Source organism: Strongylocentrotus purpuratus, unplaced genomic scaffold, assembly GCF_000002235.5.
Source record: "Strongylocentrotus purpuratus isolate Spur 01 unplaced genomic scaffold, Spur_5.0 spur5_scaffold_3, whole genome shotgun sequence".
Taxonomy (NCBI): domain Eukaryota; kingdom Metazoa; phylum Echinodermata; class Echinoidea; order Camarodonta; family Strongylocentrotidae; genus Strongylocentrotus; species Strongylocentrotus purpuratus.
In genome coordinates this window covers 16,650,480-16,702,410 of record NW_022145609.1, presented here as the reverse complement: position 1 = coordinate 16,702,410, position 51,931 = coordinate 16,650,480, and the positions used below count along the sequence as shown (strand labels likewise).

General features: G+C 38.0%; 1 long non-coding RNA gene across 1 annotated transcript; it reads right to left on the bottom strand.

Annotated features, from left to right (window-relative positions):
• Positions 1-23,196: 23,196 nt before the first annotated feature.
• LOC105443642 lies at positions 23,197-37,729 on the bottom strand. Its single transcript, XR_004066131.1, has 2 exons — positions 37,564-37,729; positions 23,197-24,542 (listed from the first exon to the last, which is right to left on the bottom strand). It is a non-coding gene; the product is annotated as an uncharacterized LOC105443642 (long non-coding RNA).
• Positions 37,730-51,931: the final 14,202 nt, after the last annotated feature.

Here is a 51,931-nt window from a genome sequence, read left to right as displayed (position 1 = left end):
AGAGAAAGTGATAGAATGATTAAAAAACAAAGAATAACATAAGAGAAGGTGATAAAAGGAAGAAATAAAGAATAACATAAGGAAACACAGAAAGAGAAAGTGATAGAAGGAAGTGATAAAGAATAACATAAGAGAAGGTGATAGAAGGAAAAACAAAGAATAACAAGGAAAGATAGAAAAAGGAAAGTGTTTGCATCGGAGTGCCGCGCATGCGCATTACCAACTGAAACACGCCAAAACATCACTGAGCTTTTCAGTCGGTGATGTTTCCGCACAAGTGTAAACGGCTGCGCGAAACATCGCGACTTTTCAAAATGAGGTATTTGACAGTATAAATGCGCCTTCTGTAGCATTTTATGAACATAAATGTAACTTTTTCCATCTCACTGCCTGACCCCTTTGGAGGTTTGGTAAAGGCCCTAAACAATTTGATATCACGTGCAAGAGAACTGAAGGGCATATTGCATAAGCTTTTCCTTACACACCCTTTTCATATTCCAGATTCTTACTTTTTGTTTGTTGCCTAAGCTTCCGTAGAGAAAAGAGAAATCACAGAAAATGTGCAACCTATTGTCACTGCATCGCAGGTTACATTGTAAGAGTCTTTTTTCAGTCAAAATAAGATTCTGATTTTATTTTATTTTTTGTCTGGAAATAGTTTTACCAGTCTGCTTCCCAAAGAATACAAATCACAGAATGTATTCCAAGGTTTTTCTGACACCAAATGATCGGCTTAGCCATTGAAAAGGTTTTAATCCTTACTTCTGGTGCCAAGATCTACATTTATGCTTACATCCAGCTCCCCCCCCCCCACCCCACCTCCAGGACCCATCTTGTAAAAATCAACCCTTTACTTCAAAATGTAAAGCACCCCTCCCTGCATGCCAATCTGAGCTGGGCCATGATTATTGACTAGCTTGTCCAAACCGTTTCAGACCTGTGATTCCTAGAGCATGCTTGCTCTCGCTTAGTGGAAGCAAATATCCAGCTATTGCCTGCCCTTTTCAGAGATGCTGAAATGTAAATAGAGACAGATTTGATAACACTCTTTTCCACAAAAGAGCCTTTCCACCAAACACAAGAAAAAAGACCCACAACTCCTTAGGATTTCCAGTATGCCATTCAACGCAAGGCATGACCGGCGAATTAGGTTCGCGGCTTTGCGTGTGCCGAAATGCGTACTCAGGAAGCACAAACACAAGCCGCGGTCGGTCGGTCGTCCCCGCAGACCCCGTTGGGAGGCAATAAGTCGATTGAGAAACCAGCCTCTTCGGAGGGTTCGGTGGGGGAAGGCAAATAGAACGAGCGAAAGGAAGGGACGACTTTTGATGGATAGTTTGTATCCAGGGGGAGAGGGGAAGTTTGCAGAGGGGAACATTTGGTGGTATGTCAAATAACTGTGGATGCGTGCTGGCAGCTATGAACATTCCGTCAGCTGTATCTGACAGCTACATGAGCATGCAGGTGAAAAAAACAGGCATGTTTCCCTCGGTAAAGTCAATGTTGGCCTAGTTTATAGGTCAAAGAAATACAGAAGCACATCCTTCTGCTTCCTCCTAAGACAGCTACACATACACCTGTTTAGCTGATTTTTCTCCCTTTCTTCTACAGTACATTTATGTGAAGGTATCTTCTCCTAACCATTTCCTTTCTTGAATCGCCTATCTTTCCATTTCTCAAACTCTTCTCTGTCTTGGAGACTTTCCACCACCACACACTTCTGCTGCTTTCCTACTCCTCTTTCCCTACCCCACCCCCCCCCCCCCCCCCCATCCCACATAAAATGTTATCTCTATAATTGTTAATGCTGTATCATATTTGATTACATTGTACCTACTCAGATATTTTAAACTGTGCACATTTTATGAACCTTTCCACAGTCAGAGAGTTTGGATGCAACAAGATGAGAAGATATACAATTTTTAAAACTACATGTATACATGTACCTGGTATACTTTTTGTGCAAAAAATAGTCTCAGTCCAAGAAATGGCATACATGTTAACAAAACCCTGACAGGTCAGCACAAATATTTCATATATTTTATTAATGTATTGAAACATATTCAAACAGGATAAAAACATGATCAGCAAAGCTTTTTTTAAATCATGGTCCTGATTATAAAGGAAATACAACAAATAGTAAAATATTGGGTCTGCGTTCACAGCCTAGCATGCCCATATTTTCCTGATAGATGAAGCCCTGATCAAAGTTGGCTGTGTAATCCCAGCAAGTCCAAGCTCAACCCGAGGCATATTTATGGACCCTCCGCTTTATGGAATTAGTGGATGTGTTATACCCCTCCTCCCTAGCTTTAACATAGGGATACCAGTAAGTAGGGGGATTACCTGAACAGAGTGACCCCTCAAAAGTTCATGTCCCCGACCCCTCTGAAGCCTGAGGTCCCTCCCCTCTCTGCTCTGCGCCTCCTCCAAATTGAAAAATAGGATTTCATAAATAGTAGTGGTTTGTTTGAAAGGACGCTGATGGCAAAATAAAGGCAAGCAGCTTAATTTATGGCTCATAATTGAATTTTGAAAAGGGAATCATGACCCCCCCCCCCCTCCCGCCCCCCTTACCAACCAAATATAAAATATCTATATAGTACTACCGGGTATATATATTGTATGTCTGGTAGAGGATAAGCATAAATGTGTGGATGAACAGATGCATAAACGATACAAGCCAAGACTCTATTGGACAATAGTGAGCTTTTTGAAAAACATAAATTATATTTAATTGGGATCAAAAATTAAAAAATATATAACATAAATGTGTAAACCGGCTTCAAACTAGACCCAGAGCTAATTAACAAACAACTGTTCCAGATGATATGCCATGAAATGCCATGAAACTTGGTCATCATACAACTCTTTCAAGGCATAAATGTAGCTACATGAACATGTATACCGGTACATACTAAGCAGCCAAATTAAAAGACTGTCTATACGCTCTCCTCCAGATTCCAACGCCAGACACAGCTACAGGCACAACCCCTCCTTCTAACCCATCCTAAAATTCATTACCATTGATGACAAAAATGGATCCCTTCTTCCTCTCGGTTTTTATCCACTCATCCTCTTTGGCCAGCTCACTAGCAGCCTTCATTATTCAAGATAATTGGCGGGATTGTCGGCCAACCTAGAGGGGGGCAGGACGATCTAGTTCAGCATAAGAAGGTGTTCACACAGTGAAATGAGGGTGATGTAAAAATGTGTCAATGCCAAGGTGAAGGTGTTGTGGTCTAGTGGATAAGTCATAAGACTACAGGTTATATAAGGTACAGGGTTCAAATCCCACAGCAATGACATACTTTGGTATTAAGTAATTGATCTATATTTGCCACACTCAACCCAGGTGTAGTACTTGGGTACTGGAAGGAATTAGTTCCTTGAAGCTTCAGCGCCTTCAAGAGGGCAGCTAGGCTGAGCAAGGGTTATACTCCAAACTACCAAAGCTCCTACAAAGCACATAGTAGCATTGATAAATACAAAATATGCACTACACAAGAACTGTCTACCGGTATTGTCATTATGTATATATATATATATATATACACTGTATATTATGATGCTTGACTATGATTGAGTGATATTAAGTTTGTATGCCATGTATATTTGTTCATACAATGTATTTGTTTCTGTATGTGTTTGCACTTCAGAACCTGAAGAAGGTCTCACAAGCCGAAAGCTCATAATAAAATTGTAAAGTACAGCTACGTCTCCCGTTCCTAGACCATTTTCTTCACTGTATATTATATATATACTTTTAATAGTTTAACTGATGAATTCAGATCAAATAAAGCACAACAAGAATAGTTCATCATTTCAATGCATTCACAGCAATATAATTAAACAATTGCTGATGTAAAAATGTCTTAATACCTGAATAAAATGTTGTGTAGATGTAGGAGAATTGGTTTCCCAAAGGCAATGTCCAAAGAAACTGCTTAAATTATTCACTGTATATTCCAAAGCACACGACTGACCAAATATATGATGGTCTACTCAACTGTGTACACAATGAATAAAGATAGGCCCTGTGCTATACGTTATTAAAATGACTTCCCAATTCAAAATGAATTCGACATTGAAAGTTGATTACTACCAATAATCGGTGACGTTTTGATCCGTGTAAACACACGATCTACATCTATTGCAGGCTAATCCATTACACAACTGGTCAAGGGTACTCTGTACCTGGTATTATTCAGTTTGGCAAATTGAAAAATGATGAGGTAACATAGCTCTGAATAATAGAGGAGATAGGGTAGTAGAATTTAATGGATGTGTATTTTGTTTTTGTAGTCTCATTTTTCAAACTTGTTATGGCACTTGTGGCAATCCATGAGAAATGGCGATCTAACAATGATGACGAGAATGATGATAGTGATAATGACAGAAGCAGTGGTGAAGAAAGTGGTAGCGGGAGTGGTGGTGGTGGTGGTGGTGATGATGATGAGGAGTAGGAGGGGGAGGGAGAGGAGGAGGATTGAGGAGGATGAATACTGCTGTTGCGGTTGCTGCTGCTTATAATAATGAAGATGAGGACGATGACTGATGAATAAACATTTATAACAAAGAGAGCAACCCTTACAGCAATGTGAGGCAAATCAAATCTCTAGCCTGCAACAATACCAAACTGTTTCAATTCATCAATAATTTATGAATATGGGAATAAAATTTGAAACTAAGAGAGATCAAACAGAGACATATCTCTGGATCACATATTTCCAAAAGATCAAATAAAAAGGCCTTCTCCGGTCTCTGTCAGTCTGAATAAAATCCTCAACTTCTGTCTGGAAGAATATTTTTGAAGCAAGGTGACTTGTGAAGCACCTCTGAATACAACCAGGAACCCCTGTTGTTCACTGGCACTTGACAAGTTCAATCCACATCAACAGACAGCAACAAAGAAAGAGAGATGGAAGAAAGACTGTCCAAACTCAAACAATAATCTCCCGTCTTGATCTCTCGCTCAGAAGATGAAGGGAATCTTGGACTGACAACTTCCAACAAAGTTTTCGACCCTGATGCCCTAGGGCTTCTAAACAGTAGTGACCCTAGAAAGTTGGAGAGATAAGCCACTGGGCTGTCTCAACTGATCCAAGCTCCATGACCTTAAAATAAGGACAACTCCAGAGGAAAATAGATGGATGCCGGCTGGCTTCCAAGGAAGTATACTTGGGTTATTTGCCATTTGGTCTACAATGGGTGCATCTACTTATGATCTGGTCTAATGACGTTCAAGAAGAGCTTCAACTCATATACTTGAACCATGGTCCAGCGGAGCATTTATTCTATCAGACTAAAAGTATATGTGGATTACTAATTATTCACTTGCAAAGGTAATTGTCAGGAAATAACTTTGTAATACTGCCTAAAAGATTCATATATGATTAATGGACATTTTAGGAAAATTATATTTGTGAATTTTGTGACCGAGTCAAGTTCTATCTATTCACGGCTTCAATGATTGAAAACATGCAAATAAAGTTCAAGTTCCATAACTGGTCACCTTAAGAAATTCTGATAAACCGTCCTCATACCCGCATTATTTATCTACACAGAGAAACCACAGAGAATGCATTTGTCTTCATTCTATCTGCGACCAAATGAAACAATGGGTCCTTTTTAACCACCAAGAATGGACGGATGTCTCTCCCGATTGTGGTTTAACCCTACGTGAGAAACCTAATATGGGACTACATGTTGAAATTGTCCTCACACAACAACAAAGATATTCCATTTCAAATCATTACCTCAAGCAAGGGTTATTTTCAATATCCATTGTCTTTGAGCAAACTCGTTTAAAATCATCTAAAACAAGAAAAGTGTTGTATTTCATTCATAATTTAAAATAAGTTATGCCATTTAAAAACATTCTTGCTTCATAGAACTCAGTTACAGATCAAGATTCTAGGATTTTGAAAAAAGGGAAGGCACTCTACTTTCAAGAACGATTGTGCTTATTAGGGGTTGGCAGCAATTGAAGATGGGGGTTCACATAAAATTGTATGGACCTAGGAAAGTCCACCAAAAAAGTAAACAACAGAGGGGTCGTCATGCCTCCTGAATCCCCCCCCCCCCCCCCCCAAAAAAAAAAAAAAAAAAAACACTAAAAAAAATCAACAAAATCAACACCAAAAAAATATAGATATATATATATATATATATATATATATATATATATATATATATATATATATATATAAATAAAATAAAATTTAAAATTTAAAAATCCATCCATATCTGGATCCGCCACTTGGATCTATTGAAGCATAGAGGAGTATCAATCAATCAAATTTGTGAGTTCTCCTCACTTCTAGTTTCCGGTTTGCTCTGAATACATTCAGGATTGTATTTTGTATAAATTTAGAGAGATCTGATAAAAAGAGGGGAGATATAAATGCACAGGTGTCTGCATAATGTTTATCATGCTGGTATCTTTTGTGGATGGTTTCACGGGCGATCTATTTCGGGACCGTGGGTGGCAGAAAAACTAATGTTTGTGTGAATCCGAGGTTAACCACATTGAACAATGTAATATCACGATTACCATCAGGATGACGAACTTGTTTTTACAGTATGGAAAGCTGAAAATATAAATCATTTTTCCTGCGGTTGACAGGTTGTTGCACTTTTACCCTTTGGTACTCATAGATATAGACTGATGACAATAGGAGGGAGAAAATAGGAGGCAAAGTTGTGGTAAAAACAATCCTCAGTTATGAAATTGGGGGCGGGGGGGTGGGGGGGGGGGGTAACACAAACAGTACATTGACTTTAAACATAACTTTTATTTCTGTTAATGAGCCTGGGTTTAGAAAGATATCCCAAAAGTCATTGCAAATCAATGTTTGCTGTGGCCAGAATGTATGTGTTTCATATCATGTTTCGTTTTCTATTCTTACTGCATTCAGTTAGCTTATATAATTATACCGTACTCACAGACTAGCTCATTCCATCATCTCGCCCCTATCCCTTTAATTCATTACCCCCTGACGTTCCAGAACATGACGTAAACACCCCTCGATCAATCCTGTCTACAATGTATGTATGTGGGACAACAACTGGGTCTTGACTTATTCAAGAGAGCCGGGCGGAGTCATCTCCATCTCATTCTACCGGTGATGTTGACCGCCTCCCGGAGCGGAGCGCATCCAAACCACGGAGACGGGAGAGACACCAAACCATCATGCTGCTTAGTGGAGCATGAAACCTCTCGCGTTTTGTTCCTCGCACCCCTAAAACCACACAAACCAGCTCGCTTTTAAAGCCTTGATCGGCCCAGCTGCGATCCTTTCACCCGCTCTCGATCTATCATTCTTTCTCCCGCTCTCTAGAATTGGAGTGTCCCTCATGCATTATTCATAAAGGGAAAGTCTAATTGATATGCAATATTCAACAAAACACAAAGGTCCTCTGTACACTTCCCAGTAACCTAACACTAGGCAGCATTGAATGGAAAGACTTTCCCTGGGTGTAATACTATGTTACTGTATATTATATGCATGATGTCCTCACACATCTTACAAACTTGTAGCAACATTCTCACACATGAATGCTAAGAGCTTTTACAAAAGCTTCTACAGCTATAGTGTATATCATAACTGCAAAACAACTCCACTGAGTGTGAAACTTCATTGTGTATAATTTAGAGTATTCAACCGAAAACACCAGAAAAAATAATGCGATACTTTTATTCAGCATTCAAGGCCCACTCCTAATGAAACAAAACCAAAGAAATGCCTTCATCCTCTCCTTGTTTGTAGTGTTCTTTTGAAGGAAACATAAAATGGGAAATCAATTCCTTCCTTCTTGATAGCAAACATATATCAAACAAATGTTTATACAAGTCATATAATATTTCTGCTTATGACAATATTTTTTCTTCCCACTCCTATCAGAAAAACTATATTCTTTCATTCTGAATCAGTGGAAAGTCTCACTTTCTTTGAGCAAAGATAACAACTCAGATGCAAACATCCTTCCACATACTGGTAATCACATGAAAGAAATATACATTCATATCATTGCTTCATTCCCATTGGGTACTTAGTTTATCATCTGCTGAGTGCCAGAAGGGCATTGAATCTACGTAACATATGTTTAGAGCCAGAAGGGGGTTTAATACATCTATGCCAAAGTATTTGAGCGAACAATTATGCCCTTTCAGCTCTCAACAGCAGTTGAACAGTCAGTAATGGATACGTTTGGAGCCAGAAGGTCATTAACTCATAAACAGAGCACTAACATCCTTCTGGCTCTGAACAGGCAGTGTACAAGTTAAAGCCCTTCTGGCTTCAGCAGATGACCTATCAGTGGGGGAATGATACGCACGCACGCCATTCCCAAAGTTTACAGAATTCCCATCTCGCGATCGAACCCCGTGTTAGTTCACCTGAACCCTCCGCAAATTTGCAAATTGTGTTTGCCTTAAAACAATGGATTGATCAATATCACCCTCTCTGGATAAGGTTACAGTTTCCAACTGTGCGTATGGCTCTGAGCTCCGGGTACTCGGGCAATTTATTGATGAAAATGAAGGATCTTCGCTTAGCACCACCCCCCCCCCCCTAAAAAAAGGTGTAGTGTCAGTCTTCAATTCAGACAAGAAGTTAGTTTGTCACTCTTGGGTATAAGGTTGGCAAAATATGTGGAGCTGACTTAACTGAAAGTTTTCTTCACAGTCATTAAGATATGAAATACATTTTCAATTAAGAATTTTCAATAAAGTTTGAGTAGTAAATGGAAACGATGCATATTTGATCAACATATTAATAATTGCCAGATACTTTTTGTGAAATTAATGATAACCATCTCCAAATATAAAACGCTAATTTAAACATTGGGAAAGATTATTACATGTACACAAATTTAGATTTGTTTACATCTTGTCCATACATAAAGAATTAAATAATTGCTGGCTTTTAACTGCAGGGGTCAGTTTTGTGAAGGGAATCAGTCATTGACTCATGGAAGGGTCTTTAATTTCTCTGAAGAAAATCATTAATTCCAATTCATCAGTGAAATTAAAGTACAAAAAGTAGATTGATGACAAATAAAGCCCAGGCAAAAAAAAAAATCCATTTCCTATTCAATGATTAATCCATGAATCCTGCATCCTTCCAATCATGTTCTTGACGCTCCTTCGTTAAGCAGAACGATCGTAGGAAACAAAAGAGCGCTGATGAGGCTCAAAGTAAGCGCTCAATCTGAGAAAAGCTCTTTCCATTAGCCTGCGTAGTATTCATTATCTTGTTGATTTAATCCAACAGGCAGGACAAATTGCATTTTGCATCTCATCAAGTCCAATATTCCCCCGGCATCTGCCCAGCAGCACCAGACGGACAGAATCCAAGGGATAAGAGAGAGAGAGAGAGAGAGAGAGAGAGAGAGGGGGAGAGAGACAGAGAGAGAGGGAGATGGCCAGCTTTGATTAGTCTGAAGGCACAGACTCTATTTTGAAACTCATTCACGATTATATCAAGCCTTGCGCTTAGCCTAATTATGCCTGTGTCAAGGAGCAACTTCATGTAAATGCACAGTACAGGGCCAATTGTGAGAAGTAGATTGTGCAGTCTAGATATTCTTGAAGTTCAGACATTCTGGCATGTATTACAACTGACAGGGGTTTGTGCCTTCCCACTAGGATCTAACCCAACTTCGCAAATTTGGACTTCATTTGCTGAAAGAGAGAGAGAGAGAGAGAGAGAGAGAGAGAGAGAGATCAAAACAGTAGACTATGTTCAAGACTATTGGTTTACTGGAACCATAAAAAATGCATGATTTGCTTGCATTAATTACAAAAGCAACAAATCTGTTAAGAAGATTATGAGCTTACATGAATTAATAATCGTCCATGCACCTAAATCAGAATTACTGTCGTCAGAAATCAATTACAAATGTGTAAGAAGACAATTTAATGCATCATTTGAGGAAAACACACAACAAAGATTGAAAATAACTTTCCTCCCCCCCCCCCCCAAAAAAAAAAAAATAATAATAATGTCCTTGACTTATAGCTGTCCAGGGTCCCATTGGCATCTGCTTATGAAGTGCTGTCTATGCTACGGATATTATATTTGCTGTGTGCGTGTGTATGCTTTTTAAAATATAACTCAAATTCTTTGACATCAAAGACCTTTTTTAACTCTTTCTCGGCAGAAAGTTATCCTTTTTATACTCAAAAAGGGTCAATTTTATGGCAAAATGCAATTAACTGTAGTAAATTCTGACTGCTTTTAGGCTAAGTAAATTTAACCTATGACTGCTACATTCAAAGATGGCTCAAGAGATAGGGACGCCTTTGTTTACAGGTGGTTGCTAAGCGATTGATATGGAAGGCAAACTCTGGAATTTGCCTTTCAAATCAGAGTATGTATCTGTGCTTGATTGCATTACAGTACCATTACTCAACTAATGCTGTATTTAGCATGCGAGTACAAAGACAATATAATGACTAACTGGCAAAGCTGATTAGTGTTTATAAAAGTCACTACTGTGAAGGTAAAAGTAAATTTGGAATCTAGAGTATCAATTTCTGTCTTATGATATTCAACTGAGTGAGAAAAGTAAAATTAAATTAATGGCTTTTCATTCAGCACTCTATTTTTGTCATGTAAATACTTGGTATACCTATTTCAGGGCACACAGCATTCAAGGATTTCAGTAATTCATACAAGGTACCCACCTGGGTATACACCTGGAGATACACCTGGGTGAAGAGAGGCACATGTAGAGTAATGTGTTGCCAAGGACAGAGTATCAACATCCAGTCAAGGGTAAGAACCACTATATCTATCAATGATGAACATTTTTCTTTTCTCATTTAACAAAATAATATCTTGAATCTATGATCCAGTTTTACACTGCAAAATACATTTACTTCACTTTCACCCCTTCATTCAAATTCATTTTCCTCTTTAACATTGTCATATTCCAAATCACATTTCATTACCCTCCTTTTTTCCCACTTTATTTCTCCATAATACGTTCATATCCTAAAGCGAACCCTCTTCCCTAGTTTTTTTTCTGAGAATTCTGGGAAATGAATAACATCACATGTTTGTAGTACATTTGAGGGTCTTGCAAATTTCCTTCTCCTATTCATTATCGCTAACACAAACACTGCCTAGCGTCCTTCCAGCTGCATGTTCAGGGCAGTATAATATCAGGATCGATGTATCACCTTACCAAATAGGTCAATGACCCCGGGATGAGGAGTGGTATCGCTTTCATCCTCCTGTCCTCTTCAGCACTCCCACTTCAGGTTCCTATCTTCCGACCGATGTTTTCTCTTGTCTGTCGCATCAATTTGGAACTCTTCTTTTGGTTGTTGTTCTTTCTTCAGACATCGGCCTCTCCTTTATCATGCTATTAATCATTTTTATGTATTTTCTTTCTTTCTATTCAATTGTTTTTTGATTTCTTCTTCTATCTGTCTTTATTTTCTCATGAAGTCCAGGAAAAAAAGTGGTATCACTTTCATCCTCTTGTCCTGTCCAAGACTTACACTTAATGTTCCTATCCTTTTAAATTTCTACTGGTGTTTTCCCTTGTCTGTCGCATCAGTTTGGAATCATTATACTCTTCTTTGGACTATTATTATTCCTTCTATCCACTGCTTTTCCTTCATCATTCTAACAATCCTATCATGAATTTTTCTATCTTTCATCTCTGTGACTGTGTGTAGACCACTTTTATCCTACTGCTCCAAAACTTCTCTTCAAATGAGTACACGTATACTTCAACCATCCTCTCTTTAAGCCAGTCTAATTCTTTCTTATCCCTTTCTTTGATGTCAAAAGCCTCTCTACTTTATCTTGTTGTTTTTCGTTCCTCTATCATTCGCTCTCTACCATTTTATTCCTCTTCTGTCCTTTTCAATCATACCAAGCAGAAGGGCATCAATTCATAGCCAAAGAATTGGCACCCTTCACGCGCTCCCAACCAAGGATCTAACTCTTGAAAAAGGCCTTCAAATTCCATTTCTTTTCTTTTTTAGGTATTTTTTGTTGATTATTTGAAGAAGAAAAAAAACTTTCTACGTAAAGAGGAGACTAATATTTAAATATGCGCATTATCACTTTCCCTTTCACGGTCCTCATTTTTTTTTTAGCCTTCTCCTAGAAACTGTATTAACACCGTTTCATCTATTTATTTGTTTAGTCCCATTATTCTTTCTAACCTATCTTTCCATTTATCCTCTCCTTTTTTTTCTTCATTTGCCAGAATTTCGGTCACTGGCCTTACCTAGCATTTTGTATCTCCAATTTCTCTACCCCCCCCCCCCTCCCTCGCAATGTGCCCTGTGCCAAAGATGTCATGATCCCAGTCCATATGCCCAAAGTAAAACAGTCCGTCAAAAAGACAGTGATCACATGACCGGGCCAAAAGTTCATTCATCTTACTCCGGGCATATGAATTTGAGAATTGCACCATCTTTGGCTTAGGGCAGGTAAGGCGAGATTGCGAAAAATAAGGAATGCTCTAATATAAAAATAAAAAAATAGTCAGATTCTGGACCAACACTGTACACAGGCAGCTCCAGCATCTTCCATTACTCGAGGCAAGAGGATTTCCTTGCTTTCGGTGAAAATGCATTGTAGTAAGAACTTGTAAGAAGGTACTGCATCTGGTGTAAGCTGAATCCCCCCATGGCCAATACACGATCCTCCATTCCTTGATAATTACTGATGATCGCCCTCTATCTAGTTTCTCCCACCTGCATGTTCGAGCCGGATCTGATTACAAGATCAATATTATCTTACACTAAATAGTTCAATGACCCTAGGGTAAAGAGCGGTATCATTTTCATACCGTCTCCTTCCATCCCCCTCTCAACTTCCGTAGTTCGCTCGTTCTCTATCCCTCTCTTTCTCTCACTATATATATATCTCTCTCTCTCTTTCATTCTCTCTCACTCTTCCTCTTTCATTTTATCTATCTATCTATCTATCAATCCAACCTTCCCTCTCCTCTCCCTCCCTCCCTCCCTCCCTCCCTCCCTCCCTCCCTCCCTCCATCCATCCATCCATCCATCCATCCCCCCTCACTCCCTCCCTCCCTCTCTCCCTCCATCTCTCTCTATCTATAATATATATATTTCTCCAATGCTAAAATACACTCTGCCCATCAACCCCCCCCCCCCCCCCTCCCTTACCATTTTGACACCATCTCCCTCCCATTCTCTGGTATTTAAAGCAGGTCTTCATCATTATTTCCCTAACCTAGTTTCCGCCAACGAAAAAAATACACGGTGGCGACGGGCGATTCGCCCCCTAAACCTCTGAAATCGCCACGGTAAAAATCAAGACGAGGGCGAAAAAAAATCAATATATCTTGAAAAATCGCCCCCGCCATAAATTGATATTCCCTATGAATTAATAAACCAATTTATTGATATGTCTGAGTGAAATCTCCGTTCCAACTACCAACTCCAAAACTAGAAACTTCCATCAACATTTTAAAAGTTTTGTGAGTTGCAGCGGATCGGCGGTCGTACCTACTGTAGCTAGATCTACAGCGGTATCCGCCTGCCTGCGCCTAAGCTCCCGGCGGCCGGACAGGCCACCGGCCCCGATGTAGTTTCGTGCACAGCATGAACGCATACGCAGTTCGCACACGTTCACAATACACAGAAACGTACTAGCTCAGCTCCAGCGCGCGCCCGCACGCTCCTTGTATGAAGCAAATAAGTATTTGCGAGTGACGAGAGCTCAACTGCTAGCGACCAAATAAATTGGTACGTAATATGTTTATTTAGTCTTTTTTCTGGCCCTAATTTTTATCATGGACAATGCAATCCCATTTAAAAAAATGTTATTCCGTCTAAAATTGTGTTATTTATAAGTTAAAACCATTAAATGCGGGTATATTTTTACTGTTGTCCCACATACTGATATATTTGTAATAACGAAACGTGCAAAATCAATGCCGGATTTTTTCCTGTACAATCGGTATAAAGCAAGTTTCGTACACAGAAATTGAATTTTGTTATAAAAAAACCGTAAATAAATATATAAAGGATGTTCCTACTCCTCAGAATCTTTCTAACAACTGTTTAATTAAATTGAATTATTTATATACGATCGATGCCAGGCCAATTGTCATGAGTGATGATGACATCAATTTCTGTCTACGAAATGAAACTAGCTTTGGCTTGGCCTTTAGAATTAGAGTCTATAAAAAAAAAATAAGGCCATGATTTTGCATGTTTCGGCATAACAAATAGACTCTACATCGGTATGTGGGACAACAGTAAAAATATTTACTCACACTTAATGGTTATAAATGGTCTAAATAACACAATTTTAAAGGGAGTTGGTGTACATTTTTTTTTAATGGGATTGCATTGTCCATGATAACAATTAAATTTGGGACAGAAAAAAAGACTAAATAACATATTACCTACCAATTTGGTTGCTAGTAGTATGATGGCTAAGGAAAAACACAACTTATTGTTACAGCTTACAATATGGCTTTAAGGAAGTAGCCCCTTGGTTTTTTTTAGGCAATGGGGAAAAGTAGCCCCCCTAAAAAAATTAATTCCTAGCCCACGTGTCAGTGATAATATTTTCTTAGGATATGAAAAACGAACAGTTAAACAAAACACTCCTTTTGACAAGTTTTAGTTACATGTATATGTAAATCATAAAGCCACACGTTAACACAAAGTGAATAAATCATGGGTATCTGAATGTCTGCAATACTCTACATGACATGTACGCTACAATTGTATCTATATTTGCCTTTGCTTGGAATTTAATTAGGTAAAACTGCGTTTAAAAAAAATACAACCTTTAAAAAAAAAAGCCCCCCTGAGCTCCAAAATAGCCACCGCAAAATAATTAAGGGGGGCTATTTTTTTAAGGGAAAATCTGAAAAGAGCCCTCGTAAAAAAAAAAGTAATTTTTTGGTTGGTTTCCGCATCCATGATCAGAAAGCAAACCTAATCAAACCTGATAAACATTACAACAACATCATAAACAGCCTCTGATGTAATAGCAGTACCAGTATATTACCTGTCAATATGAACTATTTTGGGATTTTGGAGCAAGCTATAGGTAATATATTATACAGGTGTACCAACTACCGATCAACCAGCAACTTTTTTGCAAATGCTGAGACTATCTTCTTATCTCATTGACCTACATGTATATCATGTAATGCAAACACAAGAAATGTACTTGATGTGTTTGTAGTACACAATGAGAAGATGCTGACATGCATGAACAATAATCTAGTTCAGTAAAAACACAGGGTCTCTTATAAACACTAGTTACTGAATAATTCAGAGATCACAATTTTAGCAACATCACAATTGCACTGGAAGTTAATAGAAATGGGTCACTTCATAATATTGAAGTAATGTGAAATCTACAACTTCAAGGGAGTCCATTCGAGTGCCACTTTTCTCTCTCTCAAATTTGGAATTTGAGAATGAGGACAGTTTAAATTTCCAGTTTTGTTTGGCAACACTGATTATAAAAGCTGATGTATTCTACCGGTATGCTTCGAAACAAGTTATCAAAAGATAATGATTAACATATACCCTTTTCTAACTGCACTGATTTTCATTGGATGCATCCGGACGCATCTGATGAAACGGCCAGTTAGAAAGCAACAGCGGAGAAAAAGGCGATTAAATAGCCGATGAAACAAAGAGAAATAGGCGATTAAATTCTCATTCTATCGGTGTGACACCGATGAAACTGCCAGTTAGAAAGCGTTCAGGAGAAAAAGGTGATTAAAACAGCGATTAAAATGGTCAAAGGTCGCAGTATAAGCGTGCTTTATCGTAACCAGCTGTGTTTGTTGACTTATGGTTGAACATGCTGCATGCTAGCTAGATGGAGCGCGGGCTTAATAATTACGCAATAATTCTTCACTTCCGGCAAGGGCTCGCCACAGCGAGTGAATTTCACCGGCAGTTAGAAAGCAACAGGGGGAAAACTGCGGTTTCACCTTTGTTTACATAAGGAAAATTCAATCAGTATTTTCATCGGTGTGACTCCGATAGAAGCCAGTTAGAAAGCAGTATCTAGTTATCAAAAGATAATAATCAACTAATATAAAACCCACAATGGCAAAGAAATCAATCAGTGATGGACTTGGAGAGTAAAATGAGAATTAAAATGCACACACAGTTTCAATATGCCTTGGAAATATTGATTTTGTAAACAACAACAATTTTCTTTTTGCTTTGCCAAGGAATCTAGCTACCTCAGTCTTGCCATCAAATGAGTTCGTTGAACCATCGTAGACGATCAATGCCACTTTCTCTCTCCCTCTTTCCCTGGGGGTAACGAACCCGAATGGGCCAAGGAGGTGGTTCGATTTGACTCTGAACTTCTTGGGTATGCACATGTTTGAGATAAGCAGACAGGTTTACGAATGCCACTCGATTTTACAAACTACAAAGTCGCAGAGAAAACTGCTGCAGGACTAGGAAAATTCATGAATGCTGCACGTCATGACAGTGTGTGGTTTGACATTAATGAGCTGAAAAGCTTTACAAGGATAAACCACCTGCCACGGGTGGAAGTGTTCTACTTGTTGTGGTGCTATGGGGGCAACCTCCCTCCCCCCTCCCCCCCCCCCCTCCCCTCCAACAAAAAAATACAGATCCTATGCAGTAAAGCCACTACCTATATGATTACATGTGTATTGTCTGTTTGGAGCTACATGGGTGTAACTCCACATACATTCATTTTATTTAGAACGGGGCTAATGCTCTTCTTGCTTTGGACCGATGATATTTAGATGTTTTGGCCGAAATGCCCCCTTGCCCCCTTCTGAAATTAATCTGTGCTCTTGCTTCCTAGTACAACATTATACAGGAAGACCTATGCTATGGTGATGAATAAGGAGTTGCAGAATTATTTATTATCATCGTTATCCTTCCGTAATTGGACCTTTTTCATTCAATGATTGACTGAATTTACTTGTAGAAACCTGGAGACTGAAAATAAGTTGTTTATTAGTGAAATGGCAATAAATCATCAAATGTGGAACAATGTCCTCTACATGTATACAGTCTCCTTGAGCAACTGGACCAATCATACCCCCCCCCCCCCCTCCTACTCAGTGTTATTTAGGGTACGCATATGCGTGTTCCCAGCACCCCCCCCCCTTTTTTTCCCGCATAAGTCCGGTGTGTAAAGTCCATACGGGTAGATCTTTTTCTTTGTTATGAGCCAGAGATTTTGGGAACACGCATGCGGTCCCTCTGTTCCCGGAGTGGGGGGGGGGGGATCATACCCCTTATAAATTTGATTTTGTGTGTGTGTTTTTTAATGAACTGGCTGAGTTTTAGAGCCTTTGTTGAATACTTATAGGTCATATTCTCAAGAAACATAAAATTGGAACAAATTAATGTTTCACATACTTAAAGAATTACAAAACTTGGTAAGGGTATGAATAATTTAGTTGTGAACTGCACATACAGTACACCAATATTATCGATGACCTAAATGTAGTTGTGAGTATTAACCTACATGCATGTAATGACAATTTCCGCACTTTCATAACCAATTCCCGCACTTTAGAGTTTCATTACCAATTCATGGCACCCATGTGAAATTTGCATTCTACTCTATCAAGTTCATCAAACTGCTCATGAAAGATTTAGTAGCATTTGTAAGGAATTAATTGAAGGTGAACGCCGTTTTTGTTACAGACTAATGCAGCCTGAACATTTCAAGGTACCGTGTCTGGCCTCTTTGAAAAGCTCTGGGGATACCGCATTGGAGAGAATTTGACCCAATTCACATTGAAAGTGATGATGATTAATTTAACACTGGAGTAATTATTCACATCCAGCATGACTTTAGGTAGACATTGCTCACATTGGTGTCTGGAAAGTTATTCGAACACATTGCTCCGACAAAACATTAGCTATCATTAAGATCAATTTATACATTAATATGCGATTTTAATAACTGGATATTAATCTACAAATATCATTACAGAATTTGTTTAGTTCTTGTCCTTCTTATTTTATTCTTTATTAACTCCCCTCCCTCCCTCCCCCCCCCCCCCCTCTCTCTCTCTCTCTCTCACTCTCTCTCTCTCTCTCTCTCTCTCTCACCTTTCCATCATACTACTATTCCATATGAATCCATTTGCAAATTCAGGTTGAAGTACTGCCATCTAAACCTCTGAAGGCAATATTTAAACAATATGGATATTTTGCACCAAAAACCCTTGAACTGCAATTTTACCACTACCGGTCAGTACCTTTAAGGCCATAAAATTAATATTGTTTTTTTACAAAGCCAAACTTGACCCTTAGAGACACAACTTTCTCAGCAAATTTTGCTGAATGAATATTGTATTTTCTAACCACGAGATGAAACAAGCTCACCGGACAAAGAAAACAAAAATCCCTATTTTACTCTCATGGGAAAGCTGCGTGTTAGTAATCACTTTAATTATCATCGCCAGGAGACAAGCAATCAGTGATAGTATTTTATACCAAAGAGAAATTAAAAAAGTATGTGTAAGGATTACCCAAGGAAGACCAATTTGAAAATACAACGAAAAGTAATTTGTGAATCCTTAAAAATGTACAAGTCAAGTATCTTTAATGGATGCTCATTATACTGTAGGGCTCATTAAAGGATTTCCCCCGTATAAGAACCCTTACATCACTCATAATTGTAAATCTGAAAATGTACTACCATTGTAAGGACATGCAGTTTATCCTTGCTATTGCATGCTCTAATCATGATGATACAATAATATTGCCCTTGTACACTGATATCACATCATTAAAACAACAATTATGATATAGTGGCCTTCTTTCCTAAGGCTTTCCCAGTCCCAAGCCATTGCATATCATGTAGTCTTTCAGTAAAATCTGTACAGACTCAAAGATATACTTATAGGTCTTATAATATAAGGATGTGCTGGAATCATTAAAGGATCCTGTAAAATACATGTACAAATGCTACATTATAATATTCCAGGGGCCGTTAAACCAACATGTGCTAAATGCTAAAACAAAGACATTGATTGAGATTGAAAATAAATAGAGGCCCCAAAAAATATTTCCTTGGCCAAATTTCTTCTTCGATTGTGCCTGGTAAAGTGGACAAGATTACTAGACTGTGTGCCAGTCTGAGCTGAAAGCACTACTATTACTATCAAATCAAGAACTAGAACCCACATGATTTCCAAACATAGGTTTCTTCCTCAAAACTTGTAGAGCAAATATTTAGCTTTTCTTTAGCACCCATAGTCTGCCATACCAGAGTTATGAGTAATTATACCAACTCTTTCAAGTTTTTTTTTTCTTTCTTTTGTGTGCACAATTTCTATCCCTAACACAACACGGCACTTCAAACCCTGTCTACGATACAAAGAAGACATGCGTGCCAAACCAAAAATCGTTAATTACCCTCAGGACCGGATTGTTCAACGACATGCAAAATCATAATCAGTCGTGTGAAATACTTCGGAAATTGCGAAGTGAGGTGCTCCCGGCCGCCGCAGACCCGGCCGCCACCTCGAGATCCGGAGCGTGGTTTGACTTTTAAGGAGCCAGGGCCGGCTTCGATTCTTTCCTCCAACTTGTTCTCTGCTAAGCTTTTGAATGGTTTGAAATTGTATTGCAACAATGATTTTTTTTTATGTTAAAGCAAAATTGCTCAAGGGTTTGAACTTTGAATTCTAAAAACTAACATGCAAAGGACAAGAGACTTTTCTGCCTGTTATTCTGATGTGCTCAACTTCTCTTCCACACGAAATAAGGTCTTTATCCTCTGTCTCTCTGTCTGTCTCTCTCTCTCTCTCTCTCTCTCTCTCTCTTTCTCTCTGTATGTCTCTAAGTGTGTGTGTGTCTCTCTCTGTCTGTCTCTCTTTTTCTGTCATTTACATTTTGTTTTATAGCCATTTATTTTATTCTGATTTTGCTCCCCATGCATGTTCATCATTCATTCTGACTATCTACTTCAAGCAAGCGTATAACCTCTTCTTCATCCCGTTCAGGTAATTACTAATTGTCTCATTGTAAACAATTGTTATCGACAAATGCCCTTTTTCAATCAATGAAATAAATCATTTAGAACAATTTTATTAAAGGCAAAGACCAGTTATGGTCATGCGATTGCATTGTGAAAGAAACGTTGTGGAATCGATCAGAAAAGGTTGATCATCTAGCATCTAGCATCTGCAAGGTTCTGGAATCATCAAAATGATAAGAAATTTGGCCCATTCTTCGTAAAGTTACAAGCACTATACACAGAAAGATGTATATGGGACTACCCTATATCTCTCACAGACCATGAGTGAAACAAATTTACCAAATATATGAATTAGTAGGCGGTTTCCCGGCAAATTTTTTATCATCATGTATTAGTCAAAACATATTCTTTCACATGATTGGTAATGAGAGCTTCCATTTCATTTTTCAAAATTGGGGCGTTTCCAATACTGGTCTTTACCTTTAAGATGTCCAGAAGAGTTCTTGCATAACACCCACCCCTTCAAAATTTCCTAGATGATGAGCTGACAAAATTACCCTCTTAACATAAATTACAGATGTTCACACTTAGGAGTGACTGCCAAATGGAAATGTTTACCTTTTCTCTATTAATCTACATGTTAAGTACCTCCTTACAATGGCAACTCTAGATAGCCCATTATGCAAACATTTCACACTTTTCTGAAAGCTGGCCTGCAATATCTAATTATACCCATACATGCTTTGTTTTGTTTTTGTTCATGAAAACTGAAAAGTGTCAAAAGTCTGCAAATAATGAATTAAAAAAAGGGAAAGAGAAAGTGAGTACCTGTGGAGGAAATGAGCTCTTGGTTTTAATAGTGAAAGCAAACACAATCTACTCATGAAGCAATTAACATTTTGCTAACAAACATGCATAAACTCCTGGCTAGTTTGTGCCCTGCATGCACAGACAATGTACCTTGGTGACTGAATCCATCCTGTTATACATGTACAGTAAGTATTCATTCACTCAGAACTTTAAAAAGACTTGATTACAATAGAATATACATCAAACCGGTACCTTATCACCAAAAAGAATGTATCCCCCCCCCCCCCCAAAAAAAAAAAATGAGTTTGATGTACATGTTACCGATAATACTGTTTTCTTGTAAAGCACTTCACTGACTAAAGCATTGTTATTTTACCCAGGTCACTGGATTTAATGTACATCAAAGTGTACATTCTCTACTCCCTGGGGAGTATTCCAGCTAGTCGCCTTATAAGGGAGTGCACATGCTAATCTAAAGGAATATACATAGTAGATCTTCATGTTTTTTGTTCTGATTCTTGTAATGTTTACATCCATACTAGAGCTTGAAATAAAAAATATTCAGAATGTTTCCATTTCAAATTTTGACCTTCTTCAAACCTTTGACCACAGAATCTCAATAGGCCTGTCTCCACTATCTCGAGATTGCCAAATATCCAGCTACTTAAACTATCCCGATCGCAAACTATCCAGCTAATTTGCGTCTTCATCAGACCGAAGTAGCAATAAGAAGGATATTTGGTCAGGATTGTCATCCCAAGATATCTTGGGATAGTTTGCAAAATATCCCACTATTTGGCAAAATATCCAGCTATTTGTCCCGTGCGTCTTCACTAGACCAAAGATTCGCTATTCGCGCTAACGCTGAGCAAAATATCTCAAGCTAATTTCTCAAGGTCGAGTTTCAAGTTTTGAGGTCGAATCTCGAGATAGTGAAGACGCGATTTGTTACTTCGGGATTATTTCCCAAATCAGAAATAGCGGGCTATTCGGCAGTCTCGAGATGATGAAGATGCGCCTAATAAGCTCATCTGAAAAATGCAATAAATAAACATCACATAACTCATTGGAAAAGCCCTACTAATCTCCTCTCTCTCTCTGTGGAATGATAGGAGGACTACCTTACAATCACCTGCATTGTCATCTTTAATCCTTATTAAGATGCTAAGAGCCTGTTTTTTCGACCTCATTTAATCCACAATAAATCGAAGCTTTTTATAGATGTTTCGAGCTCAAAGGACTCTCACTGATTGAGCAGAAAAGTCAATAATAAAATCAACTTCTTTTCAGGCATCACAAAGAACAAATGTTCCACTTGTCTGCTGATATTTGGTATGTGCAGAAGCTGGAAAAGCTTCCCCTTTTCATGTTTTCATAAGATGTTTACAAAAGAGGCTCTCTTTTTGGTTTGCTTGACAAGGCTATGTTTACCAGATTGACTTCATGTTTACACCAAAGTGTGCAACAGAGTTAAATGCCAGACATGGCGAGATGTGTTTTTTTTTCTTTAGAGGCCCCCCCCCCCCCTCCCCCCAAAAAGGAGAGAAAGTTAAGGAGATAATCATTCTTAGAAGCAGATGATGTTCTTGATACTTGTACAGAAAAGGCACATAAAAAATGTGATGGCCATGGCCAGAGGGCATGGTTTCTGCTCCTCTCTTCGATTGTGAAAAGGCATCCCCAATATATGCCTGGAATCCCCACCCCCCCCCCCCTGCAATAATGACAGATACATTACATACAGACACATTTGATGCAACAACAACAAATATTGGTGAGGACCAACCCCTCTTCCCCTCAATAAGAGGCTGTTCACACCGCAATGAGATAGCGCGGTCTATCGTAGCACCCCCTTTTTTCTAGCGTGCGCTAGACCGCGCTATCTCTCGTGGACCATCCCCCAAGAGGTGCTCCAGTGGCACGCCGTTTTGGCTCGCCGTGGCTCGCTGTTGGGCGGACCGAAACGACGTTGTACCTTCCAAACCGCAGAGATAGCGCGGTCTAGCGCGCTCTATCTCTGCCGGTGTGAACAGCCTCTAAGAGTTGCTTATCTTCTGTTCCTTAGAAAAGCCGTTCCTTAGAAAAGGCTTTCCTTGTAAATCTCTTTCAGTTTCTTAAAGTTAACCCAAGAATAAAGCACACATTGTCCACTTACCTTAAGTCATGCTCAGTCATGATGCATTTTCATGGCTTCATTTAAACCTCTTCCAAATCGGGCAATACCAGGATTTAATTAATCTACAAATAAATCCATTCACCCTTTCCACAATATGGGCCTTCTTTGAAGAAAGAAACAGACTATTCCCTTGTCCCCCCCCCCCCCCCCCCCGTATAAAAATTTAAAAAACATAACTGTACTTTTGTTTCTCAATTGTTGACATAAACTTGCATGAAGTCTAAACATTTTCTTCATTTACATGCTCAGATTTCCAAGTGCTTGTACTTTTATCCGATATCGTCTTCTTTTTTTTTCTTCAGGCCTATACAACCTCTCCATAAACTCCTGCAGATTCTACCTCATTCTCATAAATAATCCCTATACTATACAACCTGAAACTTTGAACTCATGATATTTTTACAAATTTTGCAAACGATTAAGATCGGCAAAAGTTTTGTGTCACGAAATTGGCACAACACTGATGTTTTTTCTTCTCCAATTTGTGATAGTTCCTTGCTTTGTGACTGCTATATAAATTAGCAAAACTGTAATGTTATGAGAGCTTGTGCTCTTACTGTATTCAAGAAAAAAGTAAAACAAATGTGCCTGACGGACAGACAGACGGACAGACAGACGGACTCACAAGTGTATTTCTAGACCAAAGTGTTGACCCTATTTAGTTGTCAACAATCACCACCATCTAAATTGAGCTTTCTCTATATATAGGGTTTAGGCCTATATGTGCATATTATTATTCCTGAGCCCTCATATGACATTGATGCCCCACTATCCTGCATAAATCTGTGTCCAACTGCATTAACATGCTTGCCTTGGCCCAATGTCAATATTTAGATGAGGGACGCCTGTCCACCCCCGGCCAGCCAGCCAAAAATAGGTAGAAGATTTACCATTTTGGGGCAAAGAGTTCCAATACTTCAGCTTTTGAAGGGCATGCGTGTGTTGGAAGTGCTAGAGTGACAGTGATTCAGTTGTTTAATCAAACTTTGATAAGTGTCACAGTTATTTTTGATGAGTGGACCACTCTCAAGTGTACCATATTATGATATTTTTATGAAATTCAGATGGGGCAATAGCTAAATGGCCCCTTTTACACATCCATACATGTAATGTAAAGTCACTAACTGGACATTGACCAAGATGTGGATAATTCATGTGCTTTGTAAAAAAAAATGTTATTGCCTATCATATAAATATAATTCTTACAAAGTGAAAAAGTAAGACACTGACATTGATAACGTTGTATCGATGACCGTAGAATATTTCACACTCACTAGAAATACACCAAAAAAAATCTGCTGAGATCCTGATGGAAACAGACTCACATCATTTTTTACTTAAGTATAATAATGCCCTTCTGGCACTTGGGACAGTACCGGTATCCATACGGCAAATATCAGAAGATAAATCTGAAGTAGGGGAAATGTATTGTGCACAAGAGATCAATTTACCTGTAGAACTAAAAGTGAAAATGCCTGAAGATTAAAGTGAACAGAATATCAAAGATTATTCTTACCTTATGAGAAAAGAATCCACTGTTCAATTAAATTCTCTGTTTGTATTCCTAGCAGCAGTCAATGGTTAATCTACATAAAATAGAATGAAAAAACAGAGAAGTGATATATCAATTTCCTTGACATACTGTACACAACAAAATTGAATAACAAAACAGAGATCATACAAATACCGTAAATCTCCGTGTATAAGGCGCACCTGTGTATAAGGCGCACCCCTATTTTTGAGATTTAAAAAAAAAATGATTTTTTTTTTTTTTTTTTTTTTTTTTTTTTTTTTTTTTTTCCTTTTGGATTTGCTTTCTTGCCGACACCAACTGAATCGGCTCTTATTTCAGCGTGCGGTTTCGTTCGGAAACCAAAGCCATGATGCAGGGAATTGGGAAGGACTTTTTATTTATAACGACTTTACAGTCAAAAAGTCAAAGTAAAAAAGAATAGTAACAATGTTGTTTTTAAAACTAAAGATGACAGCTAGTCCTCCCGAGTCCAAACCGAAATTTAGACAGGCTAGTTAAAGTTTTCGAGTGGTGATTCGATATCCCCAGTGTGAGTGAGCTGAATGATACAGGTGAGTGAGCTGGAGACAGGGGAGAGCTTCGGCCGGCAAAGTGCTTTGTGAAGGGGCATAATTTATCGAGACTGAAAAAAAAAAAAAAAAACTCTCTTCCCTTCAAATTAGGAACGTAGTTTAACTTCAAATAGTAGATCCTATTCTTTATTTGCATTATGTAATTCATGTTGAGACACAGAGATTTTCGGAAACCATTAAAAAGTTGCATTTTGAGAACTCAAAATATCCTGTACCTGTGTATACGGCGCACCCCCGACTTTTGATTTTTCCCGACGTAAAAAAAGTGCGCCTTATACACGGAGATTTACGGTACATTGGCTTTAGTACAAATAACAAGGAGCAAAAGACAACATTTTTTCTTGTTCAGATATAACTCAATATTATATTATAACGCCTCAAAAGAAAATGACCTGGCAACATAAAATACTTTAAAAAGAAAAGAAAAAAGTCATCAGACTTTAACAACATGGAAAAAAGAAGTTGTTATGATTTCCAAGTTCACAGATGTCCAGATTTTTCTTCCTGAACTTTACAAATAAGGTCATCCTTTTTTTTTCTTTTTTTTAAGAATCACCCTCAAGACAAACATGATGGGGGCGTCCCCCCCCCCCCCCCCCCCTCCTTTCCTTTCTAAATAATGATGCTTCTCAAGTTCACATCATGCTGTTCACATCACACATACATGTAGGACCTAGTCTGGAGGAACAGACTTTACTTTGACACTTTACCACAATTCCTAAAGCCTTGAGCAGAGCCTAGCTCCACCAGTCTCTAGCTGTATCAAATAAGCCAGAGCAGCAAAAGTACATACAGAGCCTTGGCAGTATGATGTCAGCCTAGTCTCAAAGTGCAGACACTGTTCGGCCCAGCGACTGATAAGGGTCTGTGCTACAAACTACATGTGCCCTGCTTTTCAGAGCAGGAAAAAAATCTGAAATGAACCACAATCTCAAGAAGTGTATCTAGCAGAGTAAACACTGGAGCAATTAAAATATTTCTAAGCTGAGGTTCATCTGATAAATAAGTGAAAAAGAGCCAGACTGTGTCAGTTTTCACAGGCCATTAGTTCAAATTGACATAGGCCTCTGCTTGAATGCTTCTCCATAATGGTTGAACAATATTTTCGATACAGTCAGTAACAATTCATGAAGGAAAATTAATTGCATATTGTTTACACAAGGCCAAAGAAATTGAAATGAACACACCTAAAATTGAAAATAACTTTTCTAATATAGAGAATAATAGCATGAATATAAAATATCCAACGATTAATTCAAAATAATGGTCCAAGCATATTTGTATAGGTATCACAAATCATTAATACATGTGCCTTATTTTTCACATATCAAGGTAACATCTCACAATATGTTTCCTAACAATAAGTTAGAAACTACCAAAGTTTGATCAGTATTTTTTCTTAAAATAAACCTGAAATATAAACATGTACATATGTACTGTGTGGCAAATTAAGAGCAGTTGCAAAACTTGTCCAGATTGATGTTACAACATGTTAACAAACCTTTATTCCAACATTTCATTTTCTTAATGGAACTACATATCAAGATCTGCTTGCAAACTAAATCATGTAACAAATAAAGAATTAAGGCAAAAAACACACAGTCCCTCCCAAGATACTGTAAATTGCTACTGAAGGAAATGGCAAAAGTCCATTTAGAATTATATGTATTTCATTCAATAAGCCAAAGCTTTTAATGAAAGTATTTCAATGACGGTTTATATTTGGTAAGACCCAGGAGATGTGATATTTAAAGAAAATGATATTGAAAACAATGCTTAGACTTTGGTTTCTGACAAATACAGTCAAAATAACTCAAAATCAGAATGATTTTTAAAGTATTTTAACAATGTTATAGTTGTATTGAGTAAATAAAAAATTTATATTTAAAACACACACACACACACAATACAAAAAGAAGAAAAAAAGCACCAAATAACAGTGACTATTACATTATTATATTATGGAAGTCAGAGGTCTGGTATCTAGACTAGAGAGTAGAGATGTTTCTTTGGGGAATTATTAGAATTAATCCTCATCCTTCTCTATCTCTGCATGTACTAGGATGAATTATTCATTATAATCTTCCTCTTTCATCTCTGCCAGTGCCAGTCGCAGGGTTTAACAATTATTCAGAATTTCAAAGAATAATAAGTTCTTTGACTGAATTCATTTCCTATGATAATTAACAGAAGTGTGCAGCATTGTGAAATTTTTCTCCTTTCAATACCAAAACAATTAAGAATTGTTCTTTTTTATTATGTAAACCTAAACTGTTCACACATACACGATGTAGCAATTAGCAAGTGTAAATCTGTATAAAGAGATGAAAGAGTTTGATCTTATCTCGAACTGGTCCCAATAACAATTTCTTTAGGAATTGTACTTATTGGTACCTTTAACTTTTCTTTTATTTTATCAAACTGCCCTGACATAGGGCGCGTTCATGCTTGATTTTGAAGGTAGAATGAGCGATCTGAAACGCTCATCGTAAACGCTCATCATGATCGCAGTTCCACGGTGCACTGTTCATGCTTACTTCTCTGGCTCATCCAGGCAATTCTCCTTGTGTGGCCTTAATTGGTCTTCCAGCTGGATTCGCAAACCTTCACTGTGCATGCTACGTAGACCAACTCAGGCACAGCGGAGCACCCCAATTTGCATATCATTAGCGGCCCGTTCTATTTGAATAACCAACGGACATCTGCGTGAATCCGAACATGTGTGTGCTAGAATGTCAAATCTTAAAATTCGCGTTGCGCCTTTATTACTGCCAATATCGCTATGAAACTTTCCATACTAACTAAAATTATTATGAATTTTATGTCAGTGAAATAAATACGAAATTCCATGGAATAAAACTCGAGATATTAATGTGTTTTGAGCTTCGCCCCTCGAAAAACACGACGTCTACTTTATAATGCGATGACCCTATCAAGCAATGCACGAAGTAGAGACTTGGTATGAATATTCATTAGGGTTAAATCCATACATGGGCGAAATTTTCGCTTCTCCGCTGTATTTTTTTTGGTTATAACGTTCTTTTTCATGGGGCTTCATTTTTAAAAGTTGTAGTCAGCGAACTCATTGAACATGACGTCATCGATCTCAGCGATGTACTGCGCATGCGTCTTAGGCCCAGTGCATGCCAGATCGAAACAGCTGAGCCATTAGCGTGCACGTGTGCAGTCGGCTGGCAAGACATGTATAGCCAACGCACACGCGAGGTTCAGACATGACACACATTTGAATGTATGGGACTGGTCAAACAATTTTGCGACAACGAAGGATTATTTTTGTTCGATGAGATTCGGACATTGGGGTATGTTTTTCTCTGAGACGACCCTATCAAGCAACTATGAAAAGAGATATTTCACAAGGATTGAGATTATTAAATTTTCTTTCTGTTCATACGAGGCAATTCTTTCTCGCTCTAAAAGAAATGGTGAATTTTACGGTGATTTTGTATCTCATTTTTTTCGTTTTTGTTCGTCAAAACTATCCCTTAAATTTCACATTTTCTGTGCATCAATAACTCCTTTTATACACATGAGTGTCTTGCAAATTTATTAAATACTCGATTTAGTAGCTTTGATTGGTGATATTCATCACATTAATGAAGAATTTGTCTTCGAAATTTGTTTACTTTTTTTCGCATCGATCGGTACACAATTGTTGATTTTATGCAAATGATGTTTACTGGACGAGAGTCGATCGCACGGTAATTGGGGTGCTCCGCTGTGCCTGAACTAGAGGTCAGAGCGTTGACCGCATTTAAACGCGTTTACAAATTGTAAACGCATCTTTTTGTGAGTTTACGATCGGCGATCATGATCGCCGTTTTTCGGTGATTCTACAAAAGTAAGCTAAGACGCAACCGTGTTTTAAACTAAACGCATAACAGATGCCTGATTCTGGCCAGAAAAAGTGAAGCATGAACACGCCCATAGTAGATCCGAATATTACCAAGACTTTTAAATCAAAAGATTTGAAATTACTGCTATGGGAGCTGTAAAATGGCTTTAAAAATCTATATTCAGATATGCAATCACTTCACAATATTCACTTGCAGATACTTTCAAGTTCATCGCAAAATTGCTTGTGTCATTACTTCCATTGATACATTTGTTTAACCATCTACATTTATCAGACTTGCTTGAAAATATTTGGGTATTTCAAATGGAAGCATACTTCCAAATATCTACTATCAAATTTATATATTTAAAAAATAAAAAATACATTTACATAAGATCAACAGTGAAACCATACTTCCAAATATCTACTATAAAATTTATATATTTAAAAAATAAAAAATACATTTACATAAGATCAACAGTGAAACCATTACGGCATTCCACTTGTACAATGTTTGGTTCAATGTCCATATACCAGATGCTTCTGTGAAAATAAAATTGTATAAAAAGCACTTTCTCTTCTTTTCCAATTTTGAGACCGATACATGCCTCTTAAGGCTGTTTACTCTAAAAACATTGCTACCCTAACCCAGTTTGACACACAATAAACAAAGCTCTTTCTAGCGAATTTTGGGGTTAAAATGCCTGAAAGCAAGTATTTCTCCACCTCCTTTGTAATGTTTATTTTGGGAAAGAATCGAGCTTTTGTTTTTCAGGTTTGCTCTCTGATATTTCAAAGAGTCAGCTTCATTCTGACTCTCAACATATGACATCATCTATGTCCAGTGGAAAACATCCCATAAGTGACCCATGCATCAACCAAAAAATTACTTTTTTTTTTACGAGGGCTCTTTTCAGATTTTCCCTTAAAAAAATAGCCCCCCTTAATTATTTTGCGGTGGCTATTTTGGAGCTCAGGGGGGCTTTTTTTTTTAAAGGTTGTATTTTTTTTAAACGCAGTTTTACCTAATTAAATTCCAAGCAAAGGCAAATATAGATACAATTGTAGCGTACATGTCATGTAGAGTATTGCAGACATTCAGATACCCATGATTTATTCACTTTGTGTTAACGTGTGGCTTTATGATTTACATATACATGTAACTAAAACTTGTCAAAAGGAGTGTTTTGTTTAACTGTTCGTTTTTCATATCCTAAGAAAATATTATCACTGACACGTGGGCTAGGAATTAATTTTTTTAGGGGGGCTACTTTTCCCCATTGCCTAAAAAAAACCAAGGGGCTACTTCCTTAAAGCCATATTGTAAGCTGTAACAATAAGTTGTGTTTTTCCTTAGCCATCATACTACTAGCAACCAAATTGGTAGGTAATATGTTATTTAGTCTTTTTTTCTGTCCCAAATTTAATTGTTATCATGGACAATGCAATCCCATTAAAAAAAATGTACACCAACTCCCTTTAAAATTGTGTTATTTAGACCATTTATAACCATTAAGTGTGAGTAAATATTTTTACTGTTGTCCCACATACCGATGTAGGGTCTATTTGTTATGCCGAAACATGCAAAATCATGGCCTTATTTTTTTTTTATAGACTCTAATTCTAAAGGCCAAGCCAAAGCTAGTTTCATTTCGTAGACAGAAATTGATGTCATCATCACTCATGACAATTGGCCTGGCATCGATCGTATATAAATAATTCAATTTAATTAAACAGTTGTTAGAAAGATTCTGAGGAGTAGGAACATCCTTTATATATTTATTTACGGTTTTTTTATAACAAAATTCAATTTCTGTGTACGAAACTTGCTTTATACCGATTGTACAGGAAAAAATCCGGCATTGATTTTGCACGTTTCGTTATTACAAATATATCAGTATGTGGGACAACAGTAAAAATATACCCGCATTTAATGGTTTTAACTTATAAATAACACAATTTTAGACGGAATAACATTTTTTTAAATGGGATTGCATTGTCCATGATAAAAATTAGGGCCAGAAAAAAGACTAAATAAACATATTACGTACCAATTTATTTGGTCGCTAGCAGTTGAGCTCTCGTCACTCGCAAATACTTATTTGCTTCATACAAGGAGCGTGCGGGCGCGCGCTGGAGCTGAGCTAGTACGTTTCTGTGTATTGTGAACGTGTGCGAACTGCGTATGCGTTCATGCTGTGCACGAAACTACATCGGGGCCGGTGGCCTGTCCGGCCGCCGGGAGCTTAGGCGCAGGCAGGCGGATACCGCTGTAGATCTAGCTACAGTAGGTACGACCGCCGATCCGCTGCAACTCACAAAACTTTTAAAATGTTGATGGAAGTTTCTAGTTTTGGAGTTGGTAGTTGGAACGGAGATTTCACTCAGACATATCAATAAATTGGTTTATTAATTCATAGGGAATATCAATTTATGGCGGGGGCGATTTTTCAAGATATATTGATTTTTTTTCGCCCTCGTCTTGATTTTTACCGTGGCGATTTCAGAGGTTTAGGGGGCGAATCGCCCGTCGCCACCGTGTATTTTTTTCGTTGCCATGCATCCTGCACTTATATCAGATGTTACAGCATTAGATTTTAATTGAGATGCAATGAATGGAACGATGACCATCAAATTTAACTGGGGTCATAATAATTACTATCTCTCCTAAATTGGGTAACGGCTAATTGGTCTCGAATAAAAGGGTCACCAGGTAATCGGACCGTTTCCCGGTGAGATCAAACTAATGGGCTATTTATTTTATGAAAAAAGGAATGAATCGCAGCTTTTTTATGGCTGCAAGAGATATGAGAATTTGGATATTTGATGTAGATTTCAAATTAACGTAAACAGCTTCCTGTTGATTAGGCTGTACAATAAAATGAACAAACACCAAATAATTTTCTCAAATCCAAGACTGTACAAAATTATCTTCGTACAGGCACTTGGGATATATCACTAAATTTGCATATAAAAAAAAAGATATCGAAAATAATATCGCTAGTGATATTTCTTTGTCTCACAACGTATGGTCAACAAGGGATCTAAAAAATCACGACGTTTCGTGCGCCGCTGCAACACTTCGTCAGGTGATAAAATGTATTAATGTAAGCAAGCATGTTTTATACTCTACGGGCGGGTCCATGGGTCAAACGAATATCACTAGCGAAATTATTTTCTATACTACATCCGCAATGAGTAATATATTTAGCTTTTTTTTTAAAGATGTGTTTTGTTCTGATAACCTTGCCATGTCCGATTGCTAGTAGCAAATCAACAATATTTTGGACTGGAGTGAATAAATTCCAGAGGCACATGTGTATGAATATCGACTTACAGAGAAGGTAAATTGTTTGGCAAGCAAATTATTTAAAATTCTATTTCTAAAAATTCTTTCTTTTTCAAGCTCACTAAAGTAAATTTGGAGTTTGGGCAAGCGCAATGAGCCTGCCAAATTACCCAGATGGAAAACGGTCAGTCCATCTCTATCTAAGGAACGCCCCCCCCCCCCCCCAACAAAAAAAAGACAAATCTTGAAGCTTACAGAGTCTGATACATACTGGCACCTTTTATCCTCAACTTGGGTGATGGTCATATTTCTATTAGATAGATAACCAAGTCTAGATCCATATAGCTTCCAGTTAATTTATGGCAGATTCCATAGACCTTGATCCCTGTCTTTTACTGTCTCTACTCTCAACCCTTTCAACATCTCCAAAGGTCAAGGGTCAAGTACAGGTCTCCCAAAGGGCAGCCGGTTCCCAGTCATAAATGGAAGGCATATGATCGAGAGCACTAGCTTCCAGGGATATGATATGAATTCTGAAGTTTCAATTCCCTTGGTCCCACACTATTAAGAATGGAGGTGGGCAACCCATGGATGACAGAGACGGAGGTTTGTAGGTTGGTAAGTGTGTCCCAGCAGACGGTCTGTCTGATGTTATTAAGTGTGATGGGTTTCCTTCGCTCATCCTCGTTCCTTTGGCCCAATATCTACCAGAGGTGAGACATTCTCATCTTGCAGGGAACCCCCCCCCCCCCTCCTTATTCAGCTCTTCTGTCAAAATAATCACGCTCGACCTTTGCCTCAAAAATTAAGTGTGACCAACATAAGCCTTATAAATGTATTTACAATAATTGAATTGTTTCCAAACGAGATCCTTCTCATTCTTGTCAATGAAATTGTGTTTGATGCCAGGCCTGGGTCGCTCACCCCCCCCCCCCCCCCCCCCCACTCCCCATTACCCCATCACTAAACCATGAGCCAAGAGAGTTTGACTTTATTCTAAATAATATAAACTCAATCTAATTGACACACCTTTAACTTAAGAGGGAAAACATACCGTGAAGCCACAATTAGGCAAAAACAAAAGCAAAATTGTAATTGTCACATTGTGTATCCTCCTAAAAACTACAATGTGCAATCTCCTAAAGTTTAGACCTGGCTTGATATCCATCCTCCTGCCAAACATTATTAGATCACAATGGCTGTACATCTGTCGCAGAATATTGACCAAAGAGGTTTTCTTTACTTCACTTTATACTGCGTACTATCTCGCCTTTCCTTCTAATTTGTTTGATGGTTTTCCTCACATCTTAAAGGTAAAGACCAGTTATGGTCATGCGATTGCATTGTGAAAGAAACGTTGTGGAATCGATCAGAAAAGGTTGATCATCTAGCATCTAGCATCTGCAAGGTTCTGGAATCATCAAAATGATAAGAAATTTGTCCCATTCTTCGTAAAGTTACAAGCACTATACACAGAAAGTATACGGGACTACCCTATATCTCTCACGGACCATGAGAGAAACAAATTTGTCAAATATATGAATTATTAGGCGGTTTCCCGGCAAATTTTTTATCATCATGTATTGGTCAAAACATATTCTTTCACATGATTGGTAATGAGAGCTTCCATTTCATTTTTTGAAATTGGGGCGTTTCCAATACTGGTCTTTACCTTTAATAACAACCTGGTCTTTTTTCATCTTTAGCTTCCATCAAACACCTCAAAACTAGGGAAGCAAAGCTTTCTTATCTAAACATCGGTTTTCCGTCACAAAAGTTCAGGCAAGTGAGCTTGATGTACAAGGCTGTTCATAGTTTGTTGCCAAATATAACTCATTTAAAATTGTGTATTTGTAACATTACATAAAGGAGAAAAAATGCTTTAACTTACAGGACACAGTCACACAATATTGTTAACAGCTAGTCAGTATTATAAATTCAAATCCTCACTCATAATTTCCATAATGCAATAGGGCCTGTCTAAATATGGCATTCATCAACTCCATCATTGTCATAGAATGATAGATTAGCCTAGATTCATTTTACTTAGCTGAGTTATTTTACTTGATCATACGCATCTATCGTCAGTTTCCTCCCTCCATCCATCTTTATCATTTCTTAGGAATAATGAAAATGGTTCTGTTCCTTTCACAGCTTTTATCCATCACACTAGATTAAATCAGTGATTTAATACAACATTTATACAATGTTAATTTGCAGATTACAGATTAAAAGTAGAGTGCGTGTTTGAGAAGCAAAATTTGCACAATTAAAGACACACAAGTGCACAACTTCATGAGAAAGAAATGTGGAAGTCTTTTGACATATTTTTGAAATATTAAAAAGGAAGACGTTGTGATGAGCAAATATTGAATTTTGGTGGCAACTAACGGAGTTATACATGTAAATTTGCATAAATTGAACTACCTTTTGACTGAACGGGGTATAGAGCTGCCTCAGGTCTGGACGGAACCCTCCTCTTAAAGAAGTTTGAAAAGTCCGCACCAAATGCGGATCCATGTGATGCTGACATCATTCACATCAACTTTAAACTTAAACCGGATTAATACATGACTCAATCCAAACTCGATCCTCTTTGAACCATTAATATGAAAGAGGTGTTGGCTTCAGGCACACCCAAAGACAAAACCTGATCATGACTTTAACTTTTTTATTCCCCTGTTGTAGAAAGATGGAATGCGGACATCCAAGTGTCAGGTTGATGAATTCGAGCCACAATTCATGAATTTCAATTCAATTTTGTCTCCAAGCTACAACCCCGCTCTACAAACTCTCAAATGCTATCTTCTCACTCGCTGCGGCGTCATCTGAATCGCAAATTTGAAACTCATCCGTAACTGCTCCTCTATTTATTGCTCGAGTTTCCGCTAAATGAATATCCCCTTGCACTATATGTCTATCCTACGCTAAAAACACCTACAGAATGGTCACTTGTTTAAGGTCAATACAAACCACCATGAAAAACAACAATTCCAGATTGAATGTAAAAAGAAGCAAGATTTCAATTAAGTTGTAATTACTCTCTCAAGAAATCTGGAAAATATTCAATAAAATAATTCATTCCCATGTAGAGAACTCGATTATGATATTCTAAATTGGTGACATTAAAATTATTTTCATTTTCCCCTTGGTCAATGCCAATTTGATTGATGTTTGCAAATTGTATTTTCTTCGCAACTATATTGTTTTGTTTTTTTCTTATCCCCACTGAAAACAACAAAACAAACATCCACTATTTGGTATTCTTCATCATATGCAAAACGTCAGGAAAAACTTATTTTTCTGCTCACCTAATATGGAAAAAAAAAAAAAAATTACATTTTCCAGACGCCGCAAAAGACGGATACGCTTTAATACCATGAACAATCAAGTCCAGGAATACATGTCGAACACTGACTGCATAACATTAAAAACTAATATTACATGCACATATTTTTATCTGATGGAGAATCATAATCTCTTTTTGTTATTCAAACGGTTGCGTTCAAAGCCCTGTACATCCATCAAGTTTGATTTACAGGGATCTCTAATTCAATTCGCTGACAAGCCAGTTGACACGGGGTGACCCGACTCTTGTAACTACACAATAACTGTCAATGTATACAGCCACAGGCATCCCCTGTTTAACAAGGCAAATTGAACGATACTACCAGCTGTTACAGAATAGGGAGTTGTGTACAAGACTAACGGTGGGGACGTCAGATGGGCGCTAAATTAGGCAAGGATTTGCAGAACGAACGGAAAGAATGCGTGTAATACATGCCCATTAATGGAAATGATGATTGTGAGGGAGACGGTGAGGAATAGGGTATAAATGGGATCATCTGGATGAGAAGTATTCAGTAATTTTACAACTCTAAAAAGAGGCTAAGACATGTTGGAGCCCCATGCAAATGAATATTCTCATCTCAGTACGTGGGCTTTTGGTACCTACATGTACATGTATCTCTTTTTGCTTTGAAATGAGGAGCTGGAACTTTTAACATTTACAATATATCTAGATTTGCAAAGATTTTGTTAATTTGGGGCACTCTCTTTCTCCCTTCTCTCTCTCCCTTTTCCTCACACCCTCCCCCTCCCTTGCTTACCCCTCCTCACTCACCATCCCCTCCCTCCCCCTCTTTCCCCCTCCTCCACCTCTCTCCCTCCTCTTGTCTCCCTCCTCCCTCCTCCCTCCCTCCCTCCCTACTCCTTCCTCCTCCCTCCTCCTCTCTCCCTCCTTCTGCCCCTCCCTCACTCCCTCCCTTCCTCCGTCCCTCCCTCCCATCCTCCCTCCTTCCCATCCTCCCTCCCTCCCTCCCTCCTTCTGCCCCTCCCTCCCTCCCTCCCTCCTTCTGCCCCTCCCTCCTCCTCCCTCCTCCCCCTCCTTCCCACTCTCCTTCCCTCCCTCCCTCTTCCACCACCTCCCTCGTTCCATCCACCACCTTCTAGTATTTACCTATGTACATGCATCCTCCTTAGGCACGGTGTTGGAATAATAAAGCTTTAGCAACAGATGTACCCTCCGAGGGAGAAACTAAAATAGATCACGATAGATGGAGAATTACCTATCTGGACAATCGTATCTGGGTTGTGAGAAAGGCGCATGCCCCAGGGTCTCATCCCTTTATTGACTGCAGTCTACTGGGTTCTACCTGTTTGCAGGTGATTGCGGGCATTTCCGTAAACATCAGAAGACATGATGTTCCAACAATTTTGAAAGTTTCAAATGCTGTAAGAGGTGGAAAAGTGCACCAGCAAAATGAGATTAGGCTCTGGGATTGCAGCTTTTGTTTTTCTCAATATTTCTATAAGCAAAGCAGCATTAGAATGACACAAACCAATACCTACAGTAGAAGTTGGAGGGCAAATCATAATGTCTTATTTCTGTATTCTTTGTACAAGATCCTCTGACCGCAAAAGACAAGTTATTACCAATACCATACAGCATGAGATTTCTTCCTACAGTACTTGTACTTGTGGGCCATGCTGATTTCCCATTCCTGTAGGTAACTGTGAAACTGTAAGCTGCATACTCTGTTGATACATGTATATCTGTAACATAATCATTGTGTCAATATATGATTATATAAAACATCAATGAGGAAATGACATCACTAACAAACTCTAGTCTAAGGCCCACAAGTAAATAAAAACTTGATCTCTACATTTAGACTTGTTCTAAAAGTCAAGTTTAATGAGGGTGTCCAACGAAGGTCCAAGTTTTCTCCTATTTAAACTTGAAAGACCGATCTTAAACCTATCATCGACCCCAATTCAGCGTTATTGTTAAAGAGCCTTTCTGGTTCACTTTAAAATTAAGATATGGCTTGTCCGAGGCTTAAATTTCTGCACTCACCACTCAATCTTTCCCAATCTTTGAAGCTTTTCTCACCAGTCAAATGACCGTAATCCCAACTTGTGGCTCATTCAAGGCACAAACCATAGCAAGTCCAAGACATCTTCTTTCCAACAAAAAAAGACGAGACACACAAAAAAGAACACTTCCTCCTCATCAAGCCTCCTTTCTCACCTGTAAATACTGTAATCCCAACTTGTGGCTCATTCAAGGCACAAACGATAGCAAGTCCAAAACATCCTCTTCTTTAAAAAAGAAAGACTGAGATACACAAAAAAGGACACTTCTCCCTCATCAAGCCTTTCTTGAGAACTAAAACTCCTGCTGTAATTATCTTCTAAGGGTCACAACTACAGCCTAAGTTTGTCTTTGTGTGAGTTATTAAGTCATGGATGACGGTAGATAATGAGATAGTAGGATAAGAAAAGAAAAGAAAAGGTATTTTGAGTGGATGAATAATAAGGGGTCCAGGAGTCAATATTGACAATGGCAGTGAATGGACCATAAAGTAAAGGATCAAGTCTTGAGCTTTTAATAGGAAATGGATGTTGGACAAGACCATAAAGGTGTTTGTGTGTATAAAACTGGAGATGGTGGGTTGGAATGCTTTTAACTGTACAGGCATATTCACCAAGTAGTTCTAAGACATTACATGAAGGCATGCAGTCACTTAATTCTTAAATTTGTTCTCTTTTTAGGGGGGGGGTATTTATGCTCATTAGAATAGATAATAACATCTCGTTAATGAATGGGCCTACAAGTAAATAATTTACGCCATGTACAGTATCATGCCCAGTAATGAACTGGGCAATAAGTTTCAATAGACAGAATGTTGATTGAGCACAATGGCTGTTGCTATGTCAGACAAACTACAGGTATAATGTTTGTAGATGGTTATATAAGGTGGTCTTAGACCAAATGATCTCTTTCTGACTAATATATAGTAGCCCTACTATATAAACCACGGTCCTACGTATACTACATTATGTACTACACAGTACATATCGGGCCATGTTTTGCTTCTCTACCTCTGTGTCTATTCGTTCTCTTCCTCTCTATCTGTTTCTCTCTTTATCTGCCTTTTACTGCTGTATGTCTTTCCGCCCATCCCCATTCATCCTTCAATCTCTATCTCTCCCTCTCTCTCCCTCTCTCTCTCTCTCTCTCTCTCTCTCTCTCTCACTCACTGTCCATCAATCACCTCCCACCTCCCTCCTCCCTCCTCCCTCCTCCCTCCTCCTCTCCTTCCTCTTCCCCTCCCTCTATCATTCACACTCTACCCTCTCTTCCTTCCATCTCTCTCACCATCCCACCCGCTGCATATGAAAGTCTCTGTCAAATAATTATCTGATTGCGTTACATCACTAAAACAAACTTTATCTGTGTTGACATCTCTCCAGATTACGTTGATGACACATTAGTTCTATAAATATTGAAACTACTGATATGCTAATGACTCCTGGGTTTAATGGACTCGCACTGTTGTATATCAAGAATTCAAAATAGAAGGAAGGGGAATAAAATGATAAAATGCAAAGCAGCACATTTTTAATAGAAAACATCTGTTTAAAGCCAGAAGGGAGCTAACTCGATAACTTTAACACATAATTAACCCTCCTCTGGCTCTAAACATTTTAAATTTCAATAACTCGTACCTGTTTTCACGAAGTGAAGAAAATCTGCACGCAAATTGTATGCGATTTTCATTCACTAACGTCACTTCGTGAAAATAGGGACAAATTGTTCAGTCCTGTGTAATAAAATAAAAAATGCCTGAATACTTTATGACAATGAGCCTAAAATATCAAGCTAACATGGAATTATTGGTTGTACATATATATAGGCACCATGGGAAGCAATTCATGAACTTAATGTATTCATTGCAAATTTGACCTTTCATGGTACTTTTAATAGTTCATGATGTTGATGTGTATTGCATTTGAAAAACAAAAACAAAATTACAACAGCCATTTTACATGTTCAATAGGCACCATGGGAAGCAATATCATGAACACAATGTATTCATTTGCAAATTACCCAGTAGACCTTCAAGTATATTTTTAATAGGTCATGATGTCAATGTGTGTATTGTATTTGAACAACAAAAGGCCAAGGCAATGCCATTGTTAATTGATTGGAAGACATGGTTCACTTTGCGCTACAATTACAAACCATTTATAATGGGCAATGGCTACATGTCAATTGGCAATTCTCACAAAACAAATTATGGAGAGCAATGTATAATGTATTATTCTTAACACATGCAATGTCATTTTATTTCAGTAATAACATTAAAAAGAGGAGTGTACTCCCCCCCCCCCCCCCCCAACAGCAACAAAAAGAATGGCAAAGTTATAGCAATAACAAGAAACTCTTGACACACCCATATTAGTTACTCTTGCATCATTAATACAGGCATGCACTAGTCCTATCACCACTGATAATCATTTTAGTCACAACTACAGTAGTTGACATGCTTTCTTACACATTTGATAAGGCTATATATTACCCAGACTTTAATTCATATAATTATTTAAAGAACTTTGAATTAACCTATATAACTAACTACTATACCTTCTGCATTCTGGTCTCATTTATTTGTGCCACTGCCAAGTATATGTATATTTGATATTTCACTGTGTCATTATGTAACACACAATACATGTGCAGTGCATTGTGCAGGACCTGGGAAATGGACTATACATGTATATGTATATTTACAGCGCATCTGATTTCATAATTAATCACGATGCCGTATTGAGCCCAAACGGCCAGACATTCGAGTGTCCAAATCAACTCTAGAATGAATCACAACCCTACACAACGTCACGTAGAGGGCACAGTAATTGAAAAATCCATTTTTCATCACCGCTCCACCAACAAATCAATATTTCATTACCATTTTGCGGGTCTGCGGTACTTTAAATTTCATGGTCCGTCTGTATGGCATAAAAGGCTAAAGCCAACACCATGCCAAGTTTAATGTGCGGGTCGCTTTCAGGGTATGTGTGCATTGTACCTGTGGCATCCTAGGACCTCATAAACCTATATTCTTAGCAAAGCCAAAAATCAGAGCATTTTCATTTTTGTTATCCTATTTAATTGAATCTTGGACTACAAGGATATGTGCACTCAATACTCCTAAATGGTACTGATGTATTCAAGTTATACTATAGGTATTGAAATATATAAAGCTAGCTCATGTAGATGCATTAGAAAATAGGAAAAGATTAAATGCTTTTTTTGCAGCATTTCATTTTCCTGAAGCAGGCCTTATTGACCAAAAGCTCTTTTTTGTGTTTTGAACATGAAATTCTAACAAATTGGGAAGATTTGGGGTGCGATTTAAATAGCTCATTAGCATTGAGATTATTTTCGTTTAAATCTTTAAATAACATAGGTTATTTACAGTGCACTTTGTAATTGAACACAGTTCAGTCACTGAGATTCTAGTGCATTTATGCATTAATTATTAAAACCAGTGTGAATGGGCACAAATGAAAGTGAGAATTGAATCGTGAATTAAATCGTGAATTGAATCGTGATTCAGATCTCCCATTCTCTTGTGTGCAAATGGCTCTTGTGTGTTCACATCTACTGCAGACATATGGCAGACTAGCATACAAGGTTGGAATACATGTAGCATATGTCACTCCTTCTGCCCCCCCCCCCCCCCCCCTCCTCCCTCTTTGTTATGCCAGACTAGTGTAGAATGCAAGGTTAAATACCTTATCATTCAGTACATCCCTACCCCAGCCCCTGCACCCCAACCCTCAAAACCATTATGCCCCAGACAATGCAAGGTTAAATAACAATTCAATAGCTTCATATGTACAACCCCCCTCCCCCCACCCCCATTCCCCATCATTATACCACACTACCATGGAAGGTTGAATTCCTCTTCTTGTAGTCTACAATGTAAGATTAAATACATTTCATTCAGCAGTTCTCACCTACATGTATCCCCCTGGACTGACAATGAACAAAGCTTAAATCTTGTAAACCCAGAAACTTTTCACAACATCAAACTTTCACCAATTGCAAAGAGTTTAGTGTTGTGTCACAAATGTGAACTACATGCCAAATTTGGAATTTTTATTCTCCATGAATATACAGTCAAACTTGCTTTAGTGACCACCTGTCTACAAAGACCACATGTTTTGTTTCCCTTGAAAATGGTTTCACAATGAAACATGTACTGAAGGAACGAACCTGTCTACAAAGACCACTTTTTTGTGTATCCCTTTGGCGGTCGCTATAGACAGGTTTGACTGTAGCTTCTTCAATATAATTCATGCCCTGCTGGCTCCCAGCAGACCTTCAAATACATGTACATTCATGAATGTCCATGAAGTTTCACCTCTGACCTAACATAGTTGAATGGTATGATTCAAGTTCAGATATACCTGGCGGCCTCTATACCCCCCTCACAGCACGTCTGTGAAAGATAAATCAAGCAAGGAGACATGCTCCATTGACGAGCCCGTACTTGTTAAAATGCAACCACTCAGCATGGAAATGTCACCTAGCCTTGTGGAACAGACTCATGAACACCTAAGAGGAACTAATTAAAGATATCCAATAGATTAATCCCAATTCATCTTCTCTAGATGTACAACATGTAGAAGTAGTAACTACAAACTATGGGAGACAGAAATCAGGGACACCATAAAAAGAGTAATTGTGGAGAAAATGTGATGATTTTATAGTCGGCAGAACATGCCAACAGGTAAATTATCATAGTAGCCCCATGGTAGGAATCATTATTATATTTTTGGTACAGATACACATTGTCCTGTACATATAGGCTACATAGTCTATGTTAACCAGTACAGGCCATACTTTCTGGTCTAGTTGGAATTATCATAACTCATACATGTAGTCAAAGATTTTGAAAATATGAACATTATACATGTAGTATTTGAAGCTCAGCTATGAAAGGTCACAGTAACAAATTTGGTACTGTGAAAAAATATATTTACCAACATTAAATGTCAATCTATGTTTTTTATTAAAAGCTCATCTCAAACAGCTCAAATTTTGTATGATCATATGGGTGAAATCTGAAGGCAAGACCTTCATTAATTCAATATTCTCCTCCTTTTAAAACATGGCTGGGACGCAGAAGCCATGCAGAAACACTTACGGACAGGAATGTGATCTTAATGTCATCATCCAAGCTACTCTAAGACTCATTAAATGAATCAGTAACGACCATGAAGATATCAATCACGACCATGCAACCGTGATGTCAGCAACGGTTTCATATTTCAGCTAGTGGCTTGTGACATAAGTCTGCGAGGATCACACTTTTCTGCCCGACCTTGGTGTCAGCATTAAGCCTGTCTTCATCAGCTCGAGATTGTCAAATAACCCGCTATTTTAACTATCCCAATCACAAATTATCCAGCTAATTTGCGTCTTTAGCAGCCTGCAGTTGCAATTAGCGGGATATTTAGTCAAGATAATCATCCCAAGATATCTTGAGCTAGTTTGCAAAATATCCTGCTATTTTTCCTCTGCGTCTTCACCAGCCCAAAGACTCGCACTATGGGAGAACGCTGAGCAAAATATCTCAAACTAATTTCTGGAGCTCAAGTTTCAAGGTCGAGTCACAAGCTGATGATGACGTGATTTGTAACTTCTGGCTTATTTCCCAAATCAGAAATAGCGGGCTATTTGGCAATCTCGAGCTGATGTAGACATACCTAATGTGATGGATAACTATCTTGAAGGCTCACAGATTGTACAGTTAATAATTACCAGGTTACTTCATAATACAAGAGATGGCGAAGAGGGTTGTCCAGTACATGTACATCATTACTGTAGATATCAGAAGAGACAACATTGCAGGACAATATTTTGATACCAAAAAAAAACGGAATGGGGATTTGTTGTTGTTGTTGTTGAAAGCGTTTGACATCATTTTTCTTAAGGAATGACTCTTTCATTTGTTATATTCATGATGTACAGTTCATGTACATGAATAAAAGAATGGATCTGCATCACTTATCTGAAAATATGATCACCAAAACCCTTCAAAATATGAGTACTACTCCTTGGGTATCCATATTCCCCAAGTTTTAAGATTAACATGTCAGCTACAATGTACACATGTACATGTATGAGGTTTCAAGTTCAGTTTAAGTACAGCCTACATAAGCCTACTGTTTAGAAAATGTGCACGTCCAAGGTAAATCTACATTACCTACTATAGCTTATTTTTCCACATATTTCTTTAAAAAAAAGCTCAAATAACCAAAATTCAAACCAATGTACAAACAGAAAATTGACTTTGAGGAGTAGGTCTATACTTGATAGTCCCACACCTGTTAAAATATAATGGAAGCCAGACACTAATTCACTAACTGTACATATAATACAGTACAATACACGCACATGTACATGTACACTCATCTCTTCTCTTTTCGTTCAACCTATTGGCAATTTCATATCCTATTCCTGATGGTCCACATGGGAGACACTGTACAGAGGCCGGGGTGACATATCCGTCATACTTGCGCTCATTTTGAAGAAATGGTGCGATATACTTGTCAAGACGGAGTGAAACTTTATCAAATAAAGTAGGAAACGTCAGTAAGTGATATGCAGGGCTACAAGAAGACGACTTCATATGAGAGAAAATTATGGCAGCTTTGCAAAGGCTACAAGAATTCATCACGTTGTAGAACATGCCAGCCATTTCGCAAAGGAATTCATGGAACGAGTCGGAAAGTCTAAGTTTCATCCTCGACACAACTTTGTTCTCATGGAAACACCAAAGAGACACAACCATGATAAAAGCATTCTTTTCACATTCGTTGCCTCAATAATATCTGGGGCACATGAAACCCAATCAGTGGCCTAATCCACGCAGATATGGAAGAAATGATTACGATGGTAAGGTCTAGATCCATCTGATGATGGATTTTTATTTATTTATTTATTTCATTTCCAGGCAAGATGATAACATACAAAACATCACAAGGTTAACAAATGATAGAACATACTGTCAACATAATGATATTTAGCACCAGCCAATGCCTGAGGATCACCTAAAAGAATTTTAAAAATTCTGTCGAGAGGCTCTCCACATTGGCTGGTGCATACATAAAACAAAATATAAAGATAAGGTCAACATAATTTATAAATGAATGTGTAACTAAAACTAACGGTAATATACATGTAGATCAAATACTGTTAGGATTATTTTAAAGAAGGATTCGAAAAAAAGCTGTTCAAACTATGCATGTATGATAAATGCAGAAAATTGTCTGTTTATACAGTCATGTGGATACGGTAATATTGGAAGTTAGCAAAACTGTATAACATTATGAATTTGAGTTGATTTGATTTGAAGTTATCCAAATTATGGAAAATTATTATTGATGATTGAAAGTTATCCAAATTGGGAGACATTATTATCGATTTATAGACAAATTTAAAATACATAGTAATCAAAGTGAGAAGAATGTGATAGAACACATTGATAGAGGAAGTACATTAAATAAGAACTTAATAATAACAACATATGCATTAAGAAATCAATAAAACATATCAAAATGCAGAAAACTGTCTGTTTATACAGTCATAGTGAGAAGGATGTGATAGGACACATTGATAGAGAAAGTACATTAAATAAGAACATAATAATAACAACATACGCATTAAGAAATCAATAATACATATCAAAATGCAGAAACTGTCTATTTATACAGTCATATATGGATACGGTAATATTGAAAGTTAGCAAAACTGTATAACATTATTATTAATAATTTGATTTCATTTGAAGTTATCCAAGTTATGAAAAGATATTATTGATATGATTGGAAGTTTTACAAATTGTGGAACATTATTATTGATACATTGTATGATTGGAATTTATCAAAATTGGGGAACATTATTATTGATTCCTATACAAATTAAAAAGACATAGTAATCAAAGTAAGAATGATGTGATAGAATACATTGATAGAGAACGTACATTAAATACGAACTTGATAATAACAACATACGCATTAAGAAATCAATATTACATATCAAAGTGTGAGTTATTCTATGATAGAGAAGAAAAGAAGAAGGGAAAAAAAAAAAAAAAAAAAAAAAAGCAAGCTAGTATGCTTCTACAAGGGGAGGCAATTCAAATAGGAACTTTCGGAGCACATTCAGAAAAGGAAGGACATTGGTACCAAGACACAAGTCTCTGTCTTCCTCAGAGAGGTGTTCCCAAAATCTGGGAAAAACATAAAAACAAGAAAATCTCAAGCTATTGCATCTTGCTAATTCATGATTGAAAACAAGTGTATGGATTCTTCTATGACTTGGGACTGGTAGCATATATTCAGGCATGTCATAAATTCTGTGTAAGCTCTTAATTACAAATGACATTGATAGGTACACAAGTCTGTTATACAGAGGGGGCATGTTAAGGCGAGACAGTCGTTCCGTGTATGATAAGGAATTAGCAACTTCGTAAGGGAAACAGAATCGGGTAAAACGCCTTTGAACAGCCTCGATAGCTCTGATATGGTTCTTTTGATGAGGGAGCCATGCTGGTATGCCGTACTCAATCACAGGTCGACATAATGAACAAAAGAGTTTTGTGAGGATAGCTGAGTTTCTAGATTTTACGGTACGTCGGATAAACCCACAGAGCATAGAACATCTGTTAATAACACATTGAATATGGTTTTTCCAACTCAGATCTCGCGAAAAAGTAAGTCCTAAATATTTATACGACTGAACTACATCTAAAGGATTTCCGTCAGTGGAGTAAACAGTAGTAATTAATTTACGGGATCTAGTTATGTGCATGACTTTGCACTTAGATGAGTTCAGGACCATGCCATTGTCAATACACCACACAAGTATATTATTCAAGTCAGTTTGCAATAAATTCGGGTCATTGTCGGTATAAATTTCCCGATACAACACTGTGTCATCAGCATATTGTGGGAGGGGGGATGAAACAGTGTCAGGTAAGTCGGCTGTAAAATAATTAAACAAGATCGGTCCAATAACGGAACCCTGTGGCACACCGGAAGGAACTTGTTTCCAATCCGATTTTACCCCTTCAAACAAGACACACTGTTGTCGATCTGAGAGAAAAGAACGTATCCAACAAAGCAATTTGCCGCAAACGCCATAATTGTGCAGTTTCTGAATAAGTTTGAAATGATTTACCTTGTCAAAAGCTTTGGACCAGTCCAAGAAAATTGCATCAACTCTTGGCGGCTTGGACTGGTCCAAAGCTTTTGCCCAATTTGAAAAGAGGGTGACGGCTTGTGTTGTACATGACCGCTTCGGGAGGAAACCGTGTTGGGAATCAGGAATGATCTTGTAACTTTGTGAATGACTTAGAAGCTTAACCACAATTAGGCGTTCAAGCATTTTACAAGGTATTGAGCAAAGCGATATAGGGCGATAATTTTCAATCCGTTTACGGTCACCGCTCTTGTGGAGCGGAGTCACGTAAGCTAGTCTCCAAGACCTGGGTACCGAACCAAGCTTCAGACTTAAATTGAAGATTTTTGTTAGGATTGGAGTAATAGCAACGTCAGCAAGTTTGAGAAAGTTTGGGGATATGCCATCAGGACCAGGGGGCTTGTTAACTTTCAATCTTACTATTTCCCTAAGAACATCTCCCTCACTTATCTCAAAACCTTTCAGAGGGGTCATTCCAAAATGGGACACACACGACTCATAAACGTCATTCCCTGTTTCTGACTGGAGTGCAGAAAAATTTCCTACAAAATGATTGTTAAAAGCCTGCGCAATCATTGGTACAGATTCGACCTGTTCATCATTGTATGTAAAGGATGATACATTAGATTTCTTCCTTTGAGAGTTCACGAAAGACCAGAATCTTTTAGGATCACGAGCCGAATTCAAAGCCAAGGATTGCAGATAATCATTATAAGACTGTTTAGTAAGTCTGTTCATATCCTTGTTCAGTTTTTGAAATTTCTCCCATAATGATCTGTTATGTTTATCAGAAATCGCTTTGTGATAGGCACGTTTCTTTTTCCGGGAGAGATGGACGATGTCTGCGGTGATCCATGGCTTGCGTCGCCGACCTTTTGCCTGGACAGAGGGTACTACATCACTAACGGCCGCATGCAATAGCATTGTAAAGTTATCCCATGTGGCATCAATATCATTTTCATCGACGAAGAGGTCCCAAGGAATTGATTGAATTGATCTTTGAAAGTCATGTTTGTCTGCCTTGTGGAACTGCCAAAACGAGCGAGGCAGTGATTGCGTTCTAGAACAGAGTGTTAGGTCAAACTGAACTGAATCGTGATCACTCTTTCCAATACCTGGACCGGGGCAGATATTAGCAATTAGATCAACGTTATTGCAAAACACAAGATCTAGGATAGAATCACGTTGGTTATTTCCTCGTCTTGTTGTGAACTGTACAAGTTGGGACAGACCAAAAGAGGAAGTAATATTCAGGACTTCATCAGAAATTTTGTTGAGCGCTATTGAGTTTCCATCTGTATCAGTGGAGAGATGTAGATTGAAATCACCAGTGAGAATAAGCGCTTTAAACTTGTGAATATGAGGAGCTATCCTATTGAGTGAAGAACTCAGAGCCTCACAGAAATGTTTAGGACTGGAAGAGGGAGGTCTGTACAGAGTTCCAAACAGGATTTTGCCCTGGCAATTAGGGAGAGTGATTTGCGTCCACAACAGCTCGCAAAATTTAGAGTTTGGATCATCATGCGGTATTTCAAAATCGTCACGACGCAAGGAATCAAGAGTTTTGTTGCAACCAAAGAGAACCCCTCCTCCATTACGGTTTCTGTCTCTCCTGAATATCTGATATTCAGGAGGAAGTATTTCGGTGTCAAGTATACAATCACTTAGCCATGTTTCTGTGATGAAGAACATGTCTATGTTGTCAGTTACAGCAAGTGTCTTCAAATCAAGAACTTTGTTCACTATACTTCGGGCATTCAGAAGGGCGCAGTGAAATTTGCGTTTAGCGTTTTTACAGTTTTTCGGGCCAGGATTAGGGTGAATATCACCCGAAAGTTGTAACTGAAAAGTCGCTGAAGAATTCGGATAATAACAGATTCTTTTGCCATAGTGTCCACCAAAAGTAGTGTTTACAGTATCAAGTGGGAGCCTTGTGCTTTTGCTATGTATGTACAATGTATAGTAGCGTTCACATTCAGCACTTGCTTCACAAAGTTCCAAACACATCACACAAAAAAGCACAAAGGTGGTCAGCTTGACCAATTCCATTGTCAATGTTCTAGGTTCTTTGTGTCCTAAGAATGAACGGATGAGCGAACCTTTTTAGATACTCCACACTACAAGACTATATAGAACATGGCTACACTCACTGTCTCCAAGGAAATATTTGCACACAAGCTCACCTAGAAAATCGTTAAAACTAGGCCAAAAAGTCACCAAAAGTCACCAAAAGTTGTCCTGTTTGATCCTTGACCATATAAAAACACTTGGTCAACAACTCAAAATCACAGCACTTCCAAATGTACACACAAAACATGAGAAAGAAGGAGAGCAAATTTTCAAGTGTTTTCAAGTGTGTTTCACTTTTAGTAACGTCCTACAAATCCTCTGTTCAGAACTTGAGCGCCAGAAGGGCAATAACTCCGTATAAAGTATATGAGTTACTGGCCTTCTAGCTGTCGACAGACAAAATCTCCCAACAACTCCCTCGTGAGTGGCGAGAAGATGATGTTCCTGATGCGACACTTTCATAAACCTTCGCAAAAAGCCATTCTACTTTTCAAATGTAATTGTAGCCTACGCTGTGAACTTCAAAATATTGGCTACATATAATCCCCTTGTGAGCTCCATGTATTCAAAATGACAGTTGATTTGCAACAGAGATGCTTTGAAGAAGATCATGGACTCAAATCCATTGGCATCACAAGTCTTGATCAATTAACAATCAATTAATCAATTAACATCCAATTTAAAAATCAAAAAGTCTTGTTTGCAGGGAATTCATATTCAGCATAAAATGTTGTCAAGAGTTGAATAATATATTTGGACCAAGTGAAGAAATTACTTTTGCGTTGATGGCAAATGTGTTTGAACTTTGAAAGTTTGCAGCAACTGTGATAAAATCATGGTCTGTGGGTATATCGACAAATCATAACCAAGCATGCAATCACTTCGCATTCCTGTGTTATTTACAGTGCAAAGTACTATGTCAAATATGTCATGAAATAGCAATCTTGTCTGACACGTGAAACGATGTGACCTCTTGACATGACCTCTTGACCTTCAGGTGTGATTTGGTTTGATCCTGAATGACACCTGTGAATAGCTGTAGGTATATCCTCTCCTGATTCTTTACAGGTGTGAAATAGTCTCTAGGTATGTCCTCATCAGCTCGAGATTGACAAATAGCAGGATATTTTGCAAACTAGCCAAAATATCTTGGGAAGATTATCTCAACCAAATATCCCGCTAATTGCAACTGAAGGCTGATGAAGACGCAAATTAGCTGGATAATTTGCGACCAGGATAGTTAAAATAGCGGGTTATTTGGCAATCTTGAGCTGATGAAGTCAGGCCTAATGTTACAGACTGGAAGTCGCCGGTAAGATCAGTCCACACCCATCCAGAATGGTCCAGACTGAGCAAGGCGGGACATGCCATTTAGTTCATGTCTCGCCACCTGGGTGCTATATCCAATAGCAGTTCTTTGATACATCTCTTTGATTTAGCACTGCAAAGATTACTGTAGTTCCTTGACTTTGCAAGTTAAAATACAAGCCCAGGCATAGGTCTGCAGTACCATGAAGCAACAAGTACTCCACGGTCAATTTCATTTTCATACCCTAACTCAAAGCAGGGTTTCAAATTTCAACATGTGTATTCATGCAAAGATCACAGAGAAGTATGGAAAACTGAAAAACAATATTTGCACACAGCACTTCACTCATCAGAAGATACTGCCCTAAATGTTCATAAAGGGAAAGGTAACTACCGGTATTCCAAAAGATTGTTAGACTATCGCACACTATCATTCTTCCTGTCTTTCAAATTCGATGCTGAACTTCATGAATTAAAACAATTAAAGAAATAAATTGCCTGGGATGCTGCCGTCACAACTTGTATTAATGTGTGTGTGTAATCATTCAACTTTACTCAATTGTCAACATTGAGATTGAGTTACAGTAAAGATGTGGGTCACAGTCCTTCAATATTTTCAATTTATTTATAAATTCTAATCTAAATGGTCTATGTAAACATAGACCTTGAAGTTCATACATGTACTTAAAGGGAATACTCAGCTTGCCTTGCGATGTCAAAAATTTTCAAAGAACACATGACCAGTGAGAAAGAAAAAAAATCTTAAAAAGAAGTTGGCTTCCAGGAAAGATGGAAAACAATTACTTTCTATAAAAAAAAAGACTTGATAAAGTTTCATAATTTAGATGGTTCTAAGAATTTACAATATATTGCAGGCCTACATGTACTGTACAATCCTTATGTAATTCAAAATCAACCTTTCCCACTTGCTCCAGTTTCTATCATGATGTTCAATGACAAGTATTCAACTTTATATTCAGTCTAATGTCTCCTCTCACTTTTATCCTTCCAATTTTTCATTTGAAATGTGTGAAATATCTCATTTTCGTGTTGCTTGGACTTATTGATTTGATATTACAATAACAAAACAAAAAAAATGTATTTATTATTTTTGATAGCCATCTGGATCTTTTCTCTTCCTCTTACCAAAAGTTCTGTTTAAAGGTAAAGACCAGTTATGGTCATGTGATTGCATTGTGAAAGAAACGTTGTGAATTCGATCAGAAAAGGTTGATAATCTAGCATAGATGTACTGCAAGGTTCTGGAATCATCAAAATGATAAGAAATTTGGCCCAGTCTTTACGAAGTTAAAAGCACTGTACACAGAAAGATGTATATGGGACTACGCACACATGCGTGACACATGCGTTTTTATCTCTCACACACCAATAGATAAACTAATTTACCAAATATATCAATTAGTAGGCGGTTCCCCGTCAAATTTTTTATCATCATGTATTATTCAAAACATATTCTTTCACATGATTGGTAATAAAAGCTTCCATTTCATTTTTTTGAAATTGGGGCGTTTCCAAAACTGGTCTTTACCTTTAAGAGAGTTCTACTTGTCGAATATTACATCTTTACTCATAGAACGCTTTATAAACTCATTTCATGTTGTTTTTCTTCTCCACTTTTTCTACTTCTTTGACTTTACCATCGTCTGGACGGAGAGAAAATGCCAAGGAGCTCAGCAAAGGAGGACCAGAGAAAAAAGGGGGGTTGTTTATCGAGGAGTAATGGAGGGAAGGCCCAGGGGCGACAATCCATTCTACTTTCCCG